Below are 60948 nucleotides of genomic sequence, written 5' to 3' on the forward strand. Positions count from 1 at the left end.
CATGCTGCAGGCCAGCAGACACACCAGGGGGAGGACGCGCATCTTGTGAGGAGCGAGACGGGACTGGAGCGGCCGGCAGCCCGGCAGCAGCTTATAAGGGACGCCGGAGGGCGCCATCGGCTGAACGCAGATTGTGTGATAAAAAAAATGAAAGGAATAGATGGTATGTATACGCTCTTTGTTGTGGCTAAGCTTAAGGGAAACAAGGAGAGAGAGAGAGAGAGAGAGAGAGAGAGAGAGAGAGAGAGAGAGAGAGAGAGAGAGAGAGAGAGAGAAAGAACAAAAAAGAGAGAGGGAGAGAGAGAGAGTAGGCTGAGAGAGAATAAATAGAGGCGGATAGATGAAGGGAGGGGAGAGATTTATACGTAAAAATGATCGGCCAAATCGCGAGGCATGGAAAGTTCTCTGCTCCTCATAAGTCATAAATCTCGACAATCAAACAAATAGGCAAAAGTCAGCAACCGGCAGTCGAAAACTTCTTACTGTTACCACTTCCAAGCCTAACTTTTGTTTTGGTGGAGAGTTATCGGCTCAAAGCGGATGGTGGCAGACGTCCTACGAACTACGGCATCGCCTCAACTAACCCTTTCAAAAGTAACTGGAATGTGCAAATTTATTGTAAATGGAAAATATCTTCTGCTTTGGACGGCATAATCCTGCAAGAAATGGAGAACCCTTTGGGAATAAGAGGCCCTGGGACTTCAGCCCTGGGACTTAACCCGCGCACCGACGGGGGTCTGCGCCAACTTAGTAGCGACGGGGGGGGGGGGGCGGATGACCGCCCCCCCCCTGAGATCTCGAGAACGAAGCAAGATAGCGACAAGCGGTAAACGGCATCGGATACGCACGGACAAGGTCTACAATTTTTACTAAGGTCATTTTCAGGTCAGGTCAAAGATGACGTCACAGGGGTCGAAAAAGTCAAAATGGCGGCGCTAGATATGGAGAGAGTTTTTCTCGAATAACTTTCGAAGTAGTCTAGATAGGAACAAACTAAGGGCATCATCGTGATCCTCTCGTCAATCCGCATCGAATGATATATATGTTGACCTCGAAAGGTCAAGGTCAAAGGTTGACCTCAGGTCACGTGACCTCGAGGTCATCATGTATATCATTCGATGCGTCTTGACGAGCTGAACACAATGAGACCATCGGCGCGGCTGTATCTTGTTCCTGTAAGGAGTTATTGGCAAAAAACCTTTGGTGACCTTTGATGACGTCACATGACCTTACAGCTGCCCAACAGCAAAACAGACCTCAAGGTAGTGAAGGTTGATCGTATGTGAAGTCATGTATGGTATATGGGGCCATTCCGACCCGTTTTAGTGGTAAAAACAGGGAGTTGATTTTCCCCCATTGACTTATAATGGGGAGGTCGCGAAATTGACCTGACCTTAGGTCATCGACATCAAAATTCCGAGATATACAAATTGTAGCTACTAATGACCTAATAACATCCTGCGACTTTCAAAGGCCTCCGACATCTACTGTAGCTCTGGCACGGTGACAAAGTTGCAAAAAAGTGACTTGAGGTTGGGTCATTCAAAGTGACCTGGTGACCTGACCTTAAAAGTTAGGAGGTTCAAACTTACACACCATGTGTAAAATTGATGAGAGAATAGTCATACCAAATTTCGCGGCGCTACGCGCCGCGGTTTTCCCGCTATCCGCGAAAAACCTCAGGGGGGGGGGGCGGATATCCGCCCCCCCGTCGGTGCGCGGGTTAAAATATAGGTATTTCAATGACTTATAATGACCCGGCCATAGTTAACTTATAAAAACGATATACAAATTTAAGCCCTGTATGAATATGTTTCGTTTCATAAGTTTTGAAACATGTTAGTCATAAATGTTACCACGGCAAGATGCTAAACCTCCGTAATATGAGGTTAGGTCACTTAACGTGACTTGGTGGCTTGACTTTTTCAGATGTGGGTACAAATTTGTTCATGCATTTACGCAATAAATATCGAGGCAGGTGACAAATTTGACTGAGGTGTGCGTCATCGGTTTACACAATCTTTGAATTGCACGGGTAAAATACTATGCTTTTATTGGTGTTATTGATGCTTCAGAATGAGCATTAACAATAGGGAAAAGACAATTGGTACTTGTTGCAGTTGTGGCTTGCGTCCGCCCACAGTTCGTTGGCAATACCGACAGACTTCATCGAAGACGCTGAGCAACTTCTGCTGATTGACTCAACAGTAACGCACATTGCTATTCACACATACCTTGGTGACTGATTTCCAAAGTACACGACTCTCGGCGCAATCAGCGTTGACAATGGTATGTATGTATAGTACGCTGCACATCATACTTGGTTCCCGACGCACGACGCACAAATACAGGCTCGTTTGCCAAATCAGCCGTGACTTTCGATAATAAATCCAGCCAGGGGTTCAGCTGTGTGCCAGTGGTGATGATAATGTTACCCTCTCGTCTACGCGGGCAGCAGCGCGGCGTGGGAACCCGAGCCGCTGCCTCCGGAGGGCCGGGCGGGTGGTACCTGATCTGATCAGTCACCTCTGTCACCGGTCCGATGGCCCGATAGGACCGCCGACCGGGACTGTTTACCACAAACACCCTGCCAGTGTGATCGCAGCCTCTCGGACCCAGCCCCTCTACTCATTAATATTTTCCTAGTCAATAGTACCCGTCCAAAGGAGACATTCTCCTGTCAATTATGCATCGAATATCGTCTGCGCCTCACCATACCTATCGGGCTAAAATGAGCACCGGTTGTCGCTCACTGTACTGTGCCCGCGCAGTATCCATCGCTCACCTATGAGTGGCGGCTGACATTATAGTGAATTGCAGTGTTTCATCATCATCGACGGTATACCTGATGTGTCCGGATCTGGCTGATGCCCTGTCACATCGCAGCAGTTTAATTTAAAACGCAGCACTATTTCATAATGTATTATCGGCGTACCGGAACGCAGTTGGGGTCAGCGAGGTCAAAAATATATTCCAGAACGACATACAATATTTATATCAGTTCTCTGTTCTATGCACTTATATAATAGGAATTGCTGGAATTTCACCAGAAAGCCATCATTGACTTTGCACGGCATCATTGCTCCGTATGTCATGCACCATCAAGCAACTTGCGCACCTACCCTTGAAGAAGAACACATTTCATGACGAGCTCTAAAGTCTCAGCTCCCATCGACACGACTGCATTAGGGAAATTGAGAAACACAATGGCAGACAGATAGGCCCGGTGGCAGGCACGACAAAAACACGTCGTACAACTACCCCTTCCCTGCGACTGGTAACAACAGATACTCATATTTCATCAATTACATCGTATCATTCCATATGCAAGTAAATAATTAGATAGGGATAGAACGTTTGAAACGGTTAGCGATGTTGCCAATTTTACAAACATTCCCACCGCAGCACCCTAATCAATATAATGTCCACAGGCTTAGCACAAAATAGCGCAATCGCGATAAGTGCGGTCAATCACATGGAAGCAAAAACGGCATTACTTAGACATAAAATACGTAACAATATACTCTGACATAAAGTACACCTAAATAATTGGCAATGAATGTGCGTATGTTTTCTATCGATGTTCATTTATTCACCTATAACCAATCACATACATTATAACATCACAATCCACACAAACGACTGCTTGTGTATCACTATTGGACAAAGACAGAAACCCATTCGTTCTCCCTCCTGCTTCACAGTAATTTTCTGCCTGTTCCTTCTCAGAATGTTATAAATGCTTCTTGGCCTGGGACCCTTTACCGCTCAGCAACAGTTGAAAGACATGCTTCAGCCTTTCCGCCATTGCATTTGCAACACTCCTCCATTGGGTCTACCGAGTCTCAATGAATCTAGTCAATGGATCCCTTTTAGCATTCCTTTGGATCTGCTTCAACCGTAGCCTTTCTCACTGGATTTGCTCGAGCCGCAGTGTTCTGTCTTCGAGTTCGAGTCTGCTTCAGCGGCAGTGTTCCGTTACTGGATCTGCACCAGCGGCGGCGTTCCGTTATTGGATCTGCTCCAGCTGCTGGAGGACGGCGGCCATCAGGGGCCGGCGCCGCTTCTCCTCTGTGCAGCGCACGGCCAGCTGGTACAGGGCGTCCGCCTGGCCCGGCGGGATCGGCCCGGCCCGGCTGTCCAGCGTCTCGTGCAGGCTCTGCTCGTCCACGTGATCCTCCACGTGCGACAGCTGCCGGCACGGGGCGCCGCTCCGTCAGTCGCCGGTGCACGGGTCACGTCATGAGGGGGCCTCGCCTGTCCGTACTCTCACTGGTCGACTAGGTACGCCAAACACCCCGGCAGTTATCATCCTCAAACACTAATCCTCAAACTAAATCCCTTCCTGCCCAGCTCCTACCAACTGTGTACTCACCGGGCCGCGCCCCTCCCGCGCCGTGGTCTAACCATAAGCCGACAGTTCAGTCGGCCCCCACCCTTACTCAGAGGCCAGTTTTACCAACAGAAAAATAGCAGCCCGGCGCAATTTTTCTGTCAAAAACCAGCCGACGAGTTTCACCAACCAGGCGAAAAAATATCCGCCGGCGTGAAAAAATATCAGCCAGAAAAATAGCCAATGAGTTTCACCAACGGCAAATGCGGCATTAATGGAGTGTTATTTTGCGCCATTATTTGTAGAAAAACAGCCCAAAAAATAGACGGGGGACCCCGTCTATTTTTTTGATGTCGTGTTGGAACAATTGGCCTCATTTGTTCCTAATTATCGTGATTTGCGCTTCCCAGTTGATATAATAATTTAGTATCATTCATGGCCAATTTGTAAAGCATCTGGGCTTCAAGATTAGAAGAGGAATACTGATGATATTGCGTAAAGAAAGAGCCTTTGTCACCAGGCAAGACCAAAAGGAACCAACAAGACTGGTGTTTGGTGTTGTGGTGTTAGTTTTTTCGTTTATATTATCTTCTTGCTACAAAAGCACCCAACAGCAAGATGATAGCACATTATTAACTAGTGGTCAGCTTACAAGTTCATTGCTCGTGCGAGTCGCACGGAAGTGGAAAATAATGATGGAAGATCATTTTCGAAAATTGAAGGTGCTTGAACAATTGCTGGAAGGAGAGGCAGAGAGGGTAGGCTCATTGGACTCAAGATTTTAAATAAATATGTCACTGTTTTCACATATTCAGCTATATTTGACAATGCAAGGCGCCAACTACTGATACCACTACTACTTTTGGGTGGAACTTACTTGAGCTGTGCGGAATAGGGAAGGTGCAATTGACATGGCTAAGACCAAAATGGCAAGATTTTCAAGATCAATGACAGTAAATTTAAAAAAAGAAATTGAATAGCATGAAAGAAATGTATAAAGGCTTGTTTTTGAAGCCAAACGTGCAAAGTTTGCATGGTTGCGAACCCGAACAAACTTGCTGTCATAAGATTGTGCCACTGAGCTCAGCAAGTCATGCTGCCAATATTGAAGGAAAAGAAAATAATAGTAATGTTGTAAAATGTAAATGAATCCATAACTGTTGTGTGTGCACTGTGCTGATATTGAATGCTTGTGTATCTTGCATGCATGAGTCATGCAGGGATCATGTCAAAACTGGCTGTAAGTATTGTGAGTTAGTTTTGCAAAATTGTGGAGGCACCAGGCAAATTGCGGCCAAAATGTTATTTGTTCACCTCAGCGCTGAAATTTCTGCTCACAGAGTTTTCAGATCATGCGCCGAAATGTTCATGCAGCCAATCCGTTACACTGGTCATGTTGACAGTGACAAGGATTTTTTCCCAGTCTCATGTTGAAATACAATAATAATTCACTTAGCTTGATTTTAGCTTATGTTTTTCATGCCAGTTCCTAGAATAAAGCAGCCAATATTTTCTGTCATGTGAGAAATATAATAACAATATGCACAATTGCAGGCTGTGGCATGTTGTAAGGTTTTCCTTGTTTATTGCTGAGGTTTTTCCAGTCTCTGCTGCAAAAACGGTGATGAATCCACCATCGTCCGACGGTTTCGATGACGCCAATCATCGGCGAGTGTTGCTGTGATGGCCGACCTGACTGAGCGCACAGCGGCAGCCGCCGTCGCCAATAACAACAGTGAGGACACCTCCGAGTCGGACGGAGACGCCGCCGCTGACGACTTCACCGTGCTGGACGAGGTGGAGCGCTCGAGCCGACAGACCGTGCACCGCGTGCGCTGCCCGACTGGCTGGCGCACCTGCAGCCGATTGGCGACCGGCGGCCGGCGCCGGCCAATCTGCCGGCGCTCTGCCCCGAGCTGCGCGCCCGGCTGGCCGCCGAGGGCATCGAACAGGTGTTCCTGGTGCAGGTGACCGTGCTGCCCGAGCTGCTGGCGGCCGCAGAGTCGCCACTGCCACCGGCCGACCTCTGAGTCTCGGCGCCGGCCGGCCGCTCGGTGCCCGCCGTGTTCCGCCAGTACGACGCCGACACGCCGCTCTGCGTCCAGCTGCTGGGTGGAGACACAGTGGCACGAGGGGGCGCCAACTGGTGGCGGTGGGGCCGCGCGGCCCGGCCTCCCTGGCTGATCGTGGTGAGCACTCCCGGCTGGCTGATGGATCACATAACCAGCGCCGAGGGCTTCTCGCTACCGCACCTGCGCTACTTGGTGATCGACGAAGCCGACCGGGTGATCGAGATGGCCGAGACGGGCTGGCTGAAAGCGGTGGAGCGGGTGGCGGCGGCCACGGCCCGCCGCCCTGCATCGCCGGCCGGCTGACGGCCGCCGCCGTCTGCGCGCCTCACCTGCCGCTTCAGAAGCTGCCATTCTTGGCCACCCTGTCACAGAACCCGGAGGCCGGAGAAGCTGGAGCGAATGTCGCTGTTCCAGCCGCGACTGCTGGTGGTCGGCACGGCGGCCGCCGCCGTCGCACTGCCCGGTCAGTTCGTCGGCAGGTTCACCACGCCGGCCGAGCTGAGCGAGTCGTTCAACGTGGTGGTGCCGCAGCCGCTGAAGCCGCTGCTGCTGCACCATTTGCTCCGACAGCCCGACTGGCGACGCTCGCTCGTGTTGGTCAACTGGAACGAGGTGGCGCACCAGCTGGAGCTACCGCTGTCTGTGCTGGGCGCGCGCGTGACTGAGTTCTGTGGGGTAGTGCCGGCGTGCCGGCGGCGGCGCGCGCTAGCTGAGATGGCCGCGCTGGTGTGCTCGAGGCTATAGCGCGCGGTATTGACGTGGACGCCGTGGACGCGGTCGTGTCGTACGACATCCCGGCGCTTTTGAAGACGTACACTGCGTGCGTCGGACGGCGCGCATCCGCCGGGCCGGCCAGGCGGTCAAGCTAATGTTGGAGCGGCAGCGCAGCAATTTCCAGCGGCTGATGGTGCAGGCGGACAAGGCGGGCGGCCGGGTGCGGGAGACGCTGGCGCTGCTGGACGAGCTACGAGCTGCGCCAGTACGAGGCGACCTACGTCAGTGGATTTCCACACTAGCTTCTAGTGGATCGCTGTTGTTTTTTATGCTCATTGCTCATGATTTATTTACATTTTAGAAATATTGCAATGAAATAGATGTATGCCTTGTCATCAGCCTAGAAAAGTTAAAGTAAGTAAAGCGTTTTAGTTGCATAATGTATGTTTGTTCATGAACACGGATTTAACATGTCCTAACTCCCAAACATTTCGATATTAGACCCGAGTTACAAACCAATCGAAAGGCTTAGACGATCATTTGGGGCGTAGCCAGACGGCTCGGCTGGGTGTGAAAGCCGGCGACCAAGGTGGTGACCACCCGATCATAATGCACAGCGGTCTCCGTCGGACGATTGTGTCCGCGCGCAACGAATGATCTGGGCACACGCAGAGGAGTTCGGCAGGACTCTCCACTGAGCGGTACTGGGCGCAGTCGAACGACGGTCGACGACGCTAGCGCAGGTATTGTTAATTTGTTACGACTTACGAGCCGGACCAGTGTAGCGGGCCTGGAGCAAATATTCTTTGCTGTGTGGCGTTCCTTCTGCTCGACCGGGCCCGGCAAACGGGGCCTGCATATCGGCTAAAACCACCTAGCCGGGCAGTCTGACCTCCACCTCGCCGAAGCGGAGCGAACGACGTACCCTCAGCCCTGCAATGACCGCGGTGCAGCAGTTAATCTGGGTAGGTATTTTCCTAAGGTAAGACACTCGCCTTTGCACAATGCTTTACGTATATAGGCCTTGGCGAGTTCGTTAGCCCTCTTACTCCCGCTAGAAGGTGCTAATACAGTGCACGCGAAGCCGCCTCGTAGCACCGCAGTTCAACTTCAATCGCTCGGCAGCGGAACTGTCCGTCGTCCGTCCAGCTTCAGGTGGCGTCTCTGGGAGCAATGCTGACCGCTTATTTGCCGCTCTTTTGAAAGCTAGGAAAGAGGTGCGGCTCCCGGATCTGTCGGGAGCGGGACTCATAGGCGGCGGAACGGGTAGGGCACCGGGGCACCGTGCCCCCCTTTGATTTTGACATTTTAATATTAGCCCTATGGGCGTTGCATGGAAAGAATGGGACCAAAAGTCGGCAGTGCCCCCTTAATTGAAGGTGTTCCGCTGCCACTGGAGTGGGTCTCATCTAGTCCCCACCTCATAGCTGGAGGTCCACACATTGCGTTCTCGGTCTACACGATGATTTTCTACAAGGTGCGACTAAAAACAGACAAAAAGGTACATAACAAGTTGAAGGTATTGTAAAAGTTAATATAATAGGCTGACAGGAAAAAAGATCCATCTTAAATTTGCCCTAAATGCAAGCTTCCTTACGTCACCTTTATGAATGACGTGCCTACGTTTACAATTTGGTAGTTTTGTATTGTATTGGCTTTTGCTGGGCACCAGAATGTTAATAGATATGAAAGTTTATAATGCTCTACTTTGTTGTTATTACTCATGAAAATAATGCAATAATTTACGATTATAATATTTCGAAATGTATATAGCATTTGCATTAGAAATCACGCTTCAATTTGATTGAAAACATGGTTTAAATGATTTCTTAATCTCCTTGACATATCGTAATTTGATATCGTAACAGAATATCAGCTGACTACCGGCGACAAATAATTTCCGTCCGAAGTCGGCTGGAATTTTTTGTTGGTGAAACTCGTTGCTGTGTGGCGTCTGTTTTTTTCGGCTGGATATTTTATTTCGGCGGCCGGCTGGTATTTTTTGGTAAAACTGGCCTCAGTACTCACCAGGTCGAACCCCTCCCTGGTCTCATCGTACGGCGGTAGTCCAGTCAGTAGCTCCAGTAGAACCTGCCGAACACAAACTCTCAGCTTACACCACACACACACGGCCGGCTCGCAGAAGCTTGGCTGGGGCCCGAGCAAGCCGCTGCTTTCAGTTCGTTCCTAATATAGGGTTATTTCGGTAAGATGTAATAAATAACTTATTTCAGAAACCTCAAGATGGGTGAAATTTACACAAAGCACATAGCGTTTGCTGATTTAAGAGCGTGTGTATGTGCACACATCATTAACCCTCGCACGACCAGGCCATTTCTCATAACACGAACGACCAGGGGGGGGGGGTTGTTACGACCCCCCCCCCCCTGGCGTTTCGAAACGGAAGGTCGTAGAGCTTAGCGGAAAAAACCAACGGATTGCTCTCAACGAGATCTCGCGATTGGTGGTATATTTTTTGGTCCTAGGTCAACATTTGACCTACTTTTGACCGGTCAAAGGTCAAATTTTCGGAAAAATAGACTTTTTTCAACTTTCGGCGGCGATTGCGGCAAAACGGTGGGAGATATCGACTTGAAACCTTCACTATCGTGTTCCTTGATCAATTCTCTATCGTTTGGTATGTATTTCGTTTCCCTAGCTCTAAAAATGGCGCGTTGGGAGCGCCGGAAGTCGGCAAGGTCACAGTCGGCGGCAGAAATTCGAAAAATCAAAATTTAAATTTTTGAAATCTGATTGTATTTTTGGATTTGGGAGGTCCATTTGCTCCCTATAGAAGCTAATATTGCTGCATATTCCCATTGAGGTGACAAGAATTAGCAAAATAGTGGTTCGGGCGCTTTTCAAAAATAGTACCGGACGCTGTTCCTCTTGTGACGTCATAGCTCCGTGACCTGACCTGACCCGGTCAAATTTCTTATACCATATGGTAGCCAATACTTGCCCCAACATGCATGGGAAGTTTCATCACGATCCATCAACCGATGTCCGTACCACCGGCAGGAAACCTCGGGCGTTGGCACTCAGTTTGTGAAAATCCGGCCGGAGGCTGTACCTCTTATGACGTCATAACTCCGTGACCTGACATGACCCGATCAATTTTTTTCGGCAAAAGATGCGCAAAGGTTGCCCCAGAGGGTATTGAAAATTTCAGCCCGCTACGACAAGCCGTTTAGCGTGCACTTCGAAAAAACCTCAGGGGGGGGTTGATACAACCCCCCCCCAGGCGTTCTAGGGTTAAGATTCAATGTACCAGTTAAAAATTGTATGAATTTTGTCCTACCAAATGCATGAAACTTTAAACAAAGAGATTTCATTAGCATGTGTTGAAGGAACTCATGTCATAATGCGTGACAGAAGAATTACGCATGAGAGCCGTCAGACATGTCAAGAACCTTCATGGCGCCGCGAGTCGGGTTCAGTGGCACAGACAGGTCGAGGACGACCCAAGGACAGATCAGCGGCGCTGTCACACACTCAGTGTCCTAGGATTGGAAAATTTGGGTGCAAAGCAGCACCCAAGTCACCATGAATTTTCCACTCTTTTTTAGCTTATTTGAGGATAATTTTCCACTCCCTAAAAAACTTTTGTCAATACATCAGCACTTAAAATAAGAAAAGAACATGTGTAAATATAGACAAAAGTGCATCCCATGTTGACATGTCTCTTGAAAACTTGATCCTCAGGGCAATCCTTACCTACTGCACTCCATCCCAGCCAAAGGCCATCCTTCAAGTCCAAGATCGTCATCATGTCAACTATGAATGGAGGGAAAACTACTGATGGAAGCTGTGCTGTTCTAAAATCACTGTTCCTGTGATGTGTGTTGTAGAGAACAAATTTTTATATAACCATAAATTTGTGCTTGCTTATTTTTTTGGCTATGACAGCCTATTGATATCAGGCTGTCAGAAATAGCCTGTACCTGTTGACAGACATTTAACCTGTAAGTGTATTTGGAGCTAAATAAATCCATGTTAGGGTGAAAAAATGAGGCAATATTGTCATTGTAATGATATAGGTATATGAGCCGTGGAATGTGGTTGCACTCAGTTGCACTCACCTGCCTTTCTACTGAACAGATAAAAAAGAACTAGAATGACATGTTCCTCAATCCTCAGCAACCTACACCAATAGAAAACACATAATCTAGCATTCACATACATAAAAGCAATCAAAACTATTAAACATTCATCAGATCAGCAACTTTGGATCGCATACACTGACACTGCTCAACAACCAAACGCTGCATATTTTACAGTCACAAGGGATTGTTTATATGCATTTGCCAGCTGTTGTTTGAGTGTCAAAGATTTTGATTGCCATATGAAGTTTTCCCTTACATATGGGTCATTCAACGAAGGTTACCTCTACTATTTAAAAAAGAATCACAGAAGAGAAGCTGCTGCTAAATTCTATAGTTCCGAGTGGTTTATTCACAAAAACAACAATATCTCTTGAATTTCATCAGGAATCCAAAAGTTTGACTTATTCGCTCATGCAGATTACTATCTTCTATATCCCTGTCAAGCTTGAAAAGAATCTATTGTGTAGTTTGCATTTGCGGAAGGGAAGTGTGGTAATTGCTGTTAACACATGCAGCAAAATTGCAGGCACTTGGCGTGTTTGTGCTGAATTCAAATAGACATTGATGACCATCATCAGAAACGGCAAACCGTTTTCTATTATTTTGAGGGTTAATACTTCGAAATATTGTTGATATATACAAGAAATACGCCCGGATACCAAACACCGCAAAAAGACACCCAGGAGTGGAAAATCCACCAGCTTCAAACAACAAATTTTTTCGTAAGAAGATCACTTGAATGTGAGAGAACGCATTTTTTTCTATCTGTTAGAGTGATTTGGTTGCCTTCCGTGACTTATTTTTTGCGAAAAACACAAGAACACGATCGCCACGGTCGGAGCGGCTTACCGGAGAGGGAGGGAGGGAAGAATGACCTTGAGTAACGCAAACATACAATTCTTGCGCATTTGTGTCGATTGAAGTTGGTGTGAAATCGCAAGCCGGCTTCAACAGATAAGTCGTAAAATCAGTTCCCTGCCTTGATATCTTTATAATTCTGAGTGTAAGCTTGTGTTATTTCATCTTTTAAAATTATTATCAGTCTTCGATAGTAGGGTCAGTTGTTCCGGCAATATGAGACAGAGGTATTTGATAGGCATTTCAATTTGATTGTCTTTGTACAATAGGTAGGTACCTACCAGTTCCCACAGCTAGCAGCTACCTAATAGGAATTACCTTTTTTGTATTTAGTATGAATTTTATGTAGCTCAGCATTGGCACATCACTTGGAACTCTCTAGCCCCCTTTGCAGGGTAAATGCCCTTTGGCCTTGTGTAGATGAAAAACAAATTGCTGAGAAATGCAGGTTTTTCATTTTTAATAGCATCGTCACCAATATTAGGTGCTATAGCCATACTACTAAGTTAAACCTTACATTGTCTACTCCTCAAGGTTTTTAGTTGGTTACGAAGAGCAAAGTTATTGGTGACAGCAATCATAGCTTCAGGCGTCAATTGTTGTCGGCTGTGCCCGTAGGTGGCAGTTATGAAGCTCTATGTTATGCCTAATTTTCCACTCATTTTGCTCGTTTTTGGTCTGATTTTTCCACTCGACACCCTAGCTCAAAACCAATTCTAGGACACTGCACACACTGCAGCTGCATCGAAAACCGGCCGTCAATCGACGGCCAAAATGTCAACAATGAGAAACGGACAGTGTTTGGTGACAGAGTGTCGGTATCAGTGAGCAATGAAACGGATACGAGAGAGGCACGGATGAAAGGCAAGGGTCACTCAGTTGAAATTCATCGTGTTTCATTTGGGGATAAGAATAGCTAACGATTGGCAGCATGTGTGTGACACAATGTAGGATCTTTATTATATATGTGCAAGTGTAAATATACATACCTAGGTTGAACGTTCATTGTGACATGTATGACTAGATAAGTGAAACTTTTTTTAAATATAAAGGTACTGTATTATAGAAAGCCTTCGCAAACGCGTTTCGAATATATCATCTTCAGTGCTAGCTTCCCATAATACAAAAAGAAAATTTGGAAACCACAGTACCTACTTAACAGCATGTCACTTGGTGCTTCTTTATTTGGTGTACTTATCCATGGGTCAGGTCAAATGAGGTCAACTGAGGTCAAATGACGGTTGGACCAATAACTTGTCACATAATAAAGATACAGCTTTCAAAATGGTATCATTCTGTTCCTCTTGAAGAGCCGAGGTGAATGATATGCAACATTAAGCATTTCGACCATTCTTAAGACTTAAGTTGTACTTAAGATGTGCTTAACTTTTTAAGTACAACTAAGCAAGCAAAAGAGTATATCATTCGACGCGCCTTGACGTGCTGATTTCACTGGTGCTTTTCGTTTTGCTCCATCTTAATTAGATCAAAAGTTATAAGCGAAAAACTTTTGACCTGTTTTTAGCGAAATGTTTACCCCCCAAAAAACCCCTAAATATTGACCTAGAGCAACCAAATTTATACAGGGGTGAGAACTACAGGGGACCCACCTAACTACCAAATTTGGTGTTTCTAGCTGCCATAGGAGCCATTCGCAAGTGGGGGGGGGGGTTGCATCAATCCCCCCCCCCCCCCCCCCCCCCCCGCTGCCAGGCCGTGTTATGAAAAATGCCCTGCCAGAGCGAGTTAAACCTTACCGATAGCCACGTTCCCTACATTATTAGGCAATTATCCAGCCTCCAAGCTCCAAAGGGTGTTTACCTAAATTGTTTATCCAAGCAACACGCACAGTCATCTCTGTTTACTCAACCGAAAATCCCGACAGGTCTACTTTCAGCCACGGCTGAACCTTCCATGACTGAGAATTCATCAGCGATTTCCCTGCGGCTGAGAGTTCCCCGTAGAAGAGTTACATCGAGCAGTATTGTCAGAAATCAACCACGCTCAATTCCAGGAGAAACTATGAAGTTTCACTTCAAACGATTCAATAACCGTACAAATACCGTACAAATTAGTTAATTCACAGATATCCTTGCATTTGAAAAGCTGTTTACTCATGGCAAAAGACATCTATGTATATGGATTGTCCTCACGTGGCTCCCGAGAAGAGCTACCCACACTTGACACTGACACTGCGATGCTCAGCCCCCCCCCCCTATTTCATCCGCCCCCGGACGTCCCCCACGGTACCGGAACGGTATGTAACTGAACACATGACGAGCCGACTGTCACTCGCCGTCCCCCGACACAGCTGACCTTCGGAGATACAGAAACTGAACATCATGGTAGCGGTTACGGCGTGTCAGTCATGAGCCGATTAGGATCTCAGGTCAACGGTGCAAGTGCATCGGACTGAACTGGTTAGCTTGACTCGGGGACTTGAAGAATCTTTTTACCCATCACTTCCATCCCTGAATGAGTTAGGGCTTCGATGCCTCGACGATCGGCACAAGCGGGTTTTGACGGAGATTGTCTGCAGTTGGTGGGAGCAGCTGCAGCCAGTCAGTCAGTGAGAGAGGGAGGGGCCGTGTGGGTAATCATAACCAGGCTTAAATTCTCAGTGTAAAGAGCTTCTAAATAGGACAAGGGCCAGTTTGCCCTAATCCTGCTTAGCCCTAGATCAAGCTCTCAATTCACTCGTCAAAAATATTGGTGAATCGATGTCTAATGAGCATTGTGCTTGCTACATCCAATAACACTTTGCCGTTCAAGCCGCTCTAGGGCCCAGCTCAAGGAGGGACAAGCACCTTCCATAGGAAGCGCACATAAACAAGTCCCAACAAACGTTACCGAAAACCAATGTTTCTTTCAACCAATTTAGCCCATTTATATCAGAGGTAAGTCAGCATCGAATGGTTACACCCACGTGGCCGTCGCCGCTCTCGGTTTCCGGCAGGCCCGCTGGTCAGAGTGGCCACGCGCGTGGGCGGCTGACCTCCAGTCACGTGACCTGGCCTCCTGTCACGTGACAGTCAGCTGTCGCGCGCGAGGTCGGCGGCGGCGGCGGCGGCGGCGCGTTCAAAGGTCGCCCCTCCCGGATCCGGTGCGCCGCCGCCGTGTCACCGTTCGACAGGTGACCTTTCGGGGGGCCGGGCCGGCCGGCCGACAGCGCCGACCGCACACGGCCACAGCCCCGTGCGGCAGCTTCACTGGGGTGTGGAGCGAACAGCTTTTGCACATATGTTCGAACAAACGGCGAATTGGAGCGCTCACCCTGCATCCGAGCTGGGATTTTAACTCTGGGCACTGGTTAATTGCCCCAAGTAGGTATTTTGTTTTCTCCCTTCACGTCACCAAATCGTTTCCTAGCCGCAAGGTTGACAGACTGTGTCCACTAAATTCGACATGCAAAACAAGCACCAGCCAGCCGCAGTACGTAGATACCATTAAAACAGCGACATGACGACTATGGGCCTGTTCCAGTCGCACTTCCCAACACCTCTAAACTCCTCCAGGAGCATTATAGAGGAGGTTGGAGCAGGACTCTCCTTGGCTTTGTAGGGGCTAGAGCTGCCACTGGAACAGGGAAGCAATCTTGGAGGAGTTTAGAGGTGTAAGGAAGTGCGACTGGAACAGACCCTATAATTTACCATCAACAGAAACACTTACATAAACACTACACTCTCTTTGAAAACGATAATTCATGAACAAAACAAAAACTGTAGGTAAATGTCATCAGCGATGACCGTTTCACACGGTCTTCCAGGACCATTTCCATGGGGACCGTTTCACACGTGTTTTAGTTTTTGCTGTTATCGGGTTTATACCGTTTAGAGAAGACTGACTGGTCATTGTTTGGTAATCGAAGAATCGGCTACATAGTCCATGGTCAGTGTTGGGATCTATGAGTCTGCATTTGAGAACATAAGCCGAGTAGACTCTGTAGTAGTCAATAAAACAAAAAGCCTGAAGATGCAGCGAGGATGACGCGATTGCGATGCATAAGCTACCAATACATAACTAGACAATCAAAGCAGGTTGACGCATGGATGTTAACCCTCGCCGGCACAGGCCATTTTGCGTCCTTCGACGGCACAAGGGGGGGGGGTTGGTACGACCCCCCCCCCCATCGCGTTTGGCCCCTGATCGAGCTAGAGCTTCGCGTAAAAAACGAGCGTGTTGCCCGTCACGAGAGGAAGCCGATGATACCCAATTTTAAGGTCCTAGGTCATCGGGTGACCTTCCAGGTCAGGTCAATGACCCGAAAACCGGGAAAATCGGGACCTGTTAGAAAGTCGTAAAGTGTGGCTGTTGTGTGATTTCCGGGGTGCTGATCACGAATATCGTGTTAGTTTTGATCAGAGATGATGTCTTTAGGCATTTAGACCAGGTCGGGTCAGGTCAGGTCAGGTCAACCGGTAGGGGCTGTGACGGGTATTCGTAATACGTGTCAACCGCCTCTGACAGCTTCGTAACATGTTACGAAGGCACCAAAACTACTTCGTAAATGTTCAAATGGTTGCTAAATTCGAATTCAGCTCCAAAAACTAGCCTAGAAACATGTAAAACTCGAAAAAGTGAACCGAGGTCACCCGAGGTCACCAAAGGTCAATGACCTGACCTGACCTTCAGGTGACCTTGACACCCACCCTAATGTATGGGAGCAACATCAAATCACATGTTTGAACGTTTGAAACCACGAAAAGCTTGCAAACGCGCGGCTAATGCGAGCCGACATACGCCGAATCGCGATTTCAGCCAAACATGGTCACGGAAAAGAGGTCACAGGTCAAAGGTCATTGGGGTCAGGGTCATGAAATTTTCAGGGGAGGTGTAAAATTGATCAATGCGAGGGTAATGAAAGTTTCGTCGCGATCGGCCGCTTTTTACGCGAGTTATTCGCGAAAAACCTTAGGGGGGGTTGCATCAACCCCCCCCCCCCTGTGCCGGCGAGGGTTAAGTGTATTATGAACGTGAAATCATCAAGAGATAGCCAACTAACTGAAAATAGAATTAATTGCATTAAAAGGTAGTATAGCCCACGTGCGAACAGTAACATTGACGTCAGACGTCACCTTACCACACTGACGTCACATTTAGCAGCCTTACGCATTCACTGTGGGGTCACAAAGTGCAAATGAAGGTCAAAGTGCATATCAGAAAATGACAGCAACCACGGTACGCAATGAGAGGTGCGTTGCAGTTTTTAATAGAAGTGCCTAGTATGACCAACCCTTAATTAGCTCTCGTCGTGGATGATGTCCCTATTTCGAATGAAAATTGACGAAACGCTAAAAAAGCAGACTTACACATAAAAGCGCATATACCTATAGTCAGTTTCAGAAAACGATTGTTGGGATTGTCTCGATATTAACCCGCGCACCGACGGGGGTCTGCGCCAACTTCGCACCGACGGGGGGGGGGGGCGGATGACCGCCCCCCCCCCCCTGAGATCTCGAGAACGAAGCAAGATAGCGACAAGCGGTAAACGGCATCGGATACGCACGGCCAAGATCTACAATTTTTACTAAGATCATTTTCAGGTCAGGTCAAAGATGACGTCACAGGGGTCGAAAAAGTCAAAATGGCGGCGCTAGATATGGAGAGAGTTTTTCTCGAATAACTTTCGAATTAGTTAAGATAGGAACAAACTAAGGGCATCATCGTGATCCTCTCGTCAATCCGCATCGAATGATATGTATGTTGACCTCGAAAGGTCAAGGTCAAAGGTTGACCTCAGGTCACGTGACCTCGAGGTCATCATGTATATCATTCGATGCGTCTTGACGAGCTGAACACAATGAGACCATCCACGCGTCTGTATCTTGTTCCTGTACGGAGTTATTGGCCAAAAACCTTTGGTGACCTTTGATGACGTCACATGACCTCACAGCTGCCCAACAGCAAAACAGACCTCAAGGTAGTGAAGGTTGATCGTATATGAAGTCATGTATGGTATATGGGGCCATTCCGACCCGTTTTAGTGGTAAAAACAGGGAGTTGATTTTTCCCCCATTGACTTATAATGGGGAGGTCGCAAAATTGACCTGACCTTAGGTCACCGATATCAAAATTCCGAGATATACAAATTGTAGCTACTAATGACCTAATAATATCCTGCGACTTTCAAAGGCCTCCAACATCTACTGTAGCTCTGGCACGGTGACAAAGTTTCAAAAAAGTGACTTGAGGTTGGGTCATTCAAAGTGACCTGGTGACCTGACCTTAAAAGGTAGGAGGTTCAAACTTGCACACCATGTGTAAAATTGATGAGATTATAGTCATACCAAATTTCGCGGCGCGTTTTCCCGCTATTCGCGAAAAACCTCAGGGGGGGGGCGGATATCCGCCCCCCCCCCGTCGGTGCGCGGGTTAACATCACTCACGGATTAAATAATCTGACCATGACAGTATATACATACATCTCGTCTGTCGGGTTCCGTGCCACAGGGTTGTCGCAGGGTAGGGGAATGGGGGTGGGCGGAGAGGACATCATGTGACTGCGCGCAGTGACCGGCGACGGGCAGTGAGTGGGTGGGCAGAGGGGTTACATCACGTGACTCCGCGTAGTGACCGGCGACGGGCAGTGGGCGGGGGAGGAGTCGTGTCACGTGACCGGCGGGCGGTGGGCGGAATAGACTGACGGGCGAGGGGCAGCCTGTGTGGGCAGCCAGCTGCTGCCTCCAACCACGTCTATAACCTTTTGTATCATACACTGAATGCAATGGCACAATGGCATATTGGGCTCGCTGGGTGAGTCACGTGGGGCGGACAGTGCTGCACCAATAGCTGCCTGGCCAGTTTCTGTCACAGATTTCAGTGTATCGTTTGTTCAGTCTGAATGCTCCTTTTTCAAAGTAATTACCAGATAAATGATGATAAAAGACAAAAGTAACGCACATCGGATACTGGAGTTCGCTTCCGTTGGCCATAAGAATTCACAGTAAACCCGCGCCCTGATGGGATCTGCCGAGCAACGCGGTCTGATGGGGGGGGGGCATTTTGCCCCCCCCCCCCAAGATCTCGAGGGCCACGCAACATAGCGACAAGCGGCAAACGGCGTTGGATAGCCCCAACGGGGAACTACCTTGTGACCTAATTTCATTGACCTCGGTCTAACCGATGACGTCACAGGTCAGGTCAAAGGTCGAATTTTCACCGTTTACAGGCATTTCAAGAAATGCGTAGTAAAATCGAGTAAAATGCATTTCATTGAAAATCATCGATGGGGAAATGTTCGTCAAACACATATTTTGCTATTTTAGGTCACTGATACCAGGTCAGGTCACAGAGGTCAGGTCACTGAGGGTCACAAATTAAAAATATCATGTGATGCATGTTTTATGGTCCATTTTATATGCCAAATGCAATTATGTAGGACAGGCAGCCCTTGGGGTCAGTTGAAATTATGTTTTGGTGAAGGTCAGGTCAAAGTCAGGTCAAGGTCAGGTCAAATTAGGTCAAATTTCAAAGTTGATATTTTTGCATAAAATTGGTATCGATTCGATGCAGCTCGTCACGGGGAGTTCAATGGTGGTCTCCGTTTTGCGCTAGGTGGTCTAGAATTGCTAAAAATTGAGCTCAAAAGTTTGACGTCATCATTTTTGAACAGTTTTTTTTTCGCTAGAACTTGGCCAAAAAGGAGGTATCGATCTCAAATTTGGTATGTATATCGAAGAGCGCAGGGACTATCACATATATTCCGTTTTTTCCGAAATTCGATTTTTTTTTATTTTTTAAAGTTTTTTTCTTTAAAAAAAAATCATTTTTTTCATTTTTTTTGGTATAAATCACAAAATTTCGAAAATCCGAGATAGCAGTTTTATAGCGCTGTCTTTTATCTACACAACCACAAAAAGAACTTTAAAATTGCATGTTAACTGTAGATTTGGTGAGCTTTTCAAGATGTCATGTTTTTTGCTCATTTTTACTCGAACATGACCTCAGTTTGACCTCAATAACTCCTGACCCAAGGTGACCTGTGACTTGAAATTTTGTATGAAGGTGTCAAATTGATGCCCGGGAATGTACCTAAAATTTGGCGGCGCTGCGCGCCGCCGTTTTCTCGCTATTTAAGAAAAACCACATGGGGGGCCAAAATGCCCCCCCCCCTTCAGGGCGCGGGTTTTAAAACAGAGGCTATATATATATCAGCTCAGGCTTTCATCCAATGGATAACAGGCCTGTGTCCTCGAGCAGATCCTTGCATGATGCTCGTTCACAGCTGATGTCATAAATTCCCTGCGTGCGTCTGCCAGCTTCCATCTATGACACCTGTCACATTCGATACTCACGATGCCGAAGCTGAAGGTGTCCAGCTTGACGGAGACGTCGCCCCTGAAGGCCTCTGGCGGCATGTAGGCGGACGTGCCGAGCACGGTGCTGGTCAGCAGGGTGGAGGTGCTGCGGCCTCCGTTCACCTCGCGCGCCAGACCAAAGTCGCCCACCTGACAGCGGCCCAGGGGAGGGGCTGGTGAGGAGCGTTCATCGAGGTGAAAAAAAAATACATTTCAGGTGAAGAAAAAAAAAACAAGTGAATGTTTGGTGGCGAGATACAGACGGAGTGTCGGAAAAATGTTCCCTACAAAGAACTGTTTGATTGTGAGGGCAATTTCACCTGCCTCTATTGGAACTGGCTTTGCCACTATCATCCTATTCTGATAACTAAATAAACAATCACTCACCCATGCAATGAGCTCACCCTACGTTAATTTGCCGACCTCGAGAGCCTCCCCTCCAGTCGCCCTCGACATGAATACCCTCTCATGATTCACCTATCCTGTCGGCGACTTCGTGACCCACCTTGGCGGTGAAATCGTCATCCAGCAGGATGTTGGCCGATTTTATATCTCGGTGGATGAGCGGTCGTTCCCGACTGGTGTGAAGGTGGACCACGCCGCGTGCCGTGCCCACGGCCACCTCTAGCCGGCGGGCCCACGGCAACGGCGCGCTGTTACCCTGGAACGGAGGACAGCGGGGTAAAATCGCAGTGATCGCGGCGAGGGAGTGCTGTTACCCTGGAACGGAGGACAGCGCTGTGAGACTAGGCGGTGGAGGCTGGTAGGAGTGTACGACGGGCAGCGGCACGCACGCTCCAGAGGGCGCTAATACAACGACAGAACAAGCAGTGATGGCTGAAGACTATTTCACATGGTAAAAGAATGGACAGGAGTTATTATTTGGGTTGGATGCCAGATGGTGCTTCGTTGTAACTGGTATAGTAATTGTCTTGCAGTAAAAAAAAATGTCCAAAATGAGAAAATGAAGGTCGCTTGTTGTTCACATGCACTTGTTCAAATACACTTGTAGCATTTGCATTAAACACAAACAGCAAACAAACGTCAGATTCAACCAGTTTTCATAAGTTGCCATATGCCAACTAGGTCCACCTGACTAACCCCGCGGTTGAGCGACAGAATTGACATTCGATACCTCACTGCCCGGCCACCGTTTGACATTCTGATTGTGGTAAAACAAGGCCAATGGCCGGCCGTTTACCGTCAGAGGCCAAACCACAAGCATTGCCCCCCAGCCCGTCCCGTCCTGTCCTGCCGCAGCCAGCGGGTTGGTCCGGTGCTCCGACAGAAGAGTGGCATAAGCAATACATGGCGACAGTGGTGTTGCCTCGTATTGGGGACCAGGATATTATCCTTCGTGTGGAGGAGGGTCATGGATGGATAAGTTGTTGTCGTGTGAAGAAGAATCTAGGTTTATCATTTCAAAACGCCTTTCTCAAAGAATAAATGTCACAAATAAAGTGTTGGCAATTAATCCAGTTTGATCAATTAATTGTAACAAGCTATGTCATAATGATCCCCAATGCACGGTGTAAGTAAATATTGAAGACAGACAGATTAGGGTATGATATTCAAACAGTGATATTCAAACATGCTCAGACGGTCTGGTCTCACCTTGCAGGCCAGCCGATCCTGCAGCGAGCCGTTGGACATGTAGCTGAACACTAGGCAGTTGTGGGCGCCGTCACACGAGAACCCCAGCAGCTCCAGCAGGTTCGCGTGTCTGAAACTGAGGGCAGCACGGGGTTCACACGGGGAGCCAGCAGAGTACTGAGAAGTGTCTGAGACATCACGGAAGTCACACGGAAACTAGCGGAACCTGCAGATTCGAGCGTCTGCAACTGAACCGGCAGAGCCTTTCACAACCAAGAGCTGCGTAACGTAGCGGACAATCAGACGCCGGCGGGCCACCTCTAGCCGGTCTCGACATAACCTCTATTGGTCTCGGCCACCTCTATTGCCACCTCTATTGGTCTCGACATAAATCCGGCTAAGTGTGAGATTATCCTACCTTCAACTGCCACAGACGAGCAGAGGGTCTCAGCGGTAGGCAAGATCCACCAGCTGCTCCCGCGCGCCCCCGTTGTGACCGACGCCGAGCTGACGGTTCTCGGGGCTCCCATCACGGACACTGCTGCCCGAGCAGTTATGGCGAAGAAAATGGAGGAACTGGACCTCATGATAGAGCGTCTCCACCACCTTGACGCACACAGCGCCTTCTTTCTGCTCTGCAACTGTCTTTGGCTGCCGAAATTGCAGTATCTTCTTAGAGCCGCCCCCCTGTATGAACAGCCTGACCTGCTGCAGATGATCGACAAGAAGCTCAAGTCTTCACTGGCTGGCCTGACCAATGTCAGATTTGATGATGCCAGTTGGGAACAGGCGGTCTTACCAGTCAGGTATGGCGGTATTGGGCTCAGGCGAACAGAAGATGTAGCTCTGCCTAGTTACGTGGCCTCACTGCACCGCAGTCAGCTGAACATTTGTGCACTGCTGCCAACCGCATGCACCGCCTCTGTCATGCAAGAACGAGCAAAAGTGACAGAGGTCTGGCAGAGCAAAGCCGGGGACAGATCGGCTCCAGATGGTGAGGCCAAAAACCATCAGAGAGCATGGGATTCTCCCTTAGCCGAGCGTCATCGTGACTCCCTGCTCTCGCAGGCAAATCAATTTGCCCGTGCTCGAATGCTGAGTGCAGCAACTCCTGAAAGTGGAGCCTGGCTGCGTGCCATACCGTCAGCCACCATCGGTACGCTACTGAATAACGAGACGCTGCGGATCTCGATCGCTTTGCGTGTGGGAGCCGCAGTGTGTAGCCCTCATCGCTGCAGATGCGGCTCACTGGCAGATGGCCTGGGCTATCACTCACTGACCTGTCGCTACAGTGCTGGAAGGCATCCCAGACACACAGCACTGAACGACGTGCTCAGGCGAGCTCTGCTCTCAGCCAACATCCCTGCTCTACTCGAGCCCATCGGTCTGGACCGTGGGGACGGAAAGCGCCCAGATGGCATGACGCTCTACCCGTTCTCCGGCGGCATGTCTCTAGTGTGGGACGCAACGTGTGTCAGCACGTTCGCCGACTGCAACATTGCGTCAGCTGCTGTAGCTGCTGGCCAAGCAGCACGGGATGCCGAGGTCAGGAAACGGTACAAGTACGCCGATCTTGCTCAGCGCTATCGTTTCGAACCGGTTGCGTTTGAGACCGGCGGTGCCTGCGGCCCTGGAACCAGAACCCTGATCCGAGAGCTTGGTGCGCGTTTGACCGCTGCGTCGGGAGACAAACGGGAGACAGAATGGCTCTGGCAACGGCTGTCAATTGCCGTGATGCGGGGAAACGCCACCTCTGTCCTACTAACATCTGGACTACTGCCGCAACAGGTGAATACAACTACCAACACAGCCAGTGTGAAGCCACCAGCCGTTGCGCTGGCGACCAGCCCCGCAGCGGAGGCGGCCAAGTCGTTGGCCGGCGGCGCGCCTGCCTCCGTGCCGACGCCCACGTCGAGCTACAGCAGCGGCAAGAGCTACCAGAACGACGACAGCGGCTCACGATGGCGCTCCTCGCCGCGGCGGAGCTCGTCTCCTCTGCGGGCGCGCGAGAACGAGTTGCCGTCGCCGCGCTGGCTCAGCGATGTCTCCCGACGAGGGGGCGGCTCGCCGCATCCGCCCAAGGCCAGGCGTCCGCGACCGTCGCGATCGGTTGAGCGGGCGTCCAGCTGCCCGGACCGCGCCGACAAGGAAAACTTGGAGCGGCTGCAGGTGGCCAGCGCCGGCTCACGTCGGTGCTACGGTGACTTGGCCGACGCCGGCGGCTCGCGGTTCGCCGCCAGTCAACAGATGCGGCCGCCGTCGTCATTGCGCAAGTCCAGTGAGGGCGGGAAGAGCCTGCAGCTGCACTGCGGTAAGGCGCAGACGGTCAGCCGCGACCTGCAGCTGATCCCGACCATCCGGCCCCTAGACTCCGACAAGGACGGCAAGGACCCTCTGCATATCGGCCTACCCAACTACGGGAACTCCTGCTATCAGAACGCCACCCTGCAGTCGCTGCTGGGCCTGCGACCGTTCCTTAGTGAGATGGTCTCCCTGATCTCGGACCCGGGCGTGAGCGACCAGTGTCGCACGCTGCGCGCCGTCGCCAAACTGATGGTGCTGCGCCAGAAGGCGCTTAGCAAATCAGTCTTTAGCCATCTTAACGACCTACGCGACGTGTTCGCCGAAATTGATCCGGCGTTCCGAGGCATCGAGATGCAGGACGCCAACGAGTTCTTGCTGCGCCTGCTAGACACCCTGAAGGAAGAGATCGACGCGCAGCGGCCGACCGACAACCCGGTGCGAGACAACTTTCAGTACCAGACCATCGAGAGCTACATGTGCACCAAGTGTCATGAAACGGTACTGAAACAACAAGAGAACATCAGCTGGTTTGTCAGCGTGCCGCGCCACCAGGGCACAGAGGCGCCCACGCTGCTGGACGCACTGCGGCTGTGCATGCGGCCTGACCGGCGCGAGCTGCTCTGTCAGCACTGCCGCCATGACGAGTGCCGCGTCACCACCAAAATAAGCCAGCTGCCCAGGACGCTGATACTCCAGCTCAACCGGTACGCCTTCCTTGGAGGAAAATCGATAAAAATCCGTGCCAATGTTGACATTCCGAAGTTCCTTTCGCTAAACGAGTATGTCGCGGACGACGTCACCCGGCCTCCCGAGTGGAAGTGCTCAAAGCCTTCCCGATGCACCCTCCCCGAGTTCGAGGAGTCTGAGGCGCCCAGCTCGGGTCCGTCGCCGCCGGCCACCGCCCGGGGACCGTCTCCAGTACCGGCCGCCACCGCCGGCCTGCCAGAGTCTGCCGCCGTCGGCTCGCCGGTGACGGCCGGAGCCGCGGCGCCGCGGCCCATGTCAGCGACCGGTGCCGAGCCACCGCCGTTGCCGCCAGCGCAGGCCGAGCTGGTAGCGCAGGACGCCGACCCCGAGTCCAATCCGGCGCGGACCCGCGAAGACCGCGAGCTCAAGGAAGCCATGATGAGGTCGCTGGAGGAGGGAGCGCCGGCCGACGCCTCGGAGCAGGTACATTTCCCGAAGTCCTGCGTGGAAGACGACCAGTCTCTCTGCTCAACGGACCTGGCCGGCGACTTTACCTACCGACTGGTGAGCGTCGTCAGCCACCACGGCGGCAACACGCACTCCGGACACTACGTGTCGGACGTATACAGCGTCGACAGGGACCGATGGTACCATTATGACGATCGCCGAGTCAGCTGCGTCGACGAGGCCGAAGTTTTGGGCGAGGGACACCAGAGAAACGGATACATATTCTTCTACCTCCACAAAGACCTTTGCAACCAAGCATTCAGCGAGGAGGGAACCGGAGGGGCGCTGTGACCGCGGCGCGCTAGGGAGCACAGGGTAGCGGCACCGACGGCGGAAAGACCCCGACCGGCTCTGTGTGTATAGGTGTATGTGTATGTGACGCTTGACTTCAGTTCTTGAGTCATTTCTTTGTGCAGAGTTTGTGTATGAAGAATTGAGGAGTCAACCATTTGAGTGCACAACAAAACCATCAGACGCCGTAGAAGACGGGCGATTTTATGAGCCACCCATCTACGATAACTTCCATCATCGCCGCTGCCACCCTCTCGGCCGAGTGGCGACTGACCTCGACATGACCTCGACCTCTGTGCGGAACTGTCGGCGCACGGGCTCGGCGTCCATGAGCAGCCGTTTGACGGCCAGCCGCTCGGCCGTCTCACACGTGCCCAGGTAGACGGTGCCGTAGGCGCCGGCGCCCAGCCGACAGCCGCCCGCCGACACCGGGCCGTCGTCAAACTCGTTAGTAATCTGCGGGGACGAGAGTACGGGTTGGAAACATAGGTGGCGGAACGGGGAGGGCACCGGGGCACCGTGCCCCCCCCCCTTGATTTTGGCATTAAAACATTAACCCTATGGGCGTTGCATGGAAAGAATGGGACCAAAAGTCGGCAGTGTCCCCACCCCCTTAATTGAAGGTGTTCCGCCGCTACTGGTTGGAAAATAAGGCAGGCGTAGGGGAGAGGAGGGGAGTGTTGTCGAAAGAGTGAAATAAAATGCGATATATGGCGACGTGACAAGTGATTGGCTGTGACAAGCTTGACCAGTTTGCAGATTCCCTGACGTGCCGTTTCACAATTCAGATTAGCGTTACATCTCCTACATACCTCCACAGTTCTGCTTGTCCGATGAATTTCAAAAGACTTGCCATGTCTATCACCATGATACTACTGAAGAGAAGTAAGAATCCCACCCGCTGCAGTAGAAAAGTTACCTTCTCTAGGTAGCAGTAGCTGAAGTGTCTGATGTCGGCGGCCGGCTCGGGGCCCGGGTCCGCCGCCGCCGCCGGCTCCTGCTGCTGCCGCTCCTGCTGTCTGTCCAGCCTCTCCTGTTCGAGCTGCATCTCCAGCTGGGTGACCAGGCCCGGCCGGTCGCTCCGGTCCGGCGCCGGCGGCTCGGCGGTGACCGGCTCACGGCGCAGCTGGTCGGCCAGCAGCCGCTGGATGGCGGCGTCATCCAGCGGCTCAGAGGCGCCCGGACCGTGCGTCGGACGCGCCATCGGCGCCACTGCAGAGGGGGGGGGGCGGGGTATAGTGAGCTAAACATACAGTGGTTGGTGGAGGCCGGGGAGCACGTCACTTTACGAGTACCGAGGCAGAGTATAAGCTGAAGTGCAGCTCCTCGTCTGGCGAAATGGATCACTATTCGCTAACCATCCACACACAGCCACACAGCAGTTGGTTCCAGGATCCCAACAGATGTCGCCACCGGATAGCCTGATCAGACCGGTAACCGGTCCGCTCAGCTGGCGGCGGCGGCCGGCGGGACCTGACCTGACCGGCGGACCTGGCCGCCGTCGGCGACCGGTTACCGACCGGTGGCGTCACCTACCCAACCGGTCCCATCCGAGGCATACTCCATCCCTCCCATACCCACGAGAGCACCGTCCCATCTTCCCACCACAGACACGCACCATCGAGCACGTTGATGTTGATGTAGTCGGCGGCCCGGTACAGACTGAGCTCGGTCAGCAGGGTCACCAGGTCGTCGACGGTGGGCCGCTGCTCGCGACTGCCCCAGGTGCCCCACTCGTCCAGCACCAGGTCCGTCTCGCTGCGACCGCTGCGGGCGCTCTCGGCCTCCACAAGCCTGTGGGAGAGGCGGGACACAGCGGCGTAATGCGGCGACATGGCGTGCCTGAGAAGTTCTCGCCTGAGCCATGGTCTAGATAGAAGCGAATGTTCACCTGCAGCTAAGACGATATAGAAAATGAAACATTAATGTGAGCAATGAACTTTCAAGACTATGACAATAATCAAGCGAGTCAGGCACTGGTTCACGTCGCCGATCAGACGAGCCTGGTGATATCTCACTGGTTGCGTTATCTGGCATTATCGACAGGCGCGTGGCGAGTATTTCGGTGAGCCGGTGTCTTACTGGACGTGTTCGGCGGTGAAGAGTGCCGTGTCGGTGCCCGGTCGGCGCACCCGACCCATCAGCGTCCTCCAGGCGCCGCGGGTGGCCAGCATCTGACCCAGCGTGTGGCGCACGTGCGCCGGCAGACGGCGCAGCTCGGCGTCCCCGCGCAGCGTGGCCGTCTCCATGGCAACCGGCGACTCCTGGCGACAGGGCGGTGTCACACTGATACACACGGCTCACTGGGGCGAAGGAGACGCGCCGAGACAGTTATCGGATCCCAGACGCCGACGGTGGAGCGGGGCCCCAGTCACATGTCTCTCGTTAGGACAGTTGCACCCACGCGAAACGTAGTCGTGAATCGATCGTTTTCAACAGCGATGCGATAAGCAAATGGTCACAGCCCATATCTTGCCTTTCAAGTTTCACTTACCCTCTCCATTCTTCAAAACCTTTGTTCATTCTGCTAGCGAGGCGAGACATCAAGAGGTCTACACTTTGCCCCCTACAATAAGCTCAATAAGTCTAACTTATTCATAGAATAAAATATATGGCACCGATAGCTCTCTCGTTTATCGTGTTCCGCTATTTGATAGAGCCACTTGGAGCCTGATAGCAGGGCAATTCGCGTGCGATGAAATCCCAGACCCCGCAGTCTGGAACACGAAAATAATGTGGTACTTACAGCCGGCCGACGTGCCAGAATATTCAGCCAACTTATATCGCAATGTCTCAAGCCGAAATTGGCACCTAAGTATGATCTATATCAGTGTGGCACAGGCGTAGTTCATTTCGATAATGTTAAGACTTCTATAAAGCAGTGAACCAAAGGCAAAAGCTTTTACCGAGCCGATCTGTAAAGAGCGTCATTCTGGCTTCATTTATTGAACAAAATAAATCAGCGCGTTATTTAGCAGATCAAAACAGACTGGCAGGTCACGGTGGAGGTGCATATATGGTAGATACGCACACTCAGTTCAGGTAATGCAGCGATGGATTACAACGGTTCCATAGCAGAGCATAGTTGAAAACTGGCAACGATTTAGCTGAGGCCCGTTTGCAATCTGGTGCCTAGCGTAGTAAAGGTAGCAGAGTTGAGCTCAAGTCTAGCACACGACGCAAGTCGGTAGTCACCACGAGACAAAACGCTTTCAATCCACCATCCATCGCCGCCTCCGCGGACCGACAAGAGGCACGGGGTGATGCACACTACGTATAATGTGGAAGCACCATGACAGCTGAACCACAGCGCAGAAAAACTATCCATCGAAAGCTACACACCAAAAATTATCTCCATACAAAACCAGCGTCGTTGCTCGGCTCTACGACATAGGATCACAACATGCCCACTGACGTGAAATGTACCCAGCTCTCCAGAAACTCCAGTTAATTCCAGCACCCATACACCTATCCACATCGTACCAACGACACTATACCGTCCCGATAAAGCACCTTAAGCCCGTATGAGCACGAATCGCATCGCACGCTGATAACGTACAATCCTGTCCCTTACTTAACGCTACAAGTACAAATTCCTGGACAAGACGCCGCACCACACACCGGTTACATAAGACCCGATACCAGCATCACATCGTGAACCGTACTCACAAGGCCCTGATGAGTTGTTCATTCTGGCATAATCAACTGCACCAACAGTCCAACTACGCAACAAAGATGCTACAAGCTGTAATAGCAAGGCATTTATCAATCAACTGTCATGGCATTGCTATAGGACGCTGACATGTTGAAAGCACCACTGCAGATTAAAACGTGTTAACAATCATAAATTCTCAAACACGTATTTAAGCAACAGTCCGGCGATCGCGCGGCATGCATGTGACGCACGCGGTCAGGTGAGTGAGGATTAAACAACTTTCTACCGTGACCCAGCTCCAGCACCAGCCGACCGATTCACAACAGATGTATCCTCATGTCGCGAGTCATGCCACCACATTGGAAACTAACAACTGGAGATAATGGCAGAAACTGGTAAAATAAGGACACCAAGCGATTAACCTACATTCCACTAGCCCACTGACTCATTGCAATCGTCAGCTCCTCAATGACTGTAATGGATCCGAATGGCGAATGTACAGCCCACCGCTAAAGTAATGTAGGGTTTTACCAATCTCAACGGTTGGCTTTGACTGGCGATTGTTTAATGCGGAGTGATCGAAAAGAAGATGTCAATAGCTAAAGTTGCAGCTGCAAGGGTGACGATACATATAAGCTACATTCAAAGTTTCATTGTAGTCTGGCTAATCGTTCCTAAGCTTCAGAAGCAGAACATACCCATGACCGAAACCCCACATTACTTCTGCTGTGGACTGTACGTATAGAAATAGCAATTTGTCAAAAATTCATCGACTGCACTGGCTAATAGGTATATGCTAATGAAGGTCAAATGCGGTCAGAATCATCCCGAGTACCAAGTGATAAGATACTGGTAAACTGGTAAAGCTGGTATTGATGACTGCCTTAGATTTCAAGAGTCATCCTCCCTCTACAGGGGTTATTGATCGATGTCACCGCTCAGTACTCACTCGATCTTTGACGGGCTGACCCAGCCGCCGGCCAGCCGCTCGAGCTCGGAGGCCACTGCCAGGCTGAGATGGTCGCGGCCGCGGCCGGCTACCACCTGCAGGCCGACCGGCACGCCCCACGAGCCCAGGCCCAGCGGCACCTGCGTCACAGGCAGCTCCAGCACGTTGAAGATGGAGGTGTAGGCGAAGTTGAAGCCCTTGAAGAGCGGCTGGATGTGGTAGGGCGCCGGCGTCGGGTGGGTCGGGTAGAGCAGCACGCCGTCCTCGCCGAGCGCCGTCTCCAGCTCGAGTTTGAGCGTCTCGCAGAGCCGCAGGCAGCGGCGGCCGTGCTCCGAGTCGGGCGACAGGCCGTGCTCGGTCAGCGCCAGCACGATGGCCGGCAGCGTGTGCTCCGACAGCATCAGGCACCACTTGATCAGCTCCCAGCCAGGCCGGATGGCGCCGCGACGCTCGCGCAGCTCGGCCGCGAACGGCGGCGCCTCCGTCACGGCGGCCATCTTGTGCGCCCAGATCTCCAGCTGGTGGAACATGGACCGCAGTCGGAGCGGTCGCACGCGCACGCCGTGGGCGGCCTCCAGCAGGCGGGCGGCGCGACGCATCGCGCCGCGGATGTCGCCGTGTACGGGACTGGCCAACGGGAAGCCGCCGTCGTCCTCTGCCAGGAAGTAGCGCAAGTGGGCGGCGCGCGCAGGCCGGTCCAGGCTCAGCTGGTGGGCGGCCGGCGCGGCGATGACCCGGTACAGCGGCAGCAGGTCACCGGCGTGCCGGCACATCGGGCCCGTCACCAGGAACGTGTTCAGCTCGCCGGTGGCCAGAGGCAGCTGACCCACGTTCGACACCACGTTCGACGTCGGTTTGTGGCCGAAGATGCCGTTGAAGAAGCACGGCATGCGGATGGAGCCGCCGATGTCGGAGCCGAGGCCGAACGGGCTGCCGGCGGCGGCCAGCAGCGCCGCCTCGCCGCCGCTGCTGCCGCCCGTGATGCGGCTCGTCACGTACGGGTTGCACGAGCGGCCATAGATGCGGTTGGAGGTCTCCCACCACATGCATAGCTCGGGCACGTTGGTGTGCGCCAGCGGGATGGCGCCGGCGCGGCGCAGCAGCCGCACCGCCTCGGCGTCCTCGTCGGCCACCACGTCCCGGCGCGCCCACAGCCCGACCGTGTGCCGCATCCCGGCGATGGCGATCGAGTCCTTGGCGGTGAATGGCACGCCCAGGAAGGGCATGTCGCGCTCGAGGTCGGCCTCAGAGCGGGTGCCGCTGGCCACCAGCGCATCGGCGGCACGTGCCTCCTCCAGCGCTGCCTCAAACCGGTGCTCAGTGACGCAGTTGAGCACTGGGTTCACCTGTTCTATGCGCTCCATGAACGAGCGCACCACCTCCTCACTGCGCAGGTGGCCCTGACGAATCTTTAGTGCAAGGCTGGCTGTGCTCTCAAGCAGCACCAGATCACGGATTGGTGGCAGTGGCTCAGTGCGATTATTGTAGACCAGTCCAAAAACCAGATCAGAGAACATTCCCACCAAGCGGTAGAGCAGTTTTAGGATGTGTCCCATCCATACCTCGCCACGTGAATAGTCAAAAGCATATGGCGCCACCTTGGAGGAAGATTTGATTGCCATTTGGGGAGGATGGAGGACAAGAGTGGCAACAAGAGGAACCAAAACACTTACTGGGTTGTGGGTAGCAGGTAGCTTCAATGAGATGAAAAGCAGCAGGTAGAGTGGACTTCAGTGCCTCCAGAGGTATTTACTGCATGGTGCCTGAAATAAATAAAGGTAGACAATTGATTAATATATGGAAAAAACATTAAAAATTAATCATGTTTCAGGAACCTGCAGATTTGGAAAGGACTTCTTAGTTCTTGGTTCTTATATCAGTTGGGCAAACTACGGGGAGGTAATCAAGAACTTGATTAATCAAGTTCATGATTATTTTATGCCCATATTTGGTCATGTTTGCAGCCCGTCACGAAAACGGCCGAATCTCGATTCAGGGTCTACGGAGATGCACGAAAATTTTAAGACCGATAGAGAAGAAGTCACTCTACAAGTGTAATCTTTGAATGATTCAAGTTGAAAATCGTGAGGCGGTAGATTGCAACCAAAACGTAATCAACAACTTGATTACGAGGCGTCGTCCCGGGAGTCCGATGATCAACTTCTTGATTACGCAGCCAGCTGGCTAATCATGATCTTGATTTCGCATTCAGCTGGCTAATCACGATTTTGATCGCGCTGATCGTGCTACTGGCGACCGTTGAACAATGCAGCTAATTAAAAGATACAATGGTAATGGTGTATATAATAGACAAAATCAATCAGTTTTGGTGGGATGGAATTTATGTTGCAGTTAATGTTTCTCATGAATGACTTGACCGAGCCTGTTCAAATTTTGTGTGTGGCTGGAAGCGGATTAGCTATAAGCTTTGGACGAATCGGGGATAGGATATATTTGCACACGCGCACCTTATTTCTGTATCTCCGGAACGGCGTCACCGATTGTTTTTCAATTTTGGTGGGTGGCTAGAGACTCAATAGCTGTAAGCTTTAGACGAGTTAGGGATGTGGCACACACATGTGAACTTGTGCACGAGCACACCTCTTCTCGCGCTTGCTCGCTCACATTGCCGAACACGGAGCTGAAAAAAGACCACCCCGAGCAAGAACACCGCTGTCCGCGATAAGCGGCCTGACCATAAGTCAGCTCAAATGATAATCTGCATACGACCGTCGACTACATATATTGGACGAATAGCGTCACAACCCAGAGCCCGTGTAACCAAGCACAGATCAAAGATATATTTCAAGAAATGTGTATTTATAGTCCTGCCAGTGGAAGGCTCAAAGAATTGGCAAACGCTTCCGACACCCCGCAGCGGCATGCTCTACGGGGATCTCACTCCACTTGCTTCACGGTCGCAATGGCCGCCGCTGATGGCGGCACATCGGCCTTCACCCCACCAAACACTTTGGTTCTCAGAAACCAATTCAGATTGACCATGTCTTTAGGAGTTTTGATGTTAAAAATCCAAAAGGTGGCCTGCCACAGCAGGAATGCTTGGTCTGGTGGCGCCGATACCACCTCCTGGGCCTCGACGAATACCGCGTCTTCCCCGCCCAGCTCTCCATTCACGATTATGGGATGGAAAGTTTTGCGGGCCTCCGTTGGCTTCCGTCGTCTCTTGGAGAATGCGATGCAGGTTCTCCAGCTCATCCCCTGCAAAATGTTCATAACCAAATTATAGGTACACTTAACATTGCGTGGGAGAAAATGGAGGAGAAAGAATAGGAGAGAAGGAGGGAAAGAGTAAAGGGGAGAGAGAGAGAGAGAGAGAGAGAGAGAGAGAGAGAGAGAGAGAGAGGGAGGGAGGGAGGGAGAGAGGGAGGGAGGGAGGGGAGGGGAGGGGAGAGAGGAGAGGAGACACGAGGAGAGGAGAGGAGAGGAGAGGGGAGGGAGTGAGGAAGGAAGCAAGGAAAGATGGAAGGAAGAAATGATGGAGGAGAGGTAGGCGGATGTAACAAGGCAAACAAGACAAGACATGGACCTGATGAGTTGGCGCAGGGCACTGATAGGTACTACATTTTGGCACATGATGTGAAAATAATGTACAATGCCTCAGACTCAGCAGTTTGGAAAATGTAGGTACAAATTACACATGCATTAGTGAAGAAGTTTCTGCATTTAGATTAGAATAAATTGTTTTGAAAACATTAGACAATGCCTGTATCTTGAAAAAGGATTAGATTGGGCTGTGTCAGGACAAAACTGGGGATGAGTCATGTGAGCTCGCAAAGTTCTCAAGTTGTGCCAGGCAACTTCATGAGATTACACTAAAGGAGCTCCAGCGAATTATTTTCAGCATGCCCAGCTTGAGTGTGCAAAATGTACACTGGACTGGACCACTGTAGTGTCTGAACGTGATGCACAAAACTGAACGTGACACACCAGCAACAAAACAAAACACTACAACCATCTATTGCAAAAACAATTCATACATACCTGCAGCTGTGTGTCCCTGCATCCTGGCCTGCTGTCTTGCATGAGCGATGCACATAATACAAATGTAGCTGTACTTAGTCCGCTTAATTCCAAAGAAATTCATCATATCATTTTTTGATTGAGCGTTCCTCAACGTGAGACCATAGGTACCATTATCACGAGCTTCCTGAACAATACTGTGGTGACGGCGACGCCCACTGCTACAGCGAGGAGGTGGTGCTTTGATGAGCTGTGGAAAAACAGACACATTTGCAGTCACCACTTCTATTATTGTTCTATGAATCCATGACAAAGCCACTTAGAATGCAAGTATGAATAACTTAGCATAAGCCCAAATTTAACTTTTCATTAAAAACTAGAAGATATATCCTATTGGTCCCTGCTTGCACAGACAATTGACTGAATAAATGATATGGCCACACTGCAAACTTTCGCACAACCTGCCAGGCCATAACATTTCTAGCTACTGTGGGCAGTTAAATGTGCCTCTCTAATCAACAATTGCCCCAAACAACAAAATAGGCCTATTATTTACTTTAAAATAAACTATAACCCTGTAAATAGCAATACATTTCGTAAATAATTAAAATATTATACCGCGGAAAGCATGCGCCATGATAGCCTACAAAATCATCATAAATTCTATCGCGATATTTCAACATTTATACCGACGCACATGAAGGTTGAGGCTATTCAAATTTACAAACATGATCTAAATTATTTAAAAAATGCTAATTTTACCTATAAGAACCAAATTACCAATAATTCGGCGCCAATTTCCGGCCTCACCCACACACCGACAACACGACAAATGGCGGCGTGCTAATAGGCGACGGTGCCTTTTCGAAGAAATCTTTATTACGACCAATTTAAGACGTGTGTAAAATGAATGTTCAATGATTTATTTTTAAATTAGAAACGTAAAAATGTGGATAAAAGAATAATATCCGCCTAAAAAGGGCTTTAAAAAATATCACTTTTCTGAAAAAGTTAGGCTAGCAGTTTATCTTTCGCCATATGAGCTAAAGTACATATCCCACTGCTACCGGTCCATATCATTTCGGGAGAATAGAATATTGCGTTTCACCTGGTAAAAAATCGTGTCGATATGGACATTATAACAATCGAAACGAAACACTTGAATAGTTCGGTGCACGAAAAGTAATCAAAATCTTGATTACAACTCCTTATATGGTCATGCCACGCCCCATTTTCATGACGTCATAATCATGAACTTGATTAATCAAGTTCGTGATTACCTCCCCGTAGTTTGCCCAACTGATATTCACACTCAACAGAAATTATAATTATCAACATAAATTGTTGGGTAACGGGGTAGCGCTGGCTTACACCTTCTCCGCCGGCGCCAAGGTTGAAACTAATCAAGGTCACGTTTATTGTGGGGGTTCATATGGCAGATATTGGCTCATGGCTGCCTTGGGCCGGCTTGGCCTTGTGTTAACTTAAAAGTGCAGCTCACGGTCATAGATACTATTGCAACTGGGTCTGGAACTGCTCAAGTCGCAAGAGTGAAATTGAAATGCTTTATACTTTTACCACAGTGTATATAAATAACTTTTACCAGACAATCCACACTCCACGGTGAATAAAAATTAATTACTAATACAAGTCATACCTTGTGCAAAATATGCCCAACCAATCGAATTTCGAAAAGCAACACAAGACAATAGGGTTGGGACCTATCTGCATGCTCTGTATGTTTTGGTAAAATAAAAAAGCTCAGAATTTTTAATGATTTAATTTAAAATCACATTGTTAAAAAAATGCCTAGTTAATTCAGAAATTAATTATTTGTGGCTGAAAACAACTTGCTTCTGATTGGTCGGGCTAATCATGACGTCACATGTAGGTATATAACTGTCTGTATATTTGGCGCAGTTGAGACATACATTTTCTATGTATTTTCCTATGGTAAATCGGAGTGATTGGTCGTGTTTTCAGTGTCTCTTTATTTTGCGCTGGTATTGCGTGGCTAAGAAGTTTTATCAAGAATGGCATATACTAAAATGTTCCTTTAATAATGGAGCTTCAATATCTGTGAGTTTTATTGGCAAGCGAAAACTGATTTCGCTGTTATTTTATCTGGAAATTACTCATTTTTTTAGGTCAATATTCAAAATATTTTACGGGAACAAGTTGGCACTTCTCTTGATTTTTGCACTCAAATCGCGTGCGATTCAACTGTATTGGAACTTGCAAAGAAGCTTGGTGATTAATTAACTGTGTTGTTATGGCACTGTTTGCAAAGCATGGGTAATGAAACTCTGCAAAGACTTAGCTACATAGCAATGCCTCAAGTAATACGCAGGAGGGACAGAATTCAGAGTCCGATCGAGAAGAATCGGTGCAAATGCTACGAAGACCAGGCAGCTCTGATACAATAGCTAGTCGTCTCACTACTCTCACTCCATTAGACCAGCTGATTCCTGACAGCACCGACTCGGATGCAAAGATGGAGCTCATCTTCCAAGCCAGAAACCAGTTCTTTGATGGAAGATGTGATGCTGCCTCTGTCTCTGCTTTGTTGGCCACTTTGGACGGGGCGGAGCTCCGCTCCTTGCGTGAGCTGTTATTCGCCTGTCATCCTATGTATCCTATGTATCCTATGTACATGTTTGTATGTCCTATGTATGTTTGTTTTAAAAACGTTGCAGCGGCGCTGGGAACTGCAGTCTTAGATCTGGGTATGTTTGGCATCTGCAACTCTTCATATACACATTAACCCTATTTCGGACGGGGAGACCTTTCAGGATTTTCTTGTACAATTGCCAAACGCCGCGAGACATTCAGCTCATATTTGGTGACTTTTCCTAAATGCTCATTGCGCACATCTCAGCAAAAAAAAAAAAAAAAAATGCCGGGTCAGGTCAGGTCAGGTAACCAGAGCGGGTTTGTTGACCAGTGTTCGCCACGGGCCGCAAAATCCCAGTCCAGCCCAGTCCAGGCCCATGGGTTCACAGCCCGGCCCAGCCCGAACCCATACATGGTAAAAGCGTCGAAGCCCAGCCCGGCCCAGCCCATCAAAAATGAATGGATTAAAAATTATTGACACCTCACAGGGATCCAAAGGTAGCAAAGAAACAACATTTTGCGAGCAGCATGAACAATGCATATTGCATGCGTGCTTTGTCAACTCGTTTTTTTAGTCTTGCACAGTATGTAATAAGCCATGTAGTAATAGTTTTTGTCTCAATCGCGAACCCCTGACTCCACTTTACAGTTCTTGGCCCAGCCCATCCACAGCCCATCAATCCTTCATATTTGAGAGCCCAGCCCAGCCCGTAGCCCAGCCCAGCCCATGGCCCATTGGGCTGGCCCGGCCCATGGCGAACACTGTTGTTGACCCCACCTCAGAAAAGTTTGCAAACACGTCAGAGCTTGAGTTTTTCACGAAGTTATTTCCTCTCATCAAGTCTTCAAAACAGTACCTGCAGTATGTGTCGTTTGTATATCTCAGAATTTTTGATCTGTGACCTGAGGTTAGGTCAGAGTCGTGACCTTTACATTGCAAGCCTATGGAAAAGTATTGAAATGCGACCTGCACCTCGAGTAAACGAGTCAAAACCACCCAATTCTTTAAGAATTATGATAAATTATCTTATCTGTAATGATCCAGGTGCCATTTACTGACAGGGACACCGGAGAGGGTTATCTGAGCCGAGATCATGTGAGGTGATATCTACCATACATCAATGCTCACAATACTTACAATATTGACAATGCTTTTGCTTACAACACTTACAATACTTACGATGAGACCAGCAAGCACTCTGCCGTTACAGTTCTAACTTCTGCTTCGAAAAACGACGTTACACACATTCGCTGCCAGCATAACATGTATTGTTTGACAGTAACAAAATACAACTGACATCTGAACCCCAAACGGACCGCCATCCACTCAAATTTTATAACCCTGACCGGTCAGGGGGCGAATGGAGGTCATTTCCTGGGCATTACACTCAGCCCTTGCACAAAATATCTCACCTCACAGTGATCATTACAACAATAGCACCGACTTGATAGTGGATTTCAAAGTACTTGCATCAGCTCTTCCTGCTATTGCAGACGATCATCTCCTCAGGGTAATGTTGTTCGGGACATGAACGAAGATCGTTTTCGGAGTTTCATAAGTGCTACTGCAACAGCCTGGCACAAAACAGGACTTGTACGCTCTTCTCTGCACTTTGCCCTTCAGTATATCACAAAAGAATTGTTTAGAATCCATCCTACGCTTCTTTTACAGTCTCCCTTGCCACCGTAGGGCGTAGATAGATTGCTGTTGCCGGTAAGTTAAGGCACGGTAGATAGACCTCGGTTCTCAACGCCTTAAGTTATTTTCATAAAAAAGAACAAATAAATGATCAATAAGATGACAGGAATGTAAACATTTTAATCGTAAAGTAGTCCAAATATTGGAATGAGCTTTTGCTTTTCAGCATCCTCCGATTCATCATCTTTATAATTTGAAAATTCGAGGTACATAAAATGTTTATCACGCGCTCATGTTAAGTGGGAATATAGTACACGGCAGACACATCAATTTTTGACACTGAACATTTCATCCGTAAATGTTTTAGCATAATTTAAAGTTAAAAACAGCGCGGATGGCAGAGTGAAGCAAACAACATCTTTCACCCATTGATATAACGTGTAATCTGTGGTGCGCCAGATGCGCCATTATTTGTCAACCGCAGAAGGTGACATGTGACGTAACAGCATCAAGAGCATCTTTTTTCAAGAACTTTTCAAAACAAGTTTCCTATCTTTCTTCCCCCATTTCTCTCAGCTTATTGATTTTATGAGGCAATGGTATACACCATAAATTCTGTGAAAATAGTTTTATCATTTTCATGCATTCTTAAAAAATCGAGTTCCCAACCCCATTGCTTCGAAAAAGGAACGCCGGTGAAAACAGAGCGCTGGAGGGCATACTAGTCACGTGACATTTGGAGCTTCTCCCCCTTTGTGGGCCTTCTTTATGCTATATGTCACGTGTTAATTTCACGAACCTTGATCAAATCGCCCCAGGCGCCCTGTTTTCACCGTCGTCCCGAAAAAGAATAATTCGAGAGAAAACCTGTCGATATCAAGGTCTGTAATTTCCACTTCATCAAATCGTTTTTTCCCCCAGACTTGAATCAATGACGTCATTGACAGTGCGAAAGTTTCCACTGGCTGCAAACGGTTATATCGACACCTTTTTTTAAACCCCACATTTGTTCTCCCGTGAAGTTCAGACAAGTTGTTTAGAAACCTTCAACAAAGGTACAGTCACTCGATTTTTCTCAAGTTTGTCTGTCTTGGCAGATCAAGCAATGCCAGAGCAAGCTTACGAACACACAAATTTGATCAGGATCGGACGATTGGACATTCGTGCTTCCCGGAAATCCCACGCATTACATATAGGTAGGTAATGAAATTATCGTGTCACACAACCGCTAATTGTACATTTTTCTCGTTTGATCTCTTTTCTGCTGATGTCCGGCAGTTGACGGAACCAGACGGAACCTTCCGTTCATCCCAATGGAGGTGTCCTGGCTGCAGGCCAAACCGGCGTTCAAGAGTTATGTACTGACCGCGGGTTCGGGTCGCTTCGGTGCTTCTTGAAGCTTCCACGGTACACATATGATTTTCTGAACAAAACACGAATCAGACGTCACACCAAACCACGGTTACCGCCCCTATCTTTAACAGTAGGAAGGAACTTCGAACGTCCCTTGGCATCCACAAGTAACACACTTCACTGAAATTCAGCGATCCTCTTCCTCACCCAACAGTTTCACTGAATAATAGTCAAACAGCGTTCAGACATGGAGGCATTGTATATTTCACCACAGTCACCAGCTGCAGTCCTTTGCGCGTCTTCGCGCATCAAAAAGGCAAAAGCATTCACTCTCCATTATGACCGGGTCGGAAAATTGCAGACATAGGTAGGCCAGACCCATGGTTCACTATCACGGCGCCACACACTGCACGACCCGACCGCACACACTCATATGGTCGTAAACTAACGTCCTCAGTCTAGTTCTAACTGCCATGCATCAGTAGGTATTCACGGAAACCCTTGCATCGGGGCCAAAAAGCCTTTGCGAGTCGGACCTCAGACAGCAACCGGGTCGGACCTCAGACGGCAGCCAAACCAGACTGCAGGCGGAGGTTGCCGGCGGCGACTATCCCGCCGCTCAGACGTTGCCCAAGTTGAGAAGGGTGGTCTGGTTCTGCGGCAGATAGATGACGTTCCTGCTCTGCGACATCTGGTAGGCGATGTCCTCGGCAGCTTCGATCCGTCGCAGCTCGATCAGACCGTTACCGGCGCGCGCGAACGCGGCCGAGAGCAGCTCGGCGGCCACCTTGTCTCCCTCGGCCGAGGTGATGGCCGCCCGCTTCTGCTGCTCCGCCTGCACAGCACCAATAACCGGTCAGAGGCCGAACAGGGGTCAACGTTATTGGTGACAGCACTGTGAGGGTTCGCCAATAGGAATTATGTATATGGCGGCAACGGACAAAGGTATTGAGTCAGAGACACATACCTACCTTTATCGACGTAAAACAAAATATGTTATAGGACAAAACCACTTATAAATATAAGTAACTGAAAAGCAATGCAAGGGTTAGGTACTTCTTGCACGCCAAGACTTGAGGTAACGGTTAGGCAGTAGCTCACGCTTCAACGTACCTTTTCCACCACGAACCGAGCGCGCTCGGCCTCCTGCTGCGCCACCTGCTTCATCTCGACGGCCTGCATGAATTCGCGGCCGAACATCAGGTGCGTGATCGATATGTCGTCCAGCAGCAGGCCGAACTGACGCGCCCGATCGGTCAGTTCCTCGGAGACCGTCTGCGAGACCACCTCGCGCTGCGTGATCATCTCGCTGGCGTCGTAGCGGGCCACCACCGCCTTCAGCACCTCGTTGGTGATGGAGGGCAGCACGCGCTCGTCGTAGTCCTCGCCGAGTGTGGTGTAGATGTTGGGCAGCGCGGTGGCCACCGGCCGGAACAGCACGCGGAGAGTGATGCTGACGTTCTGCAGGTCCTTGCTGCCCGTCACCACGGGCACGTTCCGCGGCCGCGCGCGGATGTCGAACATGATGGGCTTCTGCACCCATGGGATGAAGAAGTGGGTGCCCTCGCCGACGACGGTGTTTTTGATGCCGGAAAACCGGTCAAAGATGACGGCCCGGTGACCGGCGTCCACATTGTAGAGCGCCGAGTTGATGACGCCTCCTGTGATGGCGATACCCAGTCCCAGCTGACCAAGACGCGTCAGAACTTGTGCCATGGTTATCACAATTTGAACTTATCTGAAATGATGAAAAAGTATCATTAGTAGCCCCCGCAACAAACCAACACGCATTATATTCTTTCATCAGAAATATAATATTTGATTTGTAAACCTCCTGCCTGCAGACTGTGCTAGTGCTGCAATAATGTCACACACACATATGTATGTGTACCCATGTCAGATTCACACGCTGATATATTCTTTTACGAGCAAACAGTGACGTTTTGTTAATTTTCATTGTACCTGTTTGCACATACTTGTTTAGCATATTTTTTGATAATTCAGTATTCACCAAGTCAACGATAAGTAATCGAAGTAGACATCTCAAGAATCAGTACCTAGTCAGTGAGCATTGAGCATTGAAACACTTCACAGCTCAGTGTTACAGCTGCAATTATTGCCTCTATAAAATGTAAATACCAGCTACTGGATTAAAGTGAGCACTAAGACAACTTGGTACATTACAAATTAAGAAGCTGAAAGAAATAGCAGAAATTAAGGAGCATTTAAGAATTTGACCATTCATTTGTTTCATTTCTTCCTTGAAATTAATTCATTTTGGTGTGCCATTCAGTTATTGATACCAAATTATAATGTTTTGACACAAACCACGATAGGGTATCTCAACATAGGTCATATTCAATCATGAAATAGCACTGTTCAGAGCTAAGTGTTTCAGTGTTATCATATTTGTGCATAATAAACTATTTTGGAAAAATATAAAATGGATTTTGCTTGAATTTCAAGAGCAATGAAAAAGCCATGACCAGTGATAAACAAAGACATTCAACGTTGGCCGACATATAAATAAACTTCAGCATTGGATCTATGATCATAGTGCATCTCAAAGCAAGCTGCAAATCAGAGTTACAATCACGGGTGGAGAATGTTTGAAAAAGTTACCCCGGCCGGCGACCGAAAGTCAGAAAGACGATGATGCTCAAATATTTGTCAACGGTTATCAACAAACCCCTATTCTGTGGCATAGACTAATGGATGTCTGCGTACGTTTTTAGGGAAAACTGCTGCACGCAGGTGCGGAAGATTTCGCAATTGTAACAACAATTTTGCAACACGCCTTAAAATTTCGGACGCATGTCACCTAGTGCTAGGTCAGGTCATCAGGTCAAATTTGCTGGATGATCGTGCTAAAAATGCCATCATGCCCTTTGCAAAGCTTATTCCGTGGAAGTTGCAACCTTCCCACACAAAACAAAATGTCAAATTTGACCGTTTTGACCCTCTTATTGATTTGAGCTCGCACCTGAAATATTATTCGCGACCGAGCCGACGTAGTAATCGAATGAATGAATGAATGTTTTGTTTTGAATGAATCGAATGTTTTGTTTGCAGTGTTTAAGCTCCGTTATGTTCATGAACTGTGAGAAAAGTTGTCGGAGAACGCTAAAATCAGAGAAATTTGGCTTTTGATGATCTATGATGATTTTGTAATTGAGCTTGCCTAAAACATGACCAGATTTCTCTGGTCACATTTGTCGCTCTTTCAAACGTCGTTCCGCTTCTCGCCTCGTAGCCCAGTAGCCGAGTTAGAAGGAATGTGAAAAGCCCACCTCTCGACTCAACGTGTTACGATTAGGCCACCACCCTGGCGCGGGTTAAGTTGGAGGAGCCTTGAGCCCCAGCAGCTCGTCCTTCTATCTCACTGATATTACCCTCGTTCTGTCTTGTGATGTTATTACAGTGCCATCTTACGATAACGGCCCTTAAATATGATTTACTTCTGTTTGATGAAACATGTCGGGCTCCGCGATGAAAAGACTTAAAAACAGAGAAGCTCCAAAATGAAAATAAAGTAAATTTTCAAGAACTTTTCAAGGTTGATAAGAATAATGAGAGACACTTTTATAGATGGCAGTTTTTTCGTATCGAGACAGCTTTTAGGATTTACAAAAGTGGAAAAAGTTACCCCGGCCGCGCTGGGGTCGGCTGAAAGTTACCCCGGCCACGGCCGGGGTGGCCGGGGTAGGTTCTCCACCCATGGTTACAATATGTAATTCACTTGAATCATATATGGAGGATATGTCTCAGATCCATGAAAACTGCAAGAGATGTGGCAAAAAAAAATCTAGAAGAATTTCCAAGATCTCTATTATCACGTCACATAAAAGTAAATGAGCAATGAACATTACAACACTTAATCCCATAGGCGCGGGAACTGAGGGGGGGAGGGGCGTGGGGCCGCTGCCCCACGACTTTTTGTAGGGCCAGAAGCCGTCGGGGCAGCTTATCCTCCCTAAATTAGAGGATGTGTGTCAAAAAAAGAAAACTGAATGGTAGAGCACGTTAAACTAAAAAATATCCCTCTTTCCCTGGTTCGACAGCTCACTGGGCAAGTTTTAAGCTTTATACCATATTACCAAAAAAGGTATTTCCTTGACTCAGCTGAGACGAAATACCTCACTTTTTGCAGATGTTCTCGTTCTGTTCGTTTCGTTTAAAAGGCCAAGGGGTTTAAAATAAGTGACCTAAAACTGGTGGGAAAACTAGATTTGGGGGTAACCTAGGTCCCGGGAAGCATCAGGTGTGCCCTCACACCTGAAAGTAGTTTCCGCGCCGCTACTTGTTCCTAAGACACGTAATGGTGTCAGAAGATGGCGACGAACTTTCGCCCCCCACCAGAAATAAACATGGCGTCGCCGACACTGGGTTCCGAATGGCGACAGTGGCGAAGAGAATGGAAATATTATGCAGTGGCATCCGAACTGATAACAAAACCGCCACTGGTACAGGTGGCTACGTTCTTTAAAGGGACCCTCCCACCTTAACATTAGATTTGAGTTGAGATAGCCAAAATGGGGTCCCTGGCTCACAATTACCGGTTTCGGCACTCACGACATCGAGAAATGCCTTAAATCGGAAATATTGAATTTCAAAATTGCAGCATTTTGATTCAGAGGGGCTAATGCATAGGAATACCCCTGTGAATGTGTGACGTCAGCGCAGATATCTAACGATTTTTAAATGTTTGACTAAAACGTTTTGTAGCACGCGGTGGTATATGCTGCTTTGCGCGCAACAAATGCCGCACTTTCAAATAAAGTCGCTATAGGAACAGCGGAGATCCCAAAAGTAAACAAAAGTAAAAGTCTAATACTTTGAAAACCGGTGAATATTTTTCGATGAAATTTGGTAGATATTCGTTTTTACTCTTTCTGAACCGAGCGACATCACTTTCATGCCAATTCATTTACTTTTTTGAAGGTGGGAGGGTCCCTTTAACTGCGCAGGACGTGGGGCTCAGGAAGTTGCGTCGCATTTTCCCGACTGGGAAGAGACAAATGGCGACCTTGAAACGCTACTGGAGCGCTTCGATGCGTTTTGCATCCCACGGCAAAATATCGTCATGGAACGATTCAAGTTTTATAATCGAACCCAAGGGCCGGGCGAGCCCATCCTGCAATTCGTGGCAGCTTTGAGGACCATGGCTGCAACATGCGAGTTCCCGGATCGCGACAATATGCTACGGGACCGCGTTGTGATGGGTGTGAGGGACTCCCGCACACAGCAGGCCCTTCTGAAGAAGTCTGGCCTCTCGCTCACACAGGCGATTGACATCGCACTTGCCGAAGAAGCGGCCAGCCGTGACTCCAAGTTGATCAGCGCCGGAGACGAGCAGCGGCCGCCGACTGAGAGTGGAGTAGCTGCATCTATGGTGGCCCGACAGTGTCGCTTCTGCTGCCAATCTCACCAGATGGCTCGAAAGTATTGCCCAGCGTGGGGCAAAACGTGTGCAGTGTGCCAAGGCACGAACCACTTCGCCGGCAGCCAGCAGTGCCCGGGGCGCGCCGCTGAGCCGCGCCCGCGCCGCCCAGCCGGCGGCAGCGCTCAGCCGACGGCGCGCCGATCAGCTGACTGGCGGCCGGCTCCAGCCGCCGCGCAGGGACGGCGGCCGGCGAGTCGGCCGGCGAGTCGGCCGGCGGCGGCGGCGGTACAGCCGGAGGTATCACCGCCAGCCAACGTCAGCCCGGAGGCTGAGTTCGACATCATGACGACCGAAGGTTTTCCAAGTAAGGCCCACAAAACACTTTTCACTGCGGGTGGAGTGCCGGTAACATTTTTAATCGACTCCGGTGCTGAATGTGACGTCATTACACGTGCTGACTATGTGCGGCTGACGGGTGACGAGCAGGGTGAGCGGCTGAGGCCGTGCTCGACGGCACTCCGCATGTATGACGGGGGACTCGTGTACACGGATGGAAAAGTGAATCTTGAACTTAGTAACCCTATGACGGGGCACAACTGTACGCTACAATGTAAAGTAGTCAAGGCGGCTATCGCGCCGATCCTTAGTCTAAAGACATCGCTCCGTCTAGGGCTGATCGACGTCAAAGACAGTGACCCGTTGGAGTATGTGTACCACTCACCTAACAGCCGGTCACGGGCACCGACCCCCGCCCCTCCGCCCACTGGCCGGTCACGAATTATCGACCAGTATCGGGATGTGTTTGATACAAGCAGGGTGGGTCTGATTTTGAAAGACTACGAGATTGTCACCGATCCCTCTGCGGTCCCCGTGGTCGACGCTCCTCGCAGGGTCCGTATTCACGTGAGGGACAAACTGAAACGGAAGTTGGACGAGCTCGAGGCTCTTGGCGTCGTGTCACCGATCGTTGAACCCACTGACTGGGTTTCCCACCCCGTGATCGTAGATAAGCCGTCAGGTGACATCCGACTCTGCATCGACCCCCGCCATCTAAACAAGGCGGTGCGCCGGGAGCACTATCCAACCCCGACTGTTGACGAGATAACCGCGCGTATGAGTGATGCTAAAGTGTATAGCGTGTTGGATGCCGCAAACGCCTTCTGGCAGATCGGATTGTCGGAGGCGTCAGCGCGTTTGTGTTGCTTCCACACACCCTTCGGCCGGTACGTGTGGAAGCGCCTGCCGTATGGTGTTACTTCGAGCCCTGAAATCTGGCAGCGAGTCATCAATGATCTAGTTAGTGGTCTACGCGGTGTAGAGGTTATCGCCGATGATGTAGTGGTTGTAGGCAGGGGGGCGTCCATGTCTGAGGCGGAGGATGATCACGATCGAAATCTCTGTGCGTTCCTCGATCGCGCTCGATCCAGGAACTTGGTGCTCAACCCGGACAAATTCCGCTACAAGGTCCCGGAGATCAAGTGGATGGGTCATGTCCTGACCTCCGAGGGAGGCATGCGGCCAGATCCGGCGAAAGTCGCGGCTGTTCACGAGTACCCAGTCCCCACTGACGTGCCCAGTCTGAAACGGTTTCTAGGCATGGTCAGTTTTCTCTCCCGCTATATTCCGAACGTCTCCCACCTCCTGGCGCCGCTCCGCGCGCTGACACAGTCGCGCAACGAGTGGTCGTGGTCCCACGTGTGTCAAAGCGCATTTGACCGGGTCAAAACGCTGCTGACGAGCGCGCCAGTTCTGAAATTCTACGATCCGCGGTCACCGGCTACCGTCCAGTGCGATGCCTCGAGCTATGGCCTCGGCGCCGTCCTGCTTCAGGGGGGACAGCCTGTCACATATTGTTCCCGCTCACTCACGGCATGTGAAATCGCGTACTCCCAGCTGGAAAAAGAACTACTGGCGATCAGTTTTGCGTTGACGCGGCTCGATCAGTATGTGTATGGCCGGCACGTGACTGTGGAGACAGATCACAAACCGCTGGTGCCGATCATGGCAAAACCCCTGTGTGATGCCCCGCTGCGTCTTCAGCGGATGCTGCTTCAGCTCCAACGGTACGATTTTAAAATTGTGTATCGTCCCGGCTCACAGGTCCCTGTAGCCGATGCCCTGAGCCGAGCCCCAGTCAAAACGCCGCAAGCCGCGTTCGCTGTGGAGACCTCGTCACTTCGCCTCGTTGATGGCATTTCTGTGTCTCCGCAGCGGCTGGAGGCGATTCGGGCCGCCACTGAGGCGGACCCTGTTCTGACGACGGTCATCCGACAGCTGCAGCTGGGATGGCCGGATGACCGGCGCCGCCTGCCGGCCAGTCTAAGGCCCTTCCACCACCTCCGTGGGGAGTTGGCCTCGGAAGACGGCCTGCTATATAAGGGACGGTGTCTGGTGATACCCTCGTCTCAGCAGCGGGACATCATTACCAGACTTCACAGCACCCACATCGGGGTCGCCTCAATCCTCCGGCTGGCGCGACAGAATGTGTTCTGGGTCGGGATGACAGCCATGATTAAAGAGGCGGTCCTCCGGTGTCCGGTTTGCCTGGCATACCGGCCCTCGCAGCCACCAGAACCTCTGTCCCCGCACGAGATACCGAGTCGGCCTTGGGAAAAAGTGGCCATGGATTTGTTCGACCTTCGTGGAGAGACGTACCTGCTGATTGTGGACTATTTTACGAATTTTGTGGAGGTCGAGCCCCTCAGCCGCTTCACGGCCGCACATGTGATATCTGCCCTGACCTCTCAGTTTGCTCGGTACGGCCTACCAGAGACCCTTATCAGTGATAACGGACCCCCTTTCAGCAGTGACGAGTTTCGGTTATTCACTAAGGAGCTGGACATTCAGCACAAGACCAGTAGTCCGCGCTATCCCCAGTCGAACGGCAAAGCAGAAAATTCTGTTAGAACCGTGAAAAACCTTATGCGCAAGGCTATAGAAGATGGCAAAAATCCACTTTGGGCGCTACTCATGTGGCGCAACACCCCCAGTGAGGGGATGTCTGTCTCACCGGCACAAAAACTGTTCGGTCGCGCCTGTCGCACGTTCCTACCGGCCCTCCGGTCCACCCTCCTCCCGTGCCACCCCTCCGACGTGCCGGAGGCCCTCGCGCGTCAGAAGGCCCGTCAGGCTTCGTACTACGACAGAAAGGCTCGACCTCTGCCTCCCCTGATTCCCGGCCAGTCGATTCGGATGCGTCTTCCCGGTCAGATTACGTGGTCCCCTGGCATATGCCTTCGCGACGCAGGCCCCCGCTCCTACTGGGTCCGGGTCGACGGCGTTACGTATCGCCGCAACCGCCGTCAGTTACTGAGCACCAGTGACCCGCCTCCGCCGCCCCCGCTGGTGGTTGAGGAGCCGCCCGTTTCTCCGCCGGACCGGCCCGTCTCTGAGCCGCCTTCGTATATGCCCCGTGGGACCGATTCGCCGATGTCCTCACCGCCCTCTGCGCGGCGCAGCTCTCTGGGCTCCGACTCCCCGGCCCCAGTACCCCCGGCCCCGGCACTGGACCCCGGTGACTATCGCAGTTCCCTCCGCCGATCGGGGCGCGTCTCCCGGCCCCCGGCCTACTTGGCCGATTATGTGCCGCGATAGCCTCTGTCCGGTGAGATCGTGACTCGGCGCCCCTACATCTGACTTGTAGTATATGCGTGTGGTAACTTGTGTCCCCGTTTTGTCTAATACACCAGGTATTGGTGTTATTGGGCTCAATCGGTGTTATTGGTGTTATTGGATTGTTCTGATGAGAAGAGGAGATGCGTCGTGCGTATCTTAAATGCACCGTACATTGCGCGTGCCTCCGCTGAGTGCATCGTATGTTGCGCGCGTGCCGCGATATGGTGCAGTGTGATGTTGCTTCGAGTGTTGCCGCGATTGATTGTTCTGATGAGAAGAGGAGATGTGTCGTGCGTATCTTAAATGCACCGTACATGTGTTTGATGCTGCCCCTAGATGGCAGCACAAGGGAGCTAGCTGTTGTTGGCTGGAGAGCGCCATGTTGTTGTTATGGTTTTGTTGTGTACTGAGCTGGTCGGAGTGACCGCTCCGTGTTTAGGAGATGAGCCTTGCCCTTATTCGTTCAACTTGAGTGCTCTGCTGGAACTCAATACAGATACTCAATACCATTACGTTACCTTACGTTACAGTGACCTTTACATATATGAAATCAAGACCTTTTAGATGTTCATTCGACGCGTCTCGATGAGAGGAACACGATGCTAGCAAAATAAATGTCGTCACTGTCTTGAGTCAAAAGTTATTGCAGAAAAAATGTTTTTTTTTTAATTTAAAAACTGCTATTTTGGGAGTGTTTGCCCTCTGGAGACTAAACCCTTGACCTGAGGTCAAATCTGAGAACAATACCCAGAGAAGTCTGTAAAAGGGCTATCGAATGCGCTTTTCCGCGGCGCTGTAGCTCCATTGGTTCCCGAGTTAGCCATTGGCAGTTTCCAAAATTGTTGAAATGGAATAAATTTGACCTATGATGACCTCTAGTGACCTGACCTATGACCTGACCAAAAAAAGGACCATGAAATATTTCCGACAAAATTCCGACGCTCTTTCGAATGCCGCTTTCCACGTGTCGCTACGTGGCCCAGGAGCCGAGTTAGACGGGGAGTGTTCAGACTTCAGACTCCCCCCCCCCTCCCCCGCCCGGCGCGTTAGTCGCAGAGTACCGGCCCGGCGCGGGTTAAAGGGACTATCCCACCTTTAACATGGGGTTTGAGTTGGGATAGCCAAGTTTGCGGCGAGGTTCAGAAACCACTATCTATCTAGGTTGCAACCCCCGCGGCCTCTTGGTGTTGAAGAAATTCGTTCCCTTCATTTGAAAATGGGCCTTGTACAAGGCCCTATCTTCAACATAGAGCGACCGTTAGTGTGACGTCACCTCGTTTAGTCATTCTGATTTAAATGTGTTTGTTCGTTGAAAAATCGCTTAAAACTTGGTCTGAACTTTGTTGTGGTGCCTACAGAGTAAAAAGAATCAGCTTTATGACAGTAATGTGGCCTGGGGAAGGAGGTAATTTTGGGCTGTGACGTCACATATTTGAAAGTTCGCGTTTGGAATATGGGAAGCCTAAGATGTTTAATGAAAAATAAATGCCAGAACCGTGTTCCTGGTCATCCAATCTATAAAGTCGGGCACAATTTAACTGGTTTTAACAACATTTTAGAAGGTGGGATAGTCCCTTTAATGATCCCATTAAACTTATAAACAAAGAATAAATTGACGTATTAATATGATCCAATGGAATGTAATATCAATATATGTGGGATCAGATCTCTCAAGAAGTAACCATACAATTGCTATCAATGGTTTTTTTAACAGAACCTGGATGGCCCTTTCAAAGTGTTTATTCATACTAACACTGAGTTATTGAAACATAAACATGCTAAGTCACTGTTTCCTTTAAAGTTTTGTAAACAATACTTAGTGAAAAGGGCAGACATGTGCATGGATCCAAGCAATGGATCTATGTTTTCCGTGGAATTCAGAGCAAACTGCAGGTTAGGATCTATGCTATGATCCCACTGGATCTGGTGTGGCAGTTTCTAAAATGTATCATGGATCTATGATCTTAGCATCTGATGATAAACCAAGAGCAAGGATCTATGATCTGACTTGAGTGGATCCCGCCATACACAACATTTGAAACCAGGTTTCAAAGTGTTTCTAAGTCAATAAGTGCCACAAAACTATGGCTTTGGCTTTTGACATACCTACAATCGCATAAATCACTAAATAGAGTTTGAGAGTTGCAACAAGTGATTTTGGGGGATTTCTGTGTTGACAAAAAATAAATGGGGATCTATGATCTCAATGGATCTTAACCAAAAATTAGACATATGCTATAATCCCTACAGATTTCTAACAAATCCAAGAGCTGGATCTATGATCCTGTCAGATCCAAGACCAGAATCCATGGGATCAATCCTAGATCCATTTTCTCAGAGCATGCACATGCCTAGAAAAGGGTATCATTCACAAGCAAACAAATAATAAATTGCCTCACTAATTAGGAACCTACCTTAACCTCAAGGTAAGTGCGGAACATCAAATACCTATAGGTACCTTTCAAAGCATAATTTTAATGGCAATAAATCTTCTGGACAAAGTTATTGGTTACTTTAACTAGTGATTTAAATACAAAAATTAAAAGAAACTGACATTTCCTTTAAAAACAACATGACCCAGTCACCGGTGCCGTTCAGTCAAAATTTTTCATCAGCAAGTTAAGTTCAGTTTAGTTCAGTTCATTTTATTGAGTGATAAAAACAAAACAGGTTGCGAGCGTGCTGCTATTTTTTGGCTCCTCATTGGTCAACTTTCTGTGGTCTCTTCATTTGACCAATGAGAGGCCAAGGAGTGCCAGCAATGACTTCCTTATATACGAAAAACTGACAGCATGCTGGTAAAAAACAGTGACCAAACAAAGCTCAGTACAAGTAGGTATCAACTATCACTAGCCTTGTTTACCTACATAGGGATTGTTGCAAGTTTACAGCTCTGCCTGTTATGCTGCAAAAGATGCCACTGGCACCTATTTTACAATTTACAAAATGATCACCTCTAAATATAATCGAAATTATCGCAAAATAAATAAGCTAGAGCCTCGTCAGAATCCTATGTAAACGCAACTTCTGTTCTACCTAGTACCTAGGATCTGCACAAATTAGGAGAGCTAGCCGCTAGGAAACCTACATAAACGAAAAGGAGCAAAAAATAAACTCATTCAATCAATCTTTTGGTGCCTCCATATTTTGATTCCAAAGGTCTAGTTTGCCCAACTGAACTGTAATTCAGGTGTTATATGAATGACTCCGGTGTTTATTTACTCCTTATGAATCGTAAGTAATGAAGCAAAACATTTATCACTGACAAAATGCACGCAAATTTCATGTATACCCCACACTCCCCCCTCTCTCGGTCTGCGCCACTATTGTCACGAAATGTGCTTGCAAAACCTCAAGGATATCCAAATGCCAACCTTCAATTTCCATCCCGCCCATCTATCTATGGCCCTATGACGTCATTTCGACTGCCACCCTTGAAGATTGGGCGCATCATAGGTGTCGATTTGTATACTTTTGGGTGTGCCTGGGTACCCCCAATGCTGAGTTGGGCACCCCCCAAGGGGCTCTGCACCCACAACCAAAGTTGGTACCTACTGGCACCACTGTTACCTACAATTCTTTGAGCGCATTGTTTTGAGTGTTCTCTAATTCATAGGCGCGGGAACGGGGGGGGCAGTGGCATAGACCCGGGAACAGGGGGGCAGCGGGGGCGCTTGCCCCCCCCCCCCCAACTTGAGAGCCGAGGGGGCGGCGCCCCCTCAACATTGAGGCAGCGAGAAAAGATTTTTCCTCCCTTTTCCGGACTTTTTTCCTTCTTGTTTCCTTTATACATCTACACATCAACCCATGGCATTTTCCTTGCCATCTGAATGGTTTCTGCTGATACAGGGAGAGCGGGGTCAAATGTAACACGGGGCAATTGTAACAGTGTTAATAATTCATAAACTTACCAATAGAATGAGCTGATGTTCAGACCGAAAATGCGTAATTCTATACTGCCTTTCCCAACGGAGTTTGAAGCGAAAGTGCCGGGTATGTCGATGGCTGTGCACAGTAACAGGGCCTCCTCTAACATACCCACTGGGTGGGCAAATGCCCACCCAGTCACCACAATTGCCCACCCAGTGGCGTCGATTTGCCCACCCAGAAGCAAATGTAAAAATAAAGGTCCGACCGGTGAGGCTTGTAAATTAGGAGCTCTAACTCGCTGTTGCATCTATAAGCCCAGGTAGCATCCCTCTCACGGCATTGGGTTTTAATCGGTATTTGTAAAAAAGTAATTGTCTCGTGAGTGAATAGGCATGTACAATGTACATGTAATCTGGAACAAATAGACGTCACGAGCATCGCTAACTATAACCCTAGCCGTCACAGGGGGCAGGGTGATGCATTGCAAACCCCTAAGTTTCTTTTTTCGCAAATAAATCGCGTAGAAAGCGGCCGATAGCGACGAAACTTGCAGTACCTTCGAGTTAATCAATTGTACACCTACCCTGAAAATTTCATGACCCTAACCCAAATGACCTTTGACCTGTGAGTTACTTTTCGAGACCAGGTTTAGCCGGAATCGCAATTCGGCCTACTTCGGCTCGCATTAGCCGAGCGTTTGCAGTCTTTTCGTGGTTTCAGGCTTTCAAACATGTGATATCATGTTGGTCTCATGCATTAGGTTGGATGTCAAGGTCACCTGAAGGTCAGGTCAGGTTATTGACCTTTGATGACCTCGGTTCACTTTTTCCAGTTTTATATGTTTCTAGGCTAGTTTTTTTAGCTGAATTCGAATTAGGCAACCATTTGAGCATTTACGAAGTAGTTTTGGTGCCTTCATAATATGTTACGAAGCTGTCAGAGGCTTTTGACACGTACTACGAATACCCGGCAGGACCCCTACTGGTTGACCTGACCTGACCTGACCCGACCTGGCCTAAATGCATGAAGATATCATCTGTCATCACAAATAACATGATATTCGTGATCAGCAACCCGAAAAAAAAACATAACAGCCACACTACGACGTTCTAACAGATCCCGATTTTCTCGACTTTTGGTTCATTGACGACCTGACCTCACCTCAGAGGTCACCATTTGAACTATGACCTTAAAACTGGGTACCGTTAGGTTCTTCTCGTGATGACCTACACGATGTTTTTTTTCCGCGAGGCTCTAGCTCAATTAGGGGCCAAACACCCCCCCCTTGCGCTTGGGTTCGACCCCCCCTTGCGCCGTCGAAGGACGCAAAGCGGCCTGTGCCGGCGAGGGATAAAAATAAAACACACGACAAACGTTATCTTTGCAAACTATCATCTTGTTTCCAATCCCCCTCCAGGCAGTGCAGGGGGGGGGGCATTTTCCCCCCCCCTTAGTTTTTTCGATATATCTCGAGAACCGCTGCGCTGATCGTCACCAAACTTTCAGTACCTACCCTCCCGGGAGTAGCTAGCGCACATGGTGACCAAAAATTTTCCAAAGGCTATGATAGGTTGGCCGCTAATGACGTCAGAGTGACGCCATTTTTGCCATTTTCGACCCAAAAAAAGGTTTCGCGGGAAGAGCTGTCAGGCCTACAGCTTTAGAGATACAGAAAAATGTTCCGACATAAAAGGTGTGAAATTAAGAGGGCTACAAAACTGCTATTTCGGTTTTTCGATTTTTTTGGATTTTGACCCCCAAAAATAATTTTTTTCGAATATAATAGCCGAAAAATCCAAAAGTTTTTTGAATTTCGAAAAAACCGGAATATACCTATCTGATAGTCCCTACCGCCTTCTATCTACATAGCAAATTTGAGATCAATACCTCTTTTTTTAGCTAAGTTATAGCGAAAAAAAACTGTTCAAAATTGATGGCGTCAAATTTGCAAACTCAATTTTTAGCAATTCTAGACCTCGTAGCGCAAAACAAAGACCACCATTAGACTCCCCGTGACGAGCTGCATCGAATCGATACCCATTGTATGCAAAAATATCAACTTTGAAATTTGACCTTTTTTGACCTGACCTTGACCTGACCTCCACCAGAAAGTGACCTAAACCGTACCTGATGGTCTTATAGCCAATACCATTGAGTTGGAAATGAAAAACTGGCCATAAAACATGCATCGCACAACCTTAGTAAAGTTGGGTTCATGTGGTGACCCTTGGTGACCTTTGGTGACCTGACCTGTGCCCTGACCTGGTATGACCAGTGACCTCTAATAGCAACATATGTACTAGACAATTGACGCCTTATCGCTGATTATCGACAAAATGCGTTTTACTCGGTGTTATAGCGCTTTCCCTAGAAGCCCCGTGAACGGTGAAACATTTTATCTTTGACCTGACCTGTGACGTCATCGGTGACCTCGAGGTCAATGAAATTTGGTTTCTTTCAACAAACTTGACAGGGCTATCGAACGCTGTTTGAATTCTCCGGATCCGTCCAGTAGTTTTTTAGATACGGGGGGGGCAAAAAAATGCCCCCCCCCCCCACCCACCGCGCGGAAGGTGGCCGGGAGGCCCACCGCCTGCCAGGATAATGGCACAGCTTATTTCGCCTCACCCCCCCCCCCCCCGGCACAGGTTTTGAAATTGGTTGAACCCCAAAACAAGTGGCTGGATCCGCCCTCAGGCAATGGAGCGGCGAAAAAAAATAGCCCACCCAGTGAAAAATGGTTCTGCGACACCCGAGCGAGCGTCATTTCAGCGAACGACATTTGAGCGAAGCCTTTTAAGCGATTATCAATTTAAGCGATTGACTTTTTCAGCGGTTGTCAAGTCGGCGAATTCAATCACAGCGATTATCAACTTAAGCGAGGACCAGAATCAGCGAAACCAGATTGAGCGAATATATGGAGGTCAATGGGAGACCAATTGAGCGAATACAGTTACAGCGAAACCGAACGCGACGGAAGTCAATCATTTGCTACTTTTCGGAAATTCTTGCCCTTGGAATACCCGCTTGGTATGTGTCATGCTCCAAGCTGCGGTGGCAAATAAAAAATTTGCTTTTAAGCTTGGAAACCACAAAAAATATCTGGCCTCATTACTATATATGGCCTTGGCCTCATTCTGCAACTTTGATCTGGAAATGTGGAACGTGAGAGATATGACGACGGAAGGAATGCCAAGGACCAGGGGGATCCAGTCTATGTTTCAGGGACCTCACCCAAATATCTGGAAATTTGTACGTTGCTTGGGGCAAGAACAAATTTTACAACATGGGGAACTGATTCAAATTCAAGCGGGGGAATTTCGCGAAAAACAGCACAAGCAATCTGAATCTCTGAACAAACGTTTGGTCACCATTATTGTTAACCCGGCAGGCGGTGGGCCTACCAGCCACCTTCCGCGCGGTGGGGGGGGGGGCACTTTTTGCCCCCCCCCCGTATCTCCTAAACTACTGGACGGATCCGGAAAATTCAAACGGCGTTCGATAGCCCTGTCAAATTTGCCGAGGGAAACCAAATTTCATTGACCTCGGGGTCACCGATGACGTCACAGGTCAGGTCAAAGATAAAATGTTTCACCGTTCACGGGGCTTCTAGGGAAAGCGCTATAACACCGAGTAAAACGCATTTTGTCGAAAATCAGCGAAAAGGCGTCAGTTGTCTAGTACATATGTTGCTATTAGAGGTCACTGGTCATACCAGGTCAGGTCACAGGTCAGGTCACCAAAGGTCAGGGTCACCACATGAGCCCAACTTTACTAAGGTTATGCGATGCATGTTTTATGGCCAGTTTTTCATTTCCAACTCAATGGTGTTGGTTATAAGACCATCAGGTATGGTTTAGGTCACTTTCTGGTGGAGGTCAGGTCAAGGTCAGGTCAAAAAATGTCAAATTTCAAAGTTGATATTTTTGCATAAAATGGGTATCGATTCGATGCAGCTGGGAGTCTAATGGTGGTCTTTTTTTGCGCTACGAGGTCTAGAATTGCTAAAAATTGAGTTTGCAAATTTGACGTCATCAATTTTGAACAGTTTTTTCGCTATAACTTGGCCAAAAAAAGAGGTATCGATCTCAAATTTGGTATGTAGATAGAAGGCGGTAGGGGCTATCACATGTATTCCGGTTTTTTTTCGAAATTCAAAAAACTTTTTGGATTTTTTGGCTATTATATTCAAAAAATCTATTTTTTTATTTTTGGGGTCAAAATCTAAAAAATTCGAAAAACCGAAATAGCAGTTTTGTAGCCCTTTTAATTCCACACCTTTTATGTCTGAAACATTTTTCTGTATCTCTAAAGCTGTAGGCCTGACAGCTGTTCCCGCGAAACCTTTTTTTGGGTCGAAAATGGCAAAAATGACGTCACTCTGACGTCATTAGCGGCCAACCTATCATAGCCTTTGGAGAAATTTTTGGTCACCATGTGCGCTAGCTGCTCCCGGGAGGGTACTGAAAGTTTGGTGACGATCGGCGCAGTGGTTCTCGAGATATATCGAAAAAACTAAAGGGGGGGGGGGGCAAAAAAATGCCCCCCCCCCCCCACCGCCTGGAAGGTTAAACAGCAAGGGGGGAAATCGAGCCGCTGGAATTTTTTAGAAATGCGACAACAAATTTGGAGCTTAATGTCTGAACTTAAAAAATACACCGTTACGGGACGATGTTTCGTGTGTTTCAGGGCCTATTTTAACATGTTAACTGGGGGGGGGGGGGCAAATGCCCCCGCACTCAACAGAATTGCCCCCCCCCCCAGTCGTCGAGATTTGTTCGAGATTTCGGGTCGTTGACCTGACCTGGAAAGTCAACCGATAACCTAGGACCTTAAAGTTGGGTATCATCGGCTTCCTTTCATCACGGGCAGCACGGTCGTTTTTTTTTTTCGCGAAGCCCTAGCTCGATCAGGGGCCAAACGGCAAGGGGGGAGGGTCCAACGGACCCCCCCCCCCCTCATATACATTCGTGTGAGGGGGGCTTAGGCCGGTCCTGCAGGCCCTTCGTTACCTCCCCTCCAGATCTGTACTCTACAGGATCAGTGGTCGGCCGGGACGTCTCCCAGCCTTTTACCCGTCTGCCACCCGGGCCACTGTCCTCTACACTAATTGAACTAAACTATGCATCGTGGTTCAGGTGAATAACTCCGCCATTTTGGGGCACACGCGGTTTGTAGCGAACCCTGGGTTTGGAGCTAAGCTCCTGAGCCACAATGACTAACTAGGTACCGAATGAATCTGACTCCGCTCAACCTCCGTTCTCCTCCGACTCAACCCGTCTCCAAATGCATCTGGTCATTTCTAAACCCATTTATTGTGAATAGCCGAACGATGTAAAAGACTGCGCATAGTGAATTGGATCCGAGACGACCGATTATTTCCGTTTCCGCAAGTTTCTACCCTATCACTACCCTAACGGTTACCGACGCGCGAAACTACCTACGAACCTCCACCCCGGTGCTCCTATCCTAACTATGGGATGTGCTTTGAGCCCAGCACCAATCCCTGCGTGACAGGAACCTACCTCGAGCCAGGTGAGCCAGCAGCAGAGAGCAGTCGGGGGCTCGATGTCCGTACCGGACGGCAGTCAGACACCAAGAGCCCCGATCTTCTCTCTCCTGCTTTCGTCTCGTCCCTCGCCCGAGTAGGCCACGCCCACATCAGCCGCCTCGAGGCCATAGATGGCGGCCGATGTGCCCGTGCGGTTCCCGCCGCGCTTGCCTCCTTTCGGACCCCTGCCTAAATATCCCACGCGTACAATTTTAACAAAACCAAGGTAAACTAAAAACAGACACTGACTCAAACTAATCTCCGAGCTGGTACGGCCGCTCTCCCGCTCCCCTACATAATACCCCCCTCTCCGGCAGGGGGGAAAAATTCCCTTACTTTCCGGGAGAGGGGCGTTTGTGTCCATTTTCCTACCGCGGCTGTGTGCGCCCTCGAGGCGGCGCGCCTCCGGGGTGTCGTGCGTGCCTCCTCAGCATTGCGCGGTATTTCTCGGCGGCTACTTCTACTTTTACTTCTACATCTACTTCTCTTTTCTTCTCTTCTCTTCTCTTCTCTTCTCTTCTCCTTTCTTTGACGGCGATAGGCGCGCCTTCGCGCGGTGTGTGCTTCGCGGCTACATGTGCGCCTCCGCGGCGTCGCACATGCCTCCGCGGCGTCGCACATGCCTCCGCGGCTTTCCGTGCGCCTCCGCGGCTTCGCACTTGCCTCCGCGGCTTTGCGTGTGCCTCCGCGGCTTGCGTGCGCCTCCGCGGCGTTACACGTGCCTCCGCGGCTTGGGTGCGCCTCCGCGGCGTCGCACGTGCCTCCGCGGCTTGCGCGGTATTTCTCGGCGGCTACTTCTACTTCTACTTCTCTTTTCTTCTCTTCTCTTCTCTTCTCTTCTCCTTTCTTTGACGGCGATAGGCGCGCCTTCGCGCGGTGCGTGCTTCGCGGCTACATGTGCGCCTCCGCGGCGTCGCACCTGCCTCCGCGGCTTTCCGTGCGCCTCCGCGGCTTCGCACTTGGCTCCGCGGCTTTGCGTGCGCCTCCGCGGCGTCGCACGTGCCTCCGCGGCTTGCGTCATGCGTGCGCCTCCGCGGCGTGGCACGTGCCTCCGCGGCTTGCGTGTGCCTCCGCGGCGTTACACGTGCCTCCGCGGCTTGCGTGCGCCTCCGCGGCGTCGCACGTGCCTCCGCGGCTTGCGTCATGCGTGCGCCTCCGCGGCGTGGCACGTGCCTCCGCGGCTTGCGTGCGCCTCCGCGGCGTCGCACGTGCCTCCGCGGCTTGCGTCATGCGTGCGCCTCCGCGGCGTCGCACGTGCCTCCGCGGCTTGCGTCATGCGTGCGCCTCCGCGGCGTGGCACGTGCCTCCGCGGCTTGCGTGCGCCTCCGCGGCGTCGCACGTGCCTCCGCGGCTTGCGTGCGCCTCCGCGGCGGCTACCTCTACTTCTTCTCTTCTCATTTCTCGTTCCCACGGCGGCTACCTATACTTCTTCTTTTCTCATTTCTCGTCTCCGCGGCGGCTACCTCTACTTCTTCTCTTCTCATTTCTCGTCTCCGCGGCGGCTACCTCTACTTTTTCTCTTCTCATTTTTTTGTCTCCGCGGCGGCTACCTCTACTCCTTCTCCGCGGCGGCCCTGCCCGGCGGAACCTCGGCCCGGCAGTTTGGTTGGGCCCCGTTTGGTGTTCGACGCAGCGTCGCACGGCGCTCCCCCGGCGTGGCTGTGGCAGAGGTGTGGCGGCGGTGTGGTGGCGGTTCTCGGCTCGGCAGCTGGTCTCCGGCTCGGCCATCGGTGTCGCGCTCCGGCTGAGGTACGGCGTCGTACTTTCGCTGCTTTTGGTGGTACGACAGCGGTTCTCTGCTCGGCCGCTGGTCTCCGGCTCGGCCATCGGTGTCGCGCTCCGGCTGAGGTACGGCGTCGTACCTTCGCTGCTTTTGGTGGTGCGGCAGCGGTTCTCGGCTCGGCAGCTGGTCTCCGGCTCGGCCATCGGTGTCGCGCTCCGGCTGAGGTACGGCGTCGTACCTTCGCTGCTTTTGGTGGTGCGGCAGCGGTTCTCGGCTCGGCAGCTGGTCTCCGGCTCGGCCATCGGTGTTCTGCCTCGGCTCGGCTGCTGTGGCTCGGTTGATATAACAGCGCCAGCGCCGGCACTTCACAGCAGCTGAGCGCTCGCCGCGATCGCAGCGGGCTCTAGGATGGCGTTGTCTACCGGTTCTGGCGCCTACCAGCTCAGATGGCGCGCCGGTTGGAGTAGGATCCGCCAGCCGCCGAGTGTCTTACCACCGAATTGGATCGGCGCCGCGCCGCTACCGCCACACTGCAGTGGTTCCACGTGCGCCGCGCCGCTACCGCCACACCGCAGGGGTTCCATAGCTGGCCGATCATCAGACCGCGAAGGCCCGACCTCATCGGGTGGCCTCCGGCGCCTTGTGCCATCGCCCGCAGTAGTAGACGCCTGATGTGAATGTCTGTTGGGCGCCACTGTGCCGCGGGTAACCGCCGCTCTGCCTGCACGCACGCCTCATCAACATCTTCCCATACCCCGTTCCCAACACACAAACACTTACATACACAAATGCTCGTACATTACACGCAAACCCAAAACACTCATGCCCATATACACACACATCAAACTACAAGT

At 50.0% G+C, this 60948-nt stretch overlaps 4 protein-coding genes across 12 annotated transcripts; 1 reads left to right on the top strand and 3 right to left on the bottom strand.

Moving 5' to 3' along the window:
- Positions 1 to 2907: 2907 nt before the first annotated feature.
- Positions 2908 to 32129, bottom strand: LOC122379017 (interleukin-1 receptor-associated kinase 4-like). Of its 2 annotated transcripts, XM_043360855.1 has the most exons (10): positions 32040 to 32129; positions 27845 to 28026; positions 27381 to 27556; positions 26682 to 26974; positions 26037 to 26218; positions 21995 to 22109; positions 20886 to 21041; positions 20378 to 20530; positions 9148 to 9210; positions 2908 to 4192 (listed from the first exon to the last, which is right to left on the bottom strand). In XM_043360855.1, the coding sequence occupies exons 2-10, from the start codon at positions 28009 to 28011 to the stop codon at positions 4010 to 4012; spliced, it is 1488 nt and encodes a 495-aa protein (XP_043216790.1). In that variant the 5' UTR covers positions 28012 to 28026; positions 32040 to 32129; the 3' UTR covers positions 2908 to 4009. The 2 variants fall into 2 exon arrangements, 1 of the variants encoding a protein (XP_043216790.1); XR_006256115.1 differs by lacking the exons at positions 20378 to 20530; positions 20886 to 21041; positions 21995 to 22109; ... (3 more) ...; positions 27845 to 28026; positions 32040 to 32129 and adding an exon at positions 11202 to 11419.
- Positions 28695 to 32046, bottom strand: LOC122379015 (fatty-acid amide hydrolase 2-like). The gene has a single exon (XM_043360853.1). The coding sequence runs from the start codon at positions 31986 to 31988 to the stop codon at positions 30363 to 30365; it is 1626 nt and encodes a 541-aa protein (XP_043216788.1). The 5' UTR covers positions 31989 to 32046; the 3' UTR covers positions 28695 to 30362.
- Positions 32130 to 40192: 8063 nt separating the features above from the next.
- On the bottom strand, positions 40193 to 52304 carry LOC122379018 (prohibitin-like). Of its 8 annotated transcripts, none has more exons than XM_043360864.1 (3): positions 52248 to 52304; positions 41066 to 41690; positions 40193 to 40787 (listed from the first exon to the last, which is right to left on the bottom strand). In XM_043360864.1, exons 2-3 carry the CDS (start codon positions 41666 to 41668, stop codon positions 40572 to 40574), a joined length of 819 nt encoding a protein of 272 aa, XP_043216799.1. In that variant the 5' UTR covers positions 41669 to 41690; positions 52248 to 52304; the 3' UTR covers positions 40193 to 40571. The 8 variants fall into 8 exon arrangements, with proteins under 8 accessions (XP_043216799.1, XP_043216791.1, XP_043216792.1 ...); XM_043360856.1 differs by having other exon boundaries at positions 52243 to 52291; XM_043360857.1 differs by having other exon boundaries at positions 52217 to 52273.
- Positions 45114 to 48929, top strand: LOC122378973 (uncharacterized protein K02A2.6-like). The gene is made up of 4 exons (XM_043360731.1): positions 45114 to 45394; positions 46226 to 46519; positions 46763 to 47030; positions 47547 to 48929. Exons 1-4 carry the CDS (start codon positions 45114 to 45116, stop codon positions 48927 to 48929), a joined length of 2226 nt encoding a protein of 741 aa, XP_043216666.1.
- Positions 52305 to 60948: the final 8644 nt, after the last annotated feature.

The sequence above is a fragment of the Amphibalanus amphitrite genome, unplaced genomic scaffold (assembly GCF_019059575.1).
Source record: "Amphibalanus amphitrite isolate SeventyFive unplaced genomic scaffold, NRLGWU_Aamphi_draft 000069F_arrow, whole genome shotgun sequence".
In the NCBI taxonomy this organism is placed as follows: Eukaryota; Metazoa; Arthropoda; class Thecostraca; order Balanomorpha; family Balanidae; genus Amphibalanus; species Amphibalanus amphitrite.

Coding starts and splice junctions, on each gene's coding strand:
- LOC122379017 (XM_043360855.1), bottom strand. CDS start 28,011: ATGGAGACGGCCACGCTGCGCGGGGACGCCGAGCTGCGCCGTCTGCCG. Junction 22,110..26,036: donor GAGGTCGAGGTCATGTCGAG/GTCAGTCGCCAC, acceptor TGCTGCCCTCAG/TTTCAGACACGCGAACCTGC. Junction 4,193..9,147: donor CCAGGGAGGGGTTCGACCTG/GTGAGTACTGAG, acceptor CCGTGCCGGCAG/CTGTCGCACGTGGAGGATCA.
- LOC122379015 (XM_043360853.1), bottom strand. CDS start 31,988: ATGGCAATCAAATCTTCCTCCAAGGTGGCGCCATATGCTTTTGACTAT.
- LOC122379018 (XM_043360864.1), bottom strand. CDS start 41,668: ATGGCACAAGTTCTGACGCGTCTTGGTCAGCTGGGACTGGGTATCGCC. Junction 40,788..41,065: donor CTCGGTTCGTGGTGGAAAAG/GTACGTTGAAGC, acceptor GGTGCTGTGCAG/GCGGAGCAGCAGAAGCGGGC.
- LOC122378973 (XM_043360731.1), top strand. CDS start 45,114: ATGGCTGCAACATGCGAGTTCCCGGATCGCGACAATATGCTACGGGAC. Junction 45,395..46,225: donor TCTCACCAGATGGCTCGAAA/GTATTGCCCAGC, acceptor CGCTCCTCGCAG/GGTCCGTATTCACGTGAGGG. Junction 46,520..46,762: donor CAGATCGGATTGTCGGAGGC/GTCAGCGCGTTT, acceptor CGCTCGATCCAG/GAACTTGGTGCTCAACCCGG.